Source organism: Populus euphratica, unplaced genomic scaffold (genome assembly GCF_000495115.2).
Source record: "Populus euphratica unplaced genomic scaffold, PopEup_1.0 scaffold76.1, whole genome shotgun sequence".
In the NCBI taxonomy this organism is placed as follows: Eukaryota; Viridiplantae; Streptophyta; class Magnoliopsida; order Malpighiales; family Salicaceae; genus Populus; species Populus euphratica.
Window position 1 is genome coordinate 525852 of NW_011499890.1, and position 70399 is coordinate 596250.

The 70399-nt window shown below is 33.0% G+C and overlaps 8 protein-coding genes across 11 annotated transcripts in view; 4 read left to right on the top strand and 4 right to left on the bottom strand.

The window, feature by feature from the left end:
- Positions 1 to 3518: 3518 nt before the first annotated feature.
- Positions 3519 to 8236, bottom strand: LOC105131043 (uncharacterized). Of its 2 annotated transcripts, XM_011033810.1 has the most exons (4): positions 8026 to 8236; positions 6586 to 7814; positions 5690 to 5936; positions 3519 to 5560 (listed from the first exon to the last, which is right to left on the bottom strand). In XM_011033810.1, the coding sequence occupies exons 2-4, from the start codon at positions 7791 to 7793 to the stop codon at positions 3671 to 3673; spliced, it is 3345 nt and encodes a 1114-aa protein (XP_011032112.1). In that variant the 5' UTR covers positions 7794 to 7814; positions 8026 to 8236; the 3' UTR covers positions 3519 to 3670. The 2 variants fall into 2 exon arrangements, with proteins under 2 accessions (XP_011032112.1, XP_011032111.1); XM_011033809.1 differs by having other exon boundaries at positions 6586 to 8236.
- Positions 8237 to 20730: 12494 nt separating this feature from the next.
- On the bottom strand, positions 20731 to 26101 carry LOC105131044 (phosphoinositide phospholipase C 1-like). 3 transcript variants are annotated; one of them, XM_011033813.1, is made up of 10 exons: positions 25077 to 26101; positions 24685 to 24878; positions 24268 to 24403; positions 23714 to 24171; positions 23342 to 23432; positions 23258 to 23290; positions 21783 to 21813; positions 21634 to 21746; positions 21455 to 21535; positions 20731 to 21194 (listed from the first exon to the last, which is right to left on the bottom strand). In XM_011033813.1, exons 1-10 carry the CDS (start codon positions 25374 to 25376, stop codon positions 20883 to 20885), a joined length of 1749 nt encoding a protein of 582 aa, XP_011032115.1. In that variant the 5' UTR covers positions 25377 to 26101; the 3' UTR covers positions 20731 to 20882. The 3 variants fall into 3 exon arrangements, with proteins under 3 accessions (XP_011032115.1, XP_011032113.1, XP_011032114.1); XM_011033811.1 differs by having other exon boundaries at positions 21449 to 21535; positions 25077 to 26099; XM_011033812.1 differs by having other exon boundaries at positions 21449 to 21535; positions 23258 to 23275; positions 23333 to 23432; positions 25077 to 26099.
- A 1705-nt stretch (positions 26102 to 27806) lies between these two features.
- Positions 27807 to 29956, top strand: ROC7 (rotamase CYP 7). Its single transcript, XM_011033814.1, has 7 exons — positions 27807 to 27938; positions 28126 to 28204; positions 28552 to 28599; positions 28694 to 28717; positions 29087 to 29269; positions 29343 to 29418; positions 29523 to 29956. The coding sequence occupies exons 1-7, from the start codon at positions 27864 to 27866 to the stop codon at positions 29659 to 29661; spliced, it is 624 nt and encodes a 207-aa protein (XP_011032116.1). The 5' UTR covers positions 27807 to 27863; the 3' UTR covers positions 29662 to 29956.
- Positions 29957 to 33442: 3486 nt separating this feature from the next.
- Positions 33443 to 41725, bottom strand: LOC105131046 (smr (Small MutS Related) domain-containing protein). Its single transcript, XM_011033815.1, has 11 exons — positions 40796 to 41725; positions 40045 to 40070; positions 39513 to 39635; positions 38540 to 38619; positions 36237 to 36463; positions 35916 to 35992; positions 35746 to 35802; positions 34813 to 34880; positions 34624 to 34730; positions 34460 to 34530; positions 33443 to 33963 (listed from the first exon to the last, which is right to left on the bottom strand). The coding sequence occupies exons 1-11, from the start codon at positions 41409 to 41411 to the stop codon at positions 33841 to 33843; spliced, it is 1575 nt and encodes a 524-aa protein (XP_011032117.1). The 5' UTR covers positions 41412 to 41725; the 3' UTR covers positions 33443 to 33840.
- An 837-nt stretch (positions 41726 to 42562) lies between these two features.
- Positions 42563 to 46177, bottom strand: MIK (pfkB-like carbohydrate kinase family protein). The gene is made up of 2 exons (XM_011033816.1): positions 44972 to 46177; positions 42563 to 43482 (listed from the first exon to the last, which is right to left on the bottom strand). The coding sequence occupies exons 1-2, from the start codon at positions 45917 to 45919 to the stop codon at positions 43198 to 43200; spliced, it is 1233 nt and encodes a 410-aa protein (XP_011032118.1). The 5' UTR covers positions 45920 to 46177; the 3' UTR covers positions 42563 to 43197.
- A 10053-nt stretch (positions 46178 to 56230) lies between these two features.
- LOC105131049 (agamous-like MADS-box protein AGL62) lies at positions 56231 to 57043 on the top strand. Its single transcript, XM_011033817.1, has one exon. The coding sequence runs from the start codon at positions 56340 to 56342 to the stop codon at positions 56943 to 56945; it is 606 nt and encodes a 201-aa protein (XP_011032119.1). The 5' UTR covers positions 56231 to 56339; the 3' UTR covers positions 56946 to 57043.
- Positions 57044 to 64306: 7263 nt separating this feature from the next.
- Positions 64307 to 67486, top strand: LOC105131050 (vacuolar cation/proton exchanger 3-like). The gene is made up of 11 exons (XM_011033818.1): positions 64307 to 64753; positions 64983 to 65050; positions 65179 to 65207; positions 65292 to 65488; positions 65610 to 65822; positions 66008 to 66124; positions 66221 to 66337; positions 66429 to 66482; positions 66591 to 66707; positions 66820 to 66910; positions 67005 to 67486. The coding sequence occupies exons 1-11, from the start codon at positions 64442 to 64444 to the stop codon at positions 67049 to 67051; spliced, it is 1362 nt and encodes a 453-aa protein (XP_011032120.1). The 5' UTR covers positions 64307 to 64441; the 3' UTR covers positions 67052 to 67486.
- Positions 67487 to 69068: 1582 nt separating this feature from the next.
- LOC105131051 (NAD(P)-binding Rossmann-fold superfamily protein) overlaps positions 69069 to 70399 on the top strand; it is a 1400-nt gene continuing 69 nt past the window's right edge. Inside the window, exon 1 of the mRNA XM_011033819.1 lies at positions 69069 to 70399. This exon is cut by the window's right edge and continues 69 nt beyond it. Coding sequence (XP_011032121.1) covers positions 69232 to 70368 — 1137 coding nt within the window. The 5' untranslated portion in view covers positions 69069 to 69231 and the 3' untranslated portion in view covers positions 70369 to 70399.

Here is a 70399-nt window from a genome sequence, read left to right on the forward strand (position 1 = left end):
AAACTAAGAATTTAAATATGAGATTATAGAGAAAATCTTACTATTTAGTTACCATCTAGATAATTATCTCGCTCTCTTGTTTCATGTAATAAAAATTGATTTTTAAAGTTTTTATAAAAAATATATAAAATTATTTTTATTATCAGTATATTAAAATAATATAAAACATAAAAAAATATAAATTAGTATTATTATTTAAAAAAAAAACACAATTAAACAACAATTACAAATATGATCAAGTGACAATACAAAGTTAAAGTTTAAAAGTTATAAAAAAAGGCTAGATTTAAAAGTCACGCAAAATGATAGTCTTGTATAACTATACAATAAAAAAAGTGTTCAAAAATGTAATAATAATAATTTATTAAAATGTTTGTTTATCTATAAATGTATAAAAATAATATTTTTAAATTATTTTGTATATTAGTAAATTAAAATTAGCTAAGAATATTAAACAAATATTAATTTTTTAAAAAATAAGATTAAAATTTTTTAAAATATAAAAATAAACATGAGAAAAAAGAGGGATGAAGAAACAGAGACTTGATGGGTCGAACGGACTTCCAAAACGGTGAGCTTTGATTTAAAAATGATGACATCACTGCTTAGTTCACCAATCAGAATGGTCCTTGACTCCTTGGCATGCAGCTGAAAAGTCAGAAAAGGACATCAGTTTGGCTTTGCCACGCTGCAGATTTTAAATGGCCATTCTGCCTCACAGTTACTTGGTAACTTCTTTAGCCAGCCGCCTCGGACTTTTTCTCCCAGGGTTCCGTTGACGGAAAACTCCAAGAAGCTAGCTTCTACCAAAAGCCACAGTCTACTGGACCACAAGCACAAGCAGGATGACGACGGAGAACGCTCATGTTAGAATTTTCTTGCCAAACCCTCCTCTCCATTGGTGGTTGCAACATCGATAGATATAGTCTTCTGTCTGAACAAAATCAAGGATTTGATACTTTTCATTACAATAGTATATTAAAACGACTTCGAAGTACTTTGGTCAAAAAAATAATACAAATCAATGTTTTTTAAAGAAGAAATGTAGTCTAATTTAGAATTCATGATTTAAAAAGTTCAAATTTTAAAATTCGATTAACTGTAACAATTTTTTATTTAAATGAAAAATTATTTTAAATCGATATGCTTATATTTTTTTACTTTGAATTAAAAATTAAAAAATACTTAAAACAATTTGTAAAAGCTTGTCAGACATGTCCTTCACCGAATCTTCCTATTAGTATTTAATCAAACCTTAATTTTTATTTGTTTTTATATTTTAAAAGCTTTTTTAAAAAATTAAAATTTATTTTTTCTTTACTTCAAATTAATATTTATTTAAAATTTTAAATTATTTTAATGTATTGATATCAAAAAAATTCTAAAAAAATAAACAAATATATTATTTTAATATTTTTTAAATAAAAAATACATTTAAAAATAATTATAATTAACATGTCAGATATATGTGTATGATGTATAAATATATAATTATAGTTATTAAATCTAGCTGAGCAGTTGACATATTAACTTGCAAACCCACTATATCATTTTAATATTTAAAAAAATATGGGTTAATTACATTATTCCAACTAACCCATAATCCAGCTTTCTAATGAGATTTAAGAATATACTCCTGATCCTCACGATGGATCCACTGGTGAAGCAATTTTAGTAAGATTTCACCACGGAATGATTATTTCATGGTCAAAATACTTATAAGAGAAATTGCTCAGAAATTATAAAAGAAACAAGAAGAAGAAATTACTCAGAATTTGTAACGGACGAACACTATTTTCCAAAAGAGACAAACCGATAATTATTACTCTACGATTACAGAAAACCATCGACTCCAAGAAAAAAAAAAAAAAAACATGGTTCAAACCATGAGAATGCATTCGAATTGTTCTGTCGTTTATTTTAACTGAATTAGAAGAGTTTTGTTTTTTTTAAGTATTTTTTAAATTATTTTTTATCTAAAAAATATTATATTCATGGTTTTTTATATATAATATTATTTTAATATAATTTTTAAAAACACTATGCACTTTATTGCCATACACACACTATGAGCTCATTAGCGACCACACATTGCAAAACTAGATGACAAGGAGAAGCAATAATAGCTACAAACTAATATTATATAAAAATTATCTCATAATATATTGAACAAATACATGTCAGTAACATTATATAAATTAGCATTATTTATTTTATTTAATAAAAAAATATATTTACATCAGTGTACGCGTCATAATAATGGCCATGGCTCATCCCAACTCGTTCCATTTTCAACCTGTCAATCAATTGACAGTGTGATTCCAGATGCCTAGCCTTCTTCTTTTTCTTCTTCTTCTTCTTCTTTCTATTGTTTATTTTTTGTCTGCAATGGGCATTTAGTGGCAAATACACGTCACGATGCATAAATCAAGCTTTAATAGCTGAAGGGTGGAAAAAGTTAGTGGGCACTGCTGCATAAATAAATATTCACGAAATACGGAAGAAGTGATAATTGAGAACACAAAATTTCAGGAGGGGAAAGAAACAAAAAAAAAAAAAACGCAGACAAAGGGAGCTTGTCATGCTGCCCCCATTAAGGTGGCAGTGCGCTCTGGACTATCCTAACACCGATAGGGTTTTGGATGTTGAAAGAAATAGGTTGTTGATACAGTGAGCCATAGGCTGTGATGCTTTCAACTATCCAGTAGAGGAAAAACGGCAAAGGAGCTTTCAAATATAATACTTTCAATTAGTTTGGGCCTGCTTGTCTTTGTTCTAGACAGGCCGACTCTACATGATGGTGAGTGAGTCTGAACTCGCCCTGCTGCAAGCCTGCGATCTTCAAATGGGGATAAATCTTCCGAGCTTTGAATCCTCCAGGAGGCAGCGAGGAAAGTGTTTCTGATAATTCATAAATGATGCCAAGCCTTTTCTGTCCATTTACCATAGCTGCAAATACAATGTTTGTGTGTGTGTTGAAGGAGATGGATAGTTTGGTTGGGCCTAACAGATGGAATGGTTCAAAGTCTTGAATCTTTTCATCCATATTTGCCTTTGCCCTATTGCCGGGCAAACCTGAAGCAAAATCAACCCTCTCTACCACTGAACCAGTAGCTATCATTAGCACATGGAATGGTGCTGCACACCTGAACCTCTCTACTTGATGGTGGAGTCACTACCTGGCGCACTAGACAAATTGAAATACTTACATGATACATGCAGGAAAATCCATCAACTTGTTCTTGTGTTTCTCGGAAATTCTCGACACACTTGGTTTTTCGGAGAAACTCCTGTCACCACCTGGCGCGCTAGACAAATTGAAATACTTACATGATACATGCAGGAAAATCCATCAACTTGTTCTTGTGCTTTTCAGAAATTCTCGACATACACTTGTTTTTTAGGAGAAACTCCTGTCATTTGTAATTATATTTCTAGTATGGCATGGTTGATAGTTGAAACTGCTTTAGCAAGTGAAGGGCCACCTACTCAGAGGCATCTCCTTTTCTTCCACAAAATATTTAAAATAAAGAGTTATTATAAAAAGTTACACAATGATAGCTGCACAAAATAGATTCTGGGATCAATTGACCAAAAGGGCTTTCCAGATACTAGAGCTATACGCTACTATACATATAATTACAAGAACACTAATCAGTAAAAAATCAGTTCACAGATTTATTCTTGAAGGCAGGCATATTCCAGGAGCTTGCTCTTTCACCACAAGGCCTTTACAAGTAACTAGCTTTACAATACACTGGGCACCAGCTTGGGATTTCTGCCTGGCTTCACTGAACCCTCTCCCAACAACCTCTTCAATCCAATCCCCCATCGCTCTCTTCTTCTCAGACAACCAAGAAGCTGCCAGTATCTGTACCATGACTTCATGATCAATCTCCAGCAATACCTCGGATCCGAATACCCTCTGACATTGTTTGCTGATTTCCTGCATTGTCTCCTCAGCAAGAGAATCAAAATCAAATGGCTTGAATACCACCTTTTCATCCACTTGATCAGAAAAATATTCCAACCAAGCTTGTGAGCTTTCAGAAATCGAGTCACTGTCATTGTCACTGCAGTTGGCACACTCTCCTGTATCTTCGACAGGAAGATTCAAATCCAGATAGGATCGCAATGGCTTATGGGCCCGTTTGCTAGACTCGCAGGTGCTTTCCTGCTCAATAGAGTCACTGGTTACATCTAGTTTTCTTTTATTTCCAGATGAGACTGCAGAGGTTACTTCTCTTGAAATCCTAACCTTCATTTGACTGCTTTTAGTGGCAGCCTCTGCAACATGTTCCACTAATATTTGCATTTGCCAGCTTTTAGCTCCGAGTATCATTTCCTCAGAAAACCTAATGGTTTCTTTCTCTGAGAGTAATTTTGTATTACCCGCTGTGATTGTTGAGGTTGCCACAAAAATTGTACTGTTGGTGCTAACTTCTCTTCCACGTGAATCTGGAAATTTACCAGTCCTCAAAGCGTGGGACAAGCTATTTTGGACCAAAGGATCAGCCTTGTCAACATTTTCAAGAAAGATTAACGAATGGGGTTTCTTGCTCAACTTTGAGGCAATATAATCAACAAAAGTAGTCGACCTCCCTAATTCATCATCACGTAATTCCTGGCTTTCAAGCATTGAGTTTGATGAGCTAACCTTACCATGGGAGCCCAAATTCACGGAGATGAAGCTTTGGATACTGCCAAACATTACCACAGCAAGTGCTGATGCCATTTTTTTCTTTCCAATTCTGTCAGGTCCAAGGAAAGCAAACGAAATATCTCCTTTGGAATTTGAACCATGGTGCCTTCCATGTCCAGCTTTGCAGCGGGATACAGCTTCGCTAATAGCAAGTGTGGCTCTATCTTGCCAGCCAACTTGTTCAGAAAGAGCTCTCATCACTGATTTGAAATTTCTTAAATTGAATTGCCCTCCGGAAGAAGGGCCAGAGCAGGAAGAAGATTGTGCAATTTGAAGTGAAGTGTTGTCATCATACTCCACAGAACTGGAACCCGAGAAGTGCTCCTGATGCTCCCTAGGGTCACATAATTTTGTAGCAATCAGCTCTCGAGTGCTTGATGCATAAAGTGTTCCCAACCCCAAATCTGTGGTTACAGAAGTGACAGAAAAAGATGATGTCCTGTCAGCGGGCAGACTCACATTGGCCATGGGGTTCGGGGTAAACCAAAGGCTCTCTTTCTCTTCTTGCTGACATCTTGGAACTTCTTCAAGTAGCTTAGATTGGTGATTAACATTCTCAACTTCGGAAACCGCACAGTATTTCCCTGGAAAGATCTTTTGCTTGTCCAAACAAACGCCAAGATTTAGATATGCACATTGATTCTCGTTTAGTGATGAATCTCTGCTGCCACTATTGCTTCTGCTCTCTTTCCTACCTGTTAGGTACTGAAAACCCTCAGCAATGGCAGCCTGGGATGTGGCTTGGGAAACATCAAATTTGGAGAATGGCTGAGCGTGATGGAGACGTTGACAAATATCATCCCATCTATTTTGCAGACCCAAAATTTTAGCATTCAATGAAGTACCGTCATCTTTGGTCTGCACTGAAGATGAAGCACACGCTTCCATAAATATTGCCACTAATACCAAAGAAAAATAGAAAATACATAGGGTGCTGTGTGTGCATGGTGAGCTAAGTCAAAGATTTGCATCCACGGAGTGACACACCTTGACCATGTCCACTGCCTTTCTCGTGTCAAGTTCAGCCATTTGTAGCGAAGAAGGTAAGTTCTCTGAGCACTGTTCAGCAACTGATATTGTTGGTTCCATCTTCAGAATAGCAGCAACATCTTGCTCATACTTTGCATTGCAAAGGTGACAACGAGTGATTGATTGGTTTATGCTGTTTGATGGAAATTTGAAATCAGATGGGGTGGAAAAGAACCCACCAAACGGAACGAAAGACCCCAACAAGCTGTAAGTGTCATGAGCAGGTAACTGTGAGATTGAATGGGTAAAAGATGGTCAGAAGCTAAACTGTATGCACAGCATATATATTTGCATAATTGATTTTTGAATATCACTAGCCATTAACATGATGTCATATCTCATTTTCAACAAAAAGATAAAAATGAAAAATATAACCACAAGTAAAAAGATCGACACTAAATTTGACTTCATGGAACAAGAATTTGAACATGGTAATACTTGGCACACAAGCAATATAACTAACAACAAGCACACAGGAATAGAACCACCTAGTAGCCAAAAAAATATAATGTAAAGAAAAAGCTTAGAAAATGCATATACTAATGTAATCAAGATAACAAATTAGAACGAGTAAATAAGTCTAAAACAGCAGCAAACTCTGGCTCATGGAAACAATCATTAACAAATAAAATAAAAATATCAAATTCAGGCCAATCTTTTTGGGCCATATCCTTCTCCCATCTTCCTCTTACTGTATGCTACAATCAGAAATGCAAACATCAAACTTAAACTCCACCACCCTGCATAGAAATTCTTGCATCCAAATTTTTAAAAAAATCCAACGAAAGCATAACATTATTTTCAGCTTTTGACGTAACAAAAAAGAAGAGCTATCACAGGATAAAACTACTCACCTCGATTTCGTGCGAAAACCTCCAATGGGACTCTTATAAGAAGTAATAGGCAGAATCCTAAGATCCCAATCCTTTTCCACACCGGAAAACCGCCCTACAGACTTCAAATATGTGTCATAACTATCTGCAGCTCCCACCAACCAGAACTTCTCCCTAAAACCCTCCAATAAACCCGTCAATTTCGATACTAAATAACTCAAAGCATCCCTACACACATTTTCACCAACCAAAACCTTGAGATCTCCAATATTCACAACAATCCCCGGACCCGAACACCGCTCCAATTCCTGACCCAAGTCGTCAAACTTCAACCTCATCTTCTCTTTGTCCCCCCCTCCTTCACTAACAAAATGAATAACCTCATCTTCAACGCTAATTACACTCACCCCACTAATCTCACTAGGCAAAACGCCTCCTTTGTTATCTTTATTTACACTATCAACAAAACCCTTTAAAGCATTACTTGCACAAACCCCAACAAGCAATAAGTTTCTTCCCTTCCCTTCTCTCCTCACTAAAGCCTCCCCAATTCTCCTACAAACATCATCATCGCCAACATCATCATCAAGCCCACTACTAAACGGAAAACTAAACCCGGGTGGTCGCCCCGGAACTGTACTATTCGAGCCTGGTAAATTACATAGAAATACGGGGGCACATCCGGCCCGTGAGAATTTCGAACTTTGAATAAGTGGCGGGTGAACTATTGCCATCTTTATATCACAACTCCTAAACCCGGCTTCCCCAAATACGCGACTCACAATCGGATCATCCAAAATCGATAAAATGAAATGTTTCATTTCAACTTTCAAAACCGACGCCGCTTGCTGGTTACAGTGAATTTGGTGCATATGAAAATTATCAGGGTGTCTGCGTTGATTTGCCTGTGACCGTTTGATCGCTGCCATCAGGGAGTTCGATATTGGCGGGTCCTCCTCGAGCGTCTTCGAAGATGGCAACCGGTCTAGAGAGACGCCAACGCAGAGGTCAAGGACGTGAAACTGGCGGCGCGAGGAGTACGCGCTCGTGGTGGTACGTGAGCAGGCGTTCTTGAGAGTTGAGTCCGGGAGAGCTAGTAGAGCAGAGACAGCGTGCAGAGAGGTCGTCTGGGAGTGGCTTCTTCGACGCGCCACCGCAACGGCTTCGTCTAGAGCACGCGCCGCCTCCTCTGTCAAGCATTGCCTCGCTACGCCTACCGGCGTCGGCATCGCCGGCTAGCCAACAGAGACCTGTGCGTGTATATGTGTATATATATTGAGGAAGATAAGGCCTGAATTTTCTTTACGATTTTAAGGGTGTAATAAAAAATAGGACAGGTGTTGTTTGCTTCAACAGCTTTATGAATTATTTATTCATGAAGAGAGTGGGGAGAGGTGAGGTGGAGTCGAGTCTGGGCGTGTGGGTCCGGTTAGTTAAGCAAGGGAACAAATGAAAACTCACCGTTGAGTCTCGGCATAGATTCTCTTCTTCTCGTGGGTTTTATTTACCTCTCCTCCTCTGCTTCTTCCTCCTCCTCTTCTTCTTCAGGCGTAGAGAGAGAGAGAGAGAGAGATGCTGTGCCCACTGAAGCATGTCATACGGAGCAATAATGACAGGAGAGGGGATGGCAGGAGTCAGTGTCATTGCTTTTTGGGTATTCAATTGAGGATGGAATATGGGAAGATCGTATTTGATAAGGGGATAGATTTGGTCTTGGATGTCTTTTTAATTAATTAGTATTTTAGGAGGACCCTGCGAGCCTGCACCCCCACGCATTTTTCTTTTATTGTTTCGGACAGCCAATGATCTCTTCAGATGATAAATTAGTGGATTAATGGTGAGTTTAGCAGCGCGGCCACACATTAATCGTTTAAAATTTAATTATTTTAAAAAATTTAATTGTTTTGCTGTACTACAGTTAAAAAATAAATTTAAAATATATATATTATTTTAATATATTTTCAAATAAAAAATATTTTAAAATACAACCTCCCCTATAGTAAAAAAAAAACTCTAAGTTTATCTAATTATAAAATAATTTTAAAAAAATTATAATATTCATAGAGTGACTAAAAATTTCCTATTAGTTTTAAGCTTCATTGTTTTAAAGAAATAAATAAATATAAAAAATAAAAATAATAAAAACAATCATTCATAAAAAATAATAAAAAATATATTCACCTAATATATATTTTTTCTATTTATGTTCATTTTTTTAAAAGTAAATTTAAAAAGGAATTACTTTCCAGTAATTATAAAATTTATTTTTATATATTCTATATAAGAAATTATTAAAAATTATTTTTAATTTTATCATTAAATAATAAGAGGTATTTGATATTGAGTTTCAACCCAATTTTTATTAAAATTTGAATTGTTTTTCATCAAAATAAAATTTTTAATGTTTGTAAATGATTTTGATATATATTGATATTAAATATAAGTTAAATAATTAAAAAAATATTATTTTAATATATTTTTAAAAAATAATTATTATTATATTTTTAAACACCCAATAATTTACAAAGATGTGTGATAAATAAATTATTATGCTACAAGTAATCCAACTCTAGAGGCTAGAAGGGAGGGTCGTAGGATACAAGAGATGCTGGAAAAACATATAAACATGGAGGATCTCGAGCGTTGAGAACAAGAATGTACTTTCTCAACTTGACAACATGTCTTTATAGAGCTATTTAAAAATAAAGCAAAATCTATCACGTCAAGAAAAATTTTCAGAAACAATAAAGCGTGATGGCTAAATTTTGCAGAGAACATGATTGTGTTTGAAAAAAAATATTTTTTTAATGTTTTATTTTATATTTAATTTTAAAAAATTATTTTATATATATATTTTTTTTTATTTTAAAAATTTATTTTGAAATTATTATATTTCTTATATATTTGGCATTGCATGATTTTTTTTTCTTCATTTTATTCACTTAATTTTATTAGGATTTATATTTTTATTATCTTTTAATAATTTTATTAAACAAACTTAATAGCTATGGATAGTTAAATATTTATTTTTATGAAATTAGATATTTTAATTTATATTTATTATTTTTTGTTATTATTAATATTTTTTTGTTTATTAACATTGATGATTGATTATCGATATATTTAATTAGGTTCAGAAGATACATAGCGTGATGGTAAAGAGCTTGAAATTTACATATTAGATCTCGAGTTCGATTTAGAACATATATCTTTTATAAGAGTTTGGGATAACCAGGATTTTATTCACTTATTTGAATCTACAGAATATGTTTTTTGAAGAATGAAGTCTCCTCAAATTCATAAAAAAAAAAAATCTATTTAATTAGATATCCAAATAGTTTTTTATCTATATTTTGAATTTTTGTGTGTAAAAATAAAAACTCATTAAAATATTCTACTTACCCATATTTTTTTATAAAAAAAATCAATTTTAAACCATAAAAAAAGATAGGTAAAGTATCTAATATTTATTGATCTATCAAATTGGCAAAGCCAACAATATCCAAAAAAATAACGAAGCTGCTATGCTACATTGTTAAAGATAGCTAAAATTAGTGTTTTTTACAAAAAATATAAAGATTATATTTTTCAAAACAACATAATCTACTAAATTTTTTTAACAAATTACATTGTTTTCAACAACATAACCACTTAAGATTTTTTATAGTTATATTATTCACAAATGTGTGATTTTAAAAATAAACAAAATTTCAACAAGTTATATTATTTTCAACATCATAACTTATTAGGAATATTAAAAAATAAATGCTACCACACCACACAATATCTCTCTATTGCCTCGATCTCAATTAATCATGTCAGGTTATAACCGAACCCGAATTCTTTATCTCAAAAATGTTATAATTTTAAATAAAAATACATTTTTTTACAAGAATTACAACTTTTTACTTTTGAGCCATAGTTAATTTCCACTCCCATGCTAGATGAAATCATAAAAATTATAAAATATACTGATGAAGTTCAGTTTGTGTTGATGTTCACCTCCTAACATAACATTAAAGAAAAAAATTTAATTCTTACTTTGGTATTTCAATTTTTATTTTGCATAATTTAACTTTTTTAACTCAAATTATCACTCAATTGCATATATTTTTAGGAAGGATGGTTGAATTAAAAAATAAAAATTAAAGTGAAAAGACAAAAAAAAGATGATAGATTTAAAATTTGTTATAAAAGCTCATTTTAGTTGCCCTGTAGTTTTTAGATATTAAATAACTAGTCTCTTTAATTTTTTAAAAAATCAATTTTAATACTAAAAATTATTTTCCTTCATTTTCAATTCTTTTTCAATAGAAAAAAAAATGATCATTGGTGGTGACTACAATCACCAAATCACCAAAACGATTAACTTTTATGTTAAATTGCTTTATATTATAAAGGGAGTTGGGATGAGGTATTTTTTTTAACCTTAAAGTGTTTAAAAAAAAAGAGCATATATTCTTGGGAAGATTGTGGGTTTTTTGCATTTTTTATGGTGTTTTCTAAGTATTTCATGTCATAAATTGATTAAAATAAATTTGTCTGTAAAAAAAACAAGGACTTTGTTTATTTGGCAACCATAATAGTCGAATTATAGGGATTTCCAGATGATGTGTTGCCTACTAATGCAAGTGACACATTTTTTATGATTGAAACGGGTAATATATTGTCTAACCTATTAAATTTAAAAATAAAATAAAATAAAGGCTTGTATCCTTGAGCCGACCCAACATATCTGTGTAGAGGTCGTTGCTTGATAAACCAAATGTTGGGCCTTACTTGCCATGCCCAACAAAGTCCAACTTAACTTTGCTAATTTTTTTTTAAAAAAATTCATACCTTATTTTTTGTGTATTTTTTAAATTAATTATTTTGTTTCCACCAAAACGATCAATTTTTATGTTAAATTGCTTCATATTATAAAGGGAGCTGGGATGAGGTATTTTTTTTAACCTTAAAGTGTTAAAAAAAAAAAGAGCATGTATTCTTGGGAGGATTGTGGGTTTTTTGCATCTTCAAAAGCCCATGAATTTATTTAACAAGATTTCTATGGTGTTTTCTAGGTATTTTATGTCATAAATTAATTAAAATAAATTTGTCTGTAAAAAAACAAGGACTTTGTTTTCTTGGCAACCATGATAGTCGGATTATGGGAATTTCCAGATGATGTGTTGCCTACTAATGCAGGTGACACATTTTTTATGATTGAAACGGGTAATATGTTGTCCATCCTATTAAATTTAAAAATGAAATAAAATAAAGGCTTGCATCCTTGAGCCGACCCAACATATCTGTGTAGGGGTCGTTACTTGATAAACCAAATGCTGGGCCTTACTTGCCATGCCCAACAACGTCCGACTTAACTTTGTTAATTTTTTTTTTAAAAATTCATACCTTATTTTATGTGTATTTTTTAAATTAATTATTTTGTTTATGTTTTGATTAATACTCTATTTGTGTTTTTTTCCTGCTTATTTAGCATTTTTTATATCATAATTATTTTTTAATGATATTAGGTGAATTTAATTTTTAAAAATGTTAGTATAATTTATTTGTGATTTTTTTAAAAATATATAAATTATTTTTTTTAAAAAAATATTTTTTTATAATTTTTTTAATATATACAATCTTGCATGATATATATATATTTTTCTGTGCTCAATAAATTTGTTTAACAATAATTCTATTAAAAAATAATTTTATTTAAAAAAACCAATCAAAACCATAAATAGTTTTTCGTCCCTTCCCTTCTCGAAAGTGGAGAATGCGGAAAAAAAGGCATTTGATTTGACTCTTTTTTTTTTTTTTCCAATGAATTAACCCACATTGGCGTCTTTCAACTTCTTTCTTCGCTGCAGTTAAAGAAAATAAACAGTAAAACCTGTAGAATATTCATGGTATAGCATAAAAATGGCCTTGTAGCTTTTAATTTCACAGCACACTAGATTCGTGTTATATGCCACACTGTGGACCGGGTCAAAAAAAAAAAACATGAAAGGATGATCAAATAAAGATAATGTTTAATATTGGTTAATTTAATATTATAATCAAGAAAAGTCAATAATAATAATAATAATAATAACTAAAAAAACAACAACTAATCAAAAAATGAATATTTCTCAATATTATAAAAAATACCATTTAAATATTCTTAAAATATATCAACTACTTTATTTTTGATAATAAAATAAAAATTGAATGAAAATCGAATAGTCTAGCAAAAGAAAAATTAAAGTTCAATTATAGTCAAAGCAAATATTAAAAGTCAAGTTGAAAAAAAAAAAGAATAATCTTTTTAAAAAACAAAAAATCCTAACTAGAGCTAGTATACCAAATTCTTGTCCTGGTCATAAAACATAAATAACCCTATATAAAAAATCTGAATAAAACAATAAAAGTCAACTCTTAAATAAATTAAATAATAAAAGACAAAACAAAAAAAGTCAATTTTTTAAAAATAAAAAATAAACCAAGTTAATCTAGATTAACTCGACTAATTCATGACTTGAAATATAAGATCATGATAACCCAGTATAAATAAAAAAAAAGAAGATTACGAAACTCAAGATCCAATAACTTAATATTAAAAGATAAAATTAAAAAAAAAACAAAAAAAAACCAAAAACAAATAATGTTGATATTTGAAGGATGTGATTTGGTATTGAGATTAAGATTATCCCATAAAAAACAAACACACCAAAAAGTCACAAAGCTATTATTTTCAACACTGGGATCACAATTCACTCGGTTTCTCTTCCAATATGGATTCTCGAAATATACATAAAGTGGATTAAATTAAACCCCAAGACGGTAAAAATAAATTAATTCTCACTCGAAGGTAAACTAAAATTGAACTCCATGAACCGGGGCGCACAACATGACAATTTTTGTATCAATCATGATGAAATTGCACAAGGATGATCCCAAAGCACGTGAAATCTGCATTTATCCGGTACGTGTCGAAGTGCAAATTATTGAGATAAGGGAATCGAATTAACTGGATTGTTCGAAGCTTTGAAATATTTTGAAATCGATCGCTTTGGCACTCATTATTCGAGGAAGGTGTACGTGTGATAAATATTCCGAAATACTCTAAATCTTTACACCAGCATATTAAAATCATTAAAAATAATATCTTCTTTGTTAAAGAAACATTCGGTGAACCTTGAACATGGAGCTACGCAAGGAGGTTTTTTTTTCCATTTAAATATCCATTGAACGAGAAATACAATCCACAAGGTCCATTGAATCTAAAGATGGTCTGAAACAAAAAAAAATATAAATAAATAAACTGAAATTTGACTTGCACTAGGAAAAAAAACACATCTTTTCCTCTTCTCTTTTTTAACTCTCATGGTGGCCAAAGGTGGTTGAAGCACCTCTTTTTTTACAGGTGCATGCAAGTCAACTCGTTTAATAAACTTTATTCCCACATGCTCCTCTTACAAGCCTAAAGTTCATCGTGGTCCTAATCCACCAGAACCTTACTGTGCTTATACTTCGAGGACATGTGCCGAGCCAAGAGGCAGAACTGTGATCTTGGAATAGTTGGTGTCCCAAAACACAAACCCATTTGCTTTCTCTCTCCTATAATGGTGGTTGGATGGCCAAGGATCTTCAGCCAAATCCTCCATCGCTTTCATTTTCTTATCCCTCGACCCCAATAACCTGCAGGAGGGCCATCCACCGCGAAAAGCTACTTGCTTGTGACAGCTTATTTTGGACTTACACTAACCACTTGCAAGGTCCAATCACCATTACCATCTGTTGCTTTTCAACTTCAGAAACAAGTCCCAATTATTCATCAATCTGGGGCTGAACCGATTTTCTTGTCTTGAGAGAAAGCTTCCTTCTTCGATTTGTTCAAAAAAAAAAAATAATACTGATCAGAACTTAACAGTCGATGAAGATCCCATCTGGTTTTCATAGTCTATACATATGAGATCTGAAATCTAGTTTCTTTCTCGAAAGGATTACTTTTTTGACAAGCAGCCCACTACCAACAGGTTAGTTGATCACTGCGTTGCATCTCTCAACTTGGCGCAGGCATGGCGAGTGGATATGGAAGGACTGATTTTATTCTTTGAAGTGGTGATGATAATAGAGAAAGGAGGAGAAAAGGAGGAGTCAAGTAATTAGCCCTCACTTTCTTTGTAAAGTGGGTTTGCTTGAAATGGAATAGTAGCATATCATATTTTTTTTGACACCTTTTTTCCACTAATTGTCCGTTCCTAGATCTGCCGTCTTCTCTCTTTTAAGCCCAGACCAGGGCTACCCGAGGATCTTGTCGTATAGTTTGTTTCATACGAGTCCAAGTGGATTTCCATGTTTCCATCGTCAGGCCAGCTCAAAAGGTTCGAAATTTATAGCATAGATGAAAGGCATGATAAGACATTGCACATAGGAAAACGTGTTTCTTTGAAGTTCGGTCCTGTAGCATTGCAAGGTCACTTTTAAACGAAAGGAAGTTAGTGATTTTTTTAAAAAACATATATTGAGATATTTATTTTTATTTTAGACACTTGAATTTTAAAATGATATAAAAATATAAAAAAGTATTTTTAACACTGGGATGTAATATATTATCTCTCATGTTTTAACCAAATTTGATCATGTGAAAGTATCTTAAGTATTACACATTCAAGAGTGTTTTAACCGAAAACTTTCCACGGGAAAAAACAAAAATCAAGAACTTCTCCGACTTCAAAGATATCACTATCGCTTCTTATGATGAATTTGGAGGTCCCTCACCAATTAACATATATATAGACTGTTCAAACACCTAAATTAATAAAAAAATAATAAAGGATATATCATATAGTCGTGAAAATTACTTGTCGTAATTGACTTTTTATTTTAATCGACTTGATCTCTTTCACCGGTACCTAGTCAGCCAGTGTAATCGAATCTTTACGTGTCAATCAAAGCATATTGGCTTGAGATATTTTGATGTGATACGGAGGATTGTCTGTGTCCTCCTCTATAGCTGAGAGCCAATTATTCACATGAGCCAGCCATAGAAGGAGAAGCAATGACTTTGGCTTAGGGGAGGTGTTTTCTTTGTCGACAAGATGCCACGCTTTGGACCCTGATGGGACACCATTTCCTTCCCTAAAACAAAAAAAACTCGAGTGGGGAGGTAGAAACAGGAGGCCAGGAATGATGAAAGGAAAATGGGGCGGTGTTTTGTGGGTGATCTGTCATTTTTCTTTCAAGCATTTGCTATGCATAAAAGAAGAGCAGTAAGGAGGTTATCTCAAAACCCTGGAAGAATAATAATTTTATAAATGGAATCATAAGAAGTAGAATTGCTGCAATTGTGATATTACTATTCAAATCCAAACTCTCTTGGCCAACCCTAGGTTTGAGGTAGCCCGCCACCGTCAAAGAAGACAACAATCCTTATGATAAATCCTGGGTTTGTAAGATTCTCGATGAGCATGTTCGATCGTCCACTAATTTTTAACTGAAAACTGCTAAGGTCCCTTGCGCCACAAAATGAACCAATTCTTGGTTTCTTATTGCATGTATTTTACTTTTTTTTTGAAAAAAAAAAACCTGGGTGGGGAGATGGAGCTCGAGCTAGATAGATTCAAGCACCACGAGCGAAATACATTCACAAGTTATTGCGGTCAAAAACAACATCAATTTCTTCTGGTACAAAGAAGAGGAAGAGGGAGAGATTGAAACCCACGATTTGAGGTTGCACCCCCCTGACAAGCCCAGATGTAGCTCGCCTTGGTTTTTTCTTTCACTTTCCCGACAAGCAAACAACGTCAACTAGGTATGGGCCAGGCATAGAAAATTGAATGTTCTATATTAGTGCCTCATTCCTCAAATAGAAGAGTTAATTAATGAGATAAAGGTTAGCTGGTGAGGGATCCGATGCGAGTAGCCGATGACCATTCGGGCCATGTTCAATTTATCCTAGGGTAGTTTTTTAATTTATCCTTGTAAACCTAATCGATCAGTTTTGTTCTTAAATACATACTAAATTTCCAACCAGAAGTAGTCATGCGTGATTGCTAGTTAAAAGCCTATAGAACTAGGGTTTAATGATTGCAAGGTTTTTTACGTATTTGCTTGCCAAAATCCACAAGGGATCACAAGGAACTGCGACGTTCATTCATAATTAAGAACCAGGAAGTCTGGGTTTCAAATTGGAAATGACCTCAAGGTTGCTGATACAAATGGAGAAGAGTCAAAAGGGCTTCCTCGGGGGTTGAAGCTCGCGGTACGATGTGAAGCAAGCAAAAACCTATATATGCTCCTCCACCCTTCTGCTATCATTCTCGACGTGGCCCTGGTCAGGTGCAGCGATAGCGTAAGATTACGTCCCAGGTTATGATTAATTCAATGCAGGAACTTAAGGAAAAGTTTGCCTTCATCTAAAAGCTGAGATGGGATGCCAAGAGGTGGTGGACACTGGACAGGCAATACAAGGATGTTTTGAATATAAATCATCCAATAATTAATACCTGCCTTTTCTCTCTAAGAATGTATTTGTTTTACTGTTATAATTTAAAAAAAAATTGATTTTCAAAAGATATTTTTTACTTCGTATATATTTAGTTAAAATTATGATTAAAAATATATTAAAAAATAAGTACTAAAAACCGTGATTAAAGTTATTGTTGCATATTAAATTATTAAATATGTATTTAAAACCATGATTAAAGTTATTGTTGCATATTAAATTACTAAAAAAAATAACGAATTTATATATCAATTCGCATTGTATTTAAAAATATATTGATACAAGAACAACTAAAAATAAAGAAACTTATTTATCCAAATCAGAATTCAGTAATGGTTTCACAGAAAACATGCATGTGGTGGGCGGAAGATTTGGGAACTAGTTTGAGGGATGCCAAGCCAACAATTCTGGGGACATGAAGGTGAAAGCAAGAGAAAAGGAGCAAAAAAGGACGGATGGGATACCTGGATGAGTGTTGAGAGGTGTTTTGGGAAGTATGAAAACAAATAAATATTTTTTTTTTCTCTTGACAAATCTCAATTAGAAAAAATTATCCCACAAACAAACTCTTCAGTGAAGGTTGTTTGACAGAAAAACAAGGATTATATTTTAAATCTGTGAAAATTATTTGATGAAAACTATATTAGATCTAGAAAATTATGTTAAATCTGGAAAAGGAGATGAAATAACAGCAAGGCACGCGCGATGAGGATGAACATAAGATGGTAAAAGAATAAAGATGGCGAGGGTGGGGTATTTTGGAAAGTACAAAAACCAACGGGTCTTTTCGGGAATTAAAGGTTGTTGGTGGAGAAGATTTGACTTGTAAGTGCCTTGTTTATGTGATTTCGAGGAAGTTATTTTTTAAATTATTTTGAATTTATTTGTTGTTAAAAAAATTAATTAATAAAAAATATGTTTTGGTTAGTGAAAATAATTTTTTATTAAAAAATTTAGTTTGATTGTTTAGAAAAGTATTTTTTTTTTATTTTGGATGAAAAATATTTTTTAGAAGTTATGAAAAAATTAGAAATATTATATTATTTATTGAATTTGATCTTCAACCTTTTAATTGTTATATATTTTGTTTGATTTTTTTTTCAATTTCATCCCTTAAAATTTGATTTAATTTAGTTCTTATATTAACTTTCGTTCTTATTTTTATAATTGTTATTTAATTTATTTTATCATTTTTTATTTAATTTATTTATCTATCAAATTTAATTCTTGTTCTTTTGATTGTTACTTATTTTATTTAAAATAATTTATAAAATTATAATTATAATTATTTTAATTTTATTATCTTTTAAATTTTTTATCCATTAGATTTGATTTTTATTATTTATTTTATTTGATATAATTTATGAAATTAGATTTTTGTCAATTTCATTATAATTCAACCTTTTAACTTGTAAGATTTGTTTCTTATTATTTTAATAAATTAAAAAAAAAACATTAATAAGCTATTTTCCATCTCATTTTCTATAATATAACCAAATATTAGAAAGTGTTTTCCAATTTATTTTTCATGATACTATCAAACATTAAAAAATAATTTATTTTTTCAAAATTTATTTTCCAAAAAAATTATTTTCCTGCAAACAAATAGGATATAAACTCAGCAAAAATAGAAAAGTATTGTAACTTTCTCTACGCCACATGTTTTTTTTTTTTCCTTTAATTTTTTTGTTTTTTCCCCTTTTGTTGGGCTTCACATTTTTTTTCCCAAGATTGTCTTCTTTTTCTTTTTATTCTTTTTTGTTTTTTTAATTATCTTTTTTGTTTTTTTTTTTTAATATTGAATTGGTTGAAAATTTAGTTTTGTATTTTTTTATTTAAAACATTATACTACATTTGTTTTGTTTTGTTTTGTTGTTTGTTCATTTTTTTTGCCTTTATTTTTTCTTATTTTTTTCCCACATTTTTCCCATATTTTTTTCCTTTTTTTGTTTTTTTTTCCCAAGATTGTCTTCTTCATATTTTTTTGTCTTTTTTATTCTTTTTTTGTACTTTTAAATTATCTTTGTTGATTTTTTTTAATATTGAATTAGTTGAAAATTTAGTTCTGTAGTTTTTTTCTTGAAAACATCATGGATTGCTATAATACTTCCCTAAATGACTTGTTTTTTTAATGAATCCTTTTCTTCTTTTTTCTTTTTCTTTCCAAAATGATATTGGTCAATTTTGCTTTGTAGTTTTTTTTTAAAACATCATAAATTGTTATGGTGTTTCTTCACATGTTTTTTTAAATTATCCCCACATGTTTTTTTAAATTATCTTTTTTATTTTTTTAATATTGTGCTGATTGAGAATTCAGGTTTAACTTTACTCACATGTTTTTTTTTTCTGTTTTTTTCTTTTTTTTGCCTTTTTTTCCCAAAATTGTCTTCTTCCTCCTTTTTTTTAATATTTTTTATTTTTTCATAATTATTTTTATTGATTTTTTTATTTTTTAATATGGAGCTGGTTGAAAATTTAGTTTTATAGCTTTTTTCTTTAAAACACTGTGGATTGTTATAATATTTCCTCACATATTTTTTATAATTTTTTTTTATTTTTCCATAATTATCTTTGATAATTTTATTTTTTTATATTAAGCTAGTTGAGAATTTATCTTCATAGTTTTTTTTTTTAAAACACTGTGGATTACTATAATATTTCTCCACATGATTTTTTTGTTATGATTTTTTTTAAAATTATTTTTTTTAATTTTATTATTTTTAATATTGAGCTGATTGAGAATTACAACTATAGATTTTGTCATAAAACACTATATATTTTTACAGTGTTTTCCTGCATGTTTTTTTATTCATTTTGATTTTTTTTGTTATGATTTTTTCTAAAATTTTCTTTATTTATTTAATTTTTAAATATTAATTTAATTACAAATATAGTTTTATAATTTTTTCTTTAAAAAATTCTAGATTGTAATCATATATATATATATATATATATATCCACCAAAATATATAAACATGCCACAAATTCTCTAGCATCGCGCCGGCATGGCATAAATTTTATACAGATTTTATGATGACATAAAGTCACCTGTTCACCTTCAGTATAGACCCTTTTGCATTAATGATAGTATTTAGTTCCTTGTAACATGTTTATACTTCGTGGGGCTCCCGTCGTTTTAATTTATTTTTTTGGCTTAGTAGACTTGAAAATGTATGCCTATTGAAAAGAATCTACGGCGGCAGTGCTGTGAAAATACATGACGTGGCATTCCAGACACTCACAATTTTGTGTCAGCGTGAGGTGCAGCAGCACTATCAGCCTCTGCAATGGAGCGTGTATCTTCTGCTTCCACCAACTTAGTTACCTCTTTCCTCTGCAATGGAGCGTGTATCTTCTGCTTTAGGAGATTTTCAGACTTTCACTATCAGCCTTAAAGAGGAATTGATCGTGTTCCAAATAATATCTCCACCTTTCAGCAACCATCGAAATAGCCATGAATTCCTTCTCATGAATCGATAATCCCAGATGCTTCACGATTAATGCCTTGCTGACAAATGCCAAGGCTTAAAACGGCTCCCAGCCCTGTAAAACAAGGTCCGTTGAAAATCTTGAAAGAAGTTTCTTAAGATCATGTTGTGATAAAATCTTAAATAAGTTTCTTAAATCACCGGTAATTACCACTAGATATCTTGTTGGTGTTTAATCTTTGACCCTTAAAACTCTAAAAATACGTAAAAACAGATCAACACGAGCCAATAATATTTAAAATATGAAAATAAATAAATTGGATCCTGATTATGTATATATACAGACACTAGTTCCTCTACATAGACTCCCTGGTTCAATCCGCTAACGGAGACGATCAATCTCGTGATTTTTGTCACTCGGAACATTCTGGGGAGTCTTTTAGGTCAAATCTCATAAGAAGCCTTGCACTCTTGTATCTCACTCCTCTACGATCATGCAACGGAACTGCTCGAATACCAGTTCTCAACTCCGATATAGGCAAATATGTTTGGCCTGCGAAGTCAGGACTTCCATATTTATCATCGTCACTGACTTCGATCCCAAGCACTGACAATTCAGGAGCAGCCACTTCGAATTTAAATTCCTTGTTCCATTCCGGTAGCCAGCTGTTTTTAACTACCTGTGTTCTACTGGTTTCACAAGCATCGACCCCAACAATTCCAACCTGTGAATCCAGTAACTGGTTATCAGAAGCAACATTTTTTCCATGGTCATGTTCCAAAAGAGGGAGATCTATTCTGCCAGTGCGTAATGCAAGTGACATGCGTTAAGACGATCATAAGAAATTCGGGAAAACTGCTGGCATGTCAAAGATCACAAACAAGTACAGAACCCTGATAGTGAAACATTTTCAAAACTTGTGACTTGAAACTCGGCACATTTAATAATTATCACACATATTTACATTGATCATCTTACTTTTACCAAGAAGTCAGGTGGAGAATATGGATCAAAATGTGTGTGGCGAAAATCCAAATGCCACCCTTCCCCCGAGTAGATTTTCACCTGATAATTAGAAGGTGAGTCCGATCCAGATGCTTCGGTGTTAAAGAGATGAGAAGTGGAATTTAAAACATTTACTGTTACTATTTATGTCCACACACCTTCAATATTTTATAAACTGGCGAGGACACACTAGGATCAAAATCATCCTTTTCCCTCAATAAAAAATCAGGTTTTTTCACATAACCACAGCCACCATTGGCTCTAAACATCCCTTGCATAATCCAAAGGTCACCAGCTCTAAACATCCCTTGCATAATCCAAAGGGGCCTCCCATAGCCCTGTCAAGGAAATAAAGAGGAAAGGGTCAAGAAAACCTACAAGGCCATAACACAGAGAACGGACATCTGTCCCAACAGTCAATTGAAATAGAGCTCAAACAACTCAAAATTCTCTTCCTGTTGAAATTGATCAGTAAAACCTGAAAATGGAATGTTAGCAGAAGAAAGCAAGCATAATTATTCCATTATAACTGGAGCTGCCAGGAATACAAACATCCAATTTAGATTAAAGACAAAGTTTGATGATAGTGTAGTCTCATACACTGTTGGTGTTTTTTTGTATTTTAAATAACGTCGTGGCCAGAGAATCACTGTACTTTTATTGGAAGAAGTTTCCTAGATTGAATCATAGTGGCACGACTCTCCAGCATATAATACACTACCGAAAATTTTAAAGCATGCTGCATGTTATAGAGATGCTATATCTTAAAGCAAAACAACCACAGATTTCTAATAATTCTTAAAAATTTACTCAGAATACTCCAGAATTGTCGTTATTGATCACTAAAAGAACTAGCATTTTAGATATGGGACCTGATTTACCTCGACAATAATAGGCTGTTTATTTTTTTTGAATAGACTAGTATTCCTAATCTCTTTTGATGAAGAAAATGCTCAGAGCCAACACAGTAACAAGAAAGTCATAAACTATACGTATCTTGTTGAGATATTCCGACCGGTGATGTTCTGATATTTGCTTATAGGAGGGCCAAGCACATTGACACGGTATTTACGTGGTTCGGCAAAACCGCCTACATCCACGGGAGAGAGTCTATATTATTAGAGATTAGAGAAATAATACAAAACAAATACATGGAGGAGAAAGATCACTTCTCTCTACTGTACTCCGAGCTCTCTTTGCTGCATTTGCAGCTGCTGCAATGGCAGCAAGGCTGCGGCTGCTGCCATTGCAGCTTTCTCTTTCTCTCTACTCTCTTCACATTCTCATAAAACTCTTCACGTTTTGCTCTCTAAAATCATGTCTTTTTTATAGGCATCCATGGAAGCTCTTTTTGGTTTGTTGTCAACATTGATGGCTATCAACTCTAGCTCATTTAATAATGGTGGCTATCAATAGTTAATAATAAATGGTTGGTGCCTTACATGAAATGGCAACCAACCTAACAATCACCCCCTTTGCCATTCATGTGAGTTTTTCTACCTAAAGAACTTTTGAAATGAAGTTAAATAAGGGTTTTCTATTCAAGTATTCATTTGAGAGTGTCTTGTTCGGTATTATGTCCTCTAGAGAGTGATCAATGACAGGAATAATAGAACAGAAAGCTAAAATTCCATCCTCGCTTCTTTTGAAGTGAGGTGTATTCTAATATAGAATCAGAAGATATGCATGAGAAAATTAGAAATAGAATTCAAAGTCGGAGATATCCCTAGAGTACAAAGTATCAGTACTCATTCTATCAACCTAAGAAGCTAGGAAACAAACCTGCATATTAAACGCAACCATTTGAGCTCCATGCTTCCATCCGAGTAAGAAGCTAGGAAACAAACCTGCATCAACCATTTGAGCTCCATGCTTCCATCCGACGAAAGGATCGTAATTAGATGAATCCAAGCGTGTACCTTTGGGGTATACCCGCAACAAATTGTTCTTGGTGATCCTAGTGGAAGAAATCATTAGACTTGCAAGGTAAGCAATACCGGTGGTTATAATCAGTAGGAACACTAGAACAAATTTAGAAAAGCATGCCCTGCCTCTGTAATGAGCAGAAGATCAAGGTGTTAAGACTCCCAGCACTGCAATGCTGTCCGCGACTTAACAATGTGGGTTTTATATCAATGAAGCACAGAATCCTTGTCGATGAACAAAGCTAGTTTCTTCATTTTTTTTAGGGGCGGAAGAGAAGGGTTAAACTTATTCTGAATACGTGATCTTATTTACCTGACAATGTCTTTTCCATGTGTTCTTGTAGCCTTTTCAAGTTCTTGCTCACTCAAGCTCAGACGTCTTACGTCTTTCTCATCTATTCTGAGCCATTCTTCTAATCCACCTTTTGGCTTCCCTGAAGGAATGGCAATTAAATCCCTGTATTTAGGTATTGTCATCTCCTCATCTTCTCCTTGAACCTGTTCTCCCTCATCAATCTGATCCTGCTTAGTGAAACACATGGATGAGCAACTAAAAAGGTTAATTGTTGAAGAACGCAACTTCTCATCACCCCCTTGTTCCTCTGATGATTTTTCTGACTTGTGCGGAGAGTTGCTGTCTTGAGTTTCAAGATACTCTCTTGGCGGCTTAGTTGAAATCAAAATCTTCTTCTTCAATGACTCTGGTGATAGTTTCTCTAATTCATCTGTCTCAGGACGGTACAGCATGTCTCCGAATGTTTTAGTGACCATCTATTGCATACCAATTTTGGTTACACAAGAGGCACACTCGAAACCATGCCAGCAGTAAAAAAAACATAAAATCCCATGATATAAGTTCACTCTCACCTCAGCAACCTTATCTTGAAGGTCGGCAGTCAGGTGGTCTTCAAACGTTATCACAACAGGATATTCGGATACCTCAAAAGCAAATTCCTTAATTGCACGCAAACATCTGAGGAGTTTCACTGATGTCGTCAGGGTCCTGCATATATAAAAGAACTCTAATCAATTCGTAATTTTGACAATAACAGTTAATACCGAAACCTAAATATAGCTTCAGAAGTAAAAGAAACATAACGGTAATTATGCGTACCTTTGTTCACTAGAGCCGATGCAATTAAGCATGAATCATTTTCACATTCTTATTTTCAATGAAAATCACATATTTATATTACGAAACAAAACAAACCTCGAGCATAACTTAGGTAGACACAAGTAACACAACATGAGATCTAGAGATAAAAGTGAAAATTAATTCCATACCGTCCATGGCGAACTACCACATCGTTGTTCCTGGCTGGCCATAGATCTAATTCAATTACTCTTACACCATTTTGCAAAGCTTTTTTGATAGGTCTAACACTGCTCTCACTGCTTAATTGATTCCCAGACAGGTAAGAGTTGTGGCCTGTGTACATGAAATAATGAGCTAGTGGAGCAGTCATGTCCTGGTGCACCTGAATTCAGAAACATCACACGCAATTACCATCATAGGAGTCACACACGCAACAGAGGGGGGGGAGGGGGGAGGATTGGAAAAGTTATATATCAATATTGGCTATGACACGGAAGATTTAAATAATCAAGATGTTAAAGATGGATGCATGAAACATGTTTGGTGTTATTCTGGAAGTGCAAGAGGAGATGAGTATTACACATGGAGAAAGAGGAGTGTTCAGATCGCCAAGAAGATATCGATAGAAGGCTTCTAGATTAAGACCCTTTCTTGGGAAGATGTTGAGATGCTTGAGAGTATTAAAGATCGCCTCAGCGTCATCTTCCTTCGCATTGTTCTGTCCTTGAACCTTTGATAGAAAGTTAAGTAGATCATCCATTGACATGATGCCATTCTGTGAGTAGTCCTGGAAAAGTTTTTTGACATCATCAGGGGGTTCAAGCACCCTGTGTATGAAAGTTCTTATGCAAAAGATGCAGACCCTGAAAGGCTGCTCCATTTGTTGAAGAAAAAGAGATGAGATCCTTGAGTTGATGTTGTTTTGGCTTCCATGTATATTGATTCTGCTTTATTTGGAATGGAGAAAGAGTAGAATATCTTCAAATGGCTGTACATCTCAAGAGTGTTGGTAGAGCAAACTGAGCATCTAGGACGCGCAAATTGTAAGAAAGCTACAATTTTCACCACCCGTCCTCTTCATTTGTTGTTTCAGAACAGACAATAATGGTCAGAAGAAAGTAGTTGTAGTAATTCTACGAATCTTACTACACAATTGAAGGAAAGAATTTCTTGTCGCTGCTATTAACCTTGAACCACAAACAGATAAAAAGAATGAAGTGGTGGGGCAAGGAAATGCATCCGTAACTCGAGTTATAAAATTCTTGGCATTTAAGCTGCAGAGTTCACTGGAGAATACAGAGGTCATTATCACACTCTGTTTAGACACCCTTTCGTACTTTATAATATTCCCATCAGATAAGGGAATAGCATATGCAACTATGCAAGAAAATAAACCAAGTTATTGAGTTCTCTGCTTTTAGATTGATTTGCTGCTATTCTTATGGTTTCATTTTAGGTTTACAATCACGTTATTGTAGTTTAAATGATCTGTAATATCAAGAATGACACTGCTTTTATAATGGTTTTGCATTTTCATCTGGGCAAATTTACTTCCATCTGCTTATGCTCCTCGCCATATTGAATTTGAGATTCTATAGTGCTAAAAAAGGAGAAAGCAATGAAGTTCCAACTCAAATCACTTTAGGAGATCAGATGCAGAAAATTGTTAAGCCCGAGACATTTAAGGCTCCACGTCGACTAGGCTCATGCATGCGGTTCATTCCCCTATTGTAAGTAGTGCTGAGAGCTTTAAGCGAGCAACTTAAAACATAGAAATTCAGAATGTCTCGCATAAATGAACATGCCTGATCGCGTAACCTAAAGAATTCTACCAAGCATTTAGAGTGTAGAGTATGCAATATGCGTAAAAAGTAACTATTGTTGTTTAAAATATAAATAAATTTCCATCTAAAAGACCATAATCAAAGACCAGCCATGAGTTCTCCTTCAACATGCAGTAAAGAACCTTGGATTATTTGTCAAGAGAACCAAATCTTTTAGCAAATGTGAAAGCGTATACCATAGACTAATCCCTCTAAAAATAGCACAAACTTGGAAGGAGAAACTGGCAAGTCGGCGGTGGATATGGGAGAACCCACTTGGGTACAGTCGCACTCCAACTCTTCTCTTCTTCTGCTCGAGAAATGGTGGTCAATATTAAGTGCTTGCAAATATGTACTGTCCCAGTGACGGTTCGTTGAAATGCTTACTTGTCAAACACTAAACGAATGCCAGCTGATAAAGGAAGGCAACAAGAGTAGTCGCGAAAATGTCTCTCTTTCCTCGTTTGGCAATTTCGTGCTTTTTGGTGAGACAAAATGTCAGAGCAGGAATTGTAAGGGTGTTCGGTTTTCATTTTTTTTAAAATATATTAAAATAATATTTTTTTATTTTCTAAAATTTATTTTTAATATCAACGAATTAAAACAATTTAAAAAATTAAAACAAGTTAAATTTTCATAAAAATAAATAAATAAACAGGTCCAAATGTTGCGAACCAAAGATACTGAACCGATTTGTAAGGGTTTCCAAGGGGAGCTAGCTTGAGATGTGTACAAGGGTAATTTTGATATATATATATATATATATATATATATATATATATATATATTCTAGGTGGCTTCTAAAATAGAGGATGGTGGGGGTAATTAACTTTATTTATATTCTTCTATTTTATTTCAAAATAATGTGAACTAGTGAAATGACATAATTAATAAATAATCATATCTTTACACGAGAGGTATTTTAAATAAAAACATTAATATTATAATTTTACATTTATTTTTATGTAATTATCATAACAATAGACACGATATTTATTATAAATAGAGTAAAAAAACTATATACTTAATTAGTATATATATGAACAGTGATAATTAAATTCAAAAGAGAAAAAAAAAAAGAGATGATTGCTGTGTTATTGAAAAACAAACTTAGATAACATGATGTCTATTTCTTATATATATAATTTCATAGTTTACATTTCAATTAATTAAATTTACATAAATTATTACGTTTATTTAATTTTTATTATTTATCTTAATATAAAAAAGTACTGGATGATATTTTAAATTTGAAAAGAATCATATCCTAAAACATCAACCCACCAGGTACTCGAGGATGAAGGCCTAGAAAGATCGAAGTACAAATCATAAAACCATAGCCCACCAAATGCCGGCCTTTTTTTGAGCCAGGAAGGGCCCTGGAAACTCCACGTTTATCAACCAATAGGGTTCGACTAAAATATCCATCTAGCCACGCGGCACAATTCCATTGGACCATGCCACTCCCTTCCTGTATTAAGAAAAATAAGGGATCCTCTCTGCAGCTTCTCACTGTCACTAGCAAAAAAAACCCTGAAGCAGAGATGGCAAGATCGGGTTCGTTGGCTGTTACAGCGCTGTGGACTTTAGTCCTTTTCGGAACCCTGACTCTCATCCAGGTAACCTAAGATCAGTTATGTTGATTAATAATTATCTGGGTCCGTCGGCTATAATGGTTCTATTAGATCGAGGCAAATATTAAGAGATTTTGTTCTGATTTTCTGTGTTTTAATCGTTGACTGGAAGATTGCATTGATTGGTGAAAATTGTGGTTATAACGCTGAAAATCTGAGTAACCTTTTTCAGGCGAAGAAGTCGAAGGAAGATTTGAAGGAGATTACCCATAAAGTTTACTTTGATGTTGAGATTGATGGAAAACCAGCTGGTATGTTCTTTGTTTGGATTATATTAAAAGAAAAGAAGCAATTGGGTATTTCGATGAAGAAGTTGCTAGATGCCTCTGTGACCCATTTGCTCTGTTTATGCATGCTGTCGTGTTCTGGCTTTCAAACAGACTGTGTGAGATAATTCTTGTGCTGCTACATTCTGGATCTAAGGACAATATAGTTGGAAATAACTAACTTTCTCATTCATTTAGGGAACGATTTGAAATTATAGGAGTTATTGTAACTGTTGAACTCTGCAGTGGAAGCAACATGCTGTATAAATTTCTCTGTTTTGCATTGCTTTGTTCTCAAATATTGGGCACTAAAACATGACATCTATTCTCAGGTCGCATTACCATCGGACTATTTGGCAAGACAGTTCCAAAGACCGTAGGTATAATCTTATACGTGGTGGTATTTTTGGTTCCTTGATTGTTGTTGATCTTGATTCAGAATGTTGTTAATTAGTTGATGCTTCCAATTTGCAGAAAATTTCCGGGCGCTGTGCACTGGTAAGCTGCTAAACTAAGCATCTTCAATTATCCACACGTTTCTATAGATGAATTATTTCCTATCTCCCTTGTATCGTTTTTCTATTTTCAAAGTACTTGGGTTTGCTTTTTACAGAACATATAACATTTCTGCCATTTTCATTTCGTCTTATTGGTGATGAATATCTGGACTGCTGACCTCGGAAATTCTTGAAAGCCCTAGAGAGAACAATAAAAGTGGCTTTATGTGTTGGGCCTTTTTTAGAAGAAATAGAAAACAATTAGTTTTTTATTGTGGTTCGTTTTCATAAAATGACCACATGATCTTAGCCTCTTGCAACTGAATTGTAAAAAGCTAGGTTCATGCCGCACCATGATTCTTTGTCGCAGGAGAAAAGGGTGTTGGAAAGAGTGGGAAACCTCTTCACTACAAGGGGAGTGCATTCCACAGGATTATTCCCAGCTTTATGATCCAGGGAGGTGATTTTACACTTGGTGATGGTAGAGGGGGAGAATCAATTTACGGGGAGAAGTTTGCGGATGAGAATTTCAAGTTGAAGCATACCGGACCTGGTAGGTGAAATGTTCGGTAGTTTTGATAAACAGCCTCCTGGTTGCGTGATAAACATGATCTATTTTTGTACAGGAATTTTATCAATGGCAAACGCTGGTTCTGATACAAATGGCTCACAGTTTTTCATCACAACAGTGACAACTAGCTGGTAATGACATGTTTATGTTTTGAACATTTGGTGTGAGATACAGCTGCAATGCTCTGATCAAATACTGAATTGTCTGTACTGCTGAATGATCAAACCATGTACAGGTTGGATGGCAGACATGTTGTGTTTGGTAAGGTCATATCTGGAATGGATGTGGTTTACAAGGTTGAAGCTGAAGGCAGGCAAAATGGCACACCCAAGAGCAAGGTTGTTGTCGCGGACAGTGGTGAACTCCCTTTGTAAGTGTCCGTGATTTCCCTTCCTCCCCCACCTAAACCAGCATGTCCGGTGATAATGGGTGTTCTTTTCACATGATGTAGCAGAAGACTGCATAAGGTGAGATAAACTGCGCTCTGATATTTTAGAGATGTTTTAAGTGGCCTTTATGAAATGCTTTCACGTAAGAACTATGTGATGTACCAAATGCATCTGAAATACTAGTGATGGATTGTTATTTGGCGCACGGCATCGAAGTGCCGAAGATGTTGGGTTAGTTAAATTTATATAATTTTTAATCCAATCAGACACAGATTTATGACTTAGTGGGGGTATTTAGCCCTGCTGTTTAACTGTAGATTTGCAAATTTTTGAAACTTGTTTTGCTTTAAATGAATTGTTTTTGTGTTTTTGTATTGATTTGATTTGTTAATGTGAAAATGAATTATAATATATATATAATGAAACTTGTTTTTGTATTGTTTTGCTTTAAATGAAACTTGTTTTTGTATTGTTTTTGTATTTTTTAAATATGTTTTTGTATTGTTTTGCTTTAAATGAAACTTGTTTTTGTATTTTTTAAATGCAAAAATAACCATGGCTAAATCTAAAGTTAGTTGTTAATTTTCATATATGAAATTATATCCGTTCGTTTTATTTTTATTTTTTTTTATTATAATATGCAAATATTAGGGGATCGGCATCTACAGTGTGATCAGCTGTGGTCCAGCCTATCAATAAAAAATCAATAGCACCCATGACTTTACGTAGCCCTGACTGCTCAACTATTCCAGTATTTTTTTACACACTGACAAAAGGCAGTCAGAAGTTAAATCCGTGTTTTCTTCCTTCTCCCGAAGTTGAACTGTCCACTTGACCAAATTCATGTCATTAGTCCACATCCTGAAACGAGTTTACCTTACTCGAGCATCAAAAAACAATAAGATAATGGATTGCTTAACTACTGATAAGAAGAATATTGTAACTACGACCCTTTAACCTCAACCCTAGATTTACATTGAAAACGTCATCTTTAACTGCCTTCAGAACCAGTTGTTGATAACCTGTGTTATGTCGACAGTTCACATTTCGTCTCTCTTGCTCCTCCATCCATGTCTATTTCAACAACAGAAAACAAAACTGGTACATCTTCCCATTCCCAGTGATTCTACTGTAAATTTCATCTAGAATTTTTCGTCATAGATGAACCATTTCCTGAGTTCCAAATACATAAATAATAAACAACTCACTATAGTGGTCGATAAAGGAAAAGACGCTCTTCGGAGTATTTATGGAGCTATCCTATGGCCAGAGATTTTGTTAGGGAAAGTACAGTTGTTGAGAACTAACACCCAAGGAAATAAGATGAAAGAATTGATTAACCCATCGAAGAATAAGGTTTTGGAAAAGGGGGTTTGCTGTTTGCTGTTTTTCACATACAGTGACAACACATGGAACCGCGGATCGATCAGCCTTGACATGAATGATTTTTTTCATTAAGTTGACCAGCATGGACCTAGCCTCTGATGATGACTGCCGAATTTACCCAGAAGGCAAGCCAAGAGCCCATCTAAAAGCAGAGGCCAAATCAACAGACTGTTGTGAATGTCTAAACCAGAGTTAATAACTTGATCGTTCTCCTAATCCATGTTCAACACCCATATTACCATCCACAGAGTAATCATATGGAAAGACAGTGACGGTAGCAGAGATGATTACAGCAGCACTGTCCACCAAAAGCAAAGTCAAAGATTTTTCAGTTCACTCGATCCTACCAAGTTTAGGCCTGAATAGTCTTTGCAAACACCCGAGTTACAACAGCGGGGACTTCTGAAGATGCTCAAACAATCACAATAGTATACTGAATAGTCTTTCCATCAGCCTCTGTTAAGAGGTTTGCAAGCAAATATAGCAAAAGAGAAAGTAAAACAAAAAATAAAATAAAATAAAAATAAACAGAGCATAAATACCTTATTACGTCTGCATACAATGCAGTAAACCACAGTCCCGCAGGCTTGAAATCAGCATCCTTATAAAACATAACAACAAACAGCGTATAAGCATGCATAACCATCATTATCAACGCCTGACCTCCGTCTCCATCTCCACCACAACCAACTACCAGGACACAAAACAATACAAACACGACAGACCTCAAAAGAGTTCATTATTAATTGACTGACTAAGCATGATTGATTAAGCAAAGATGATCGAGATTACTTTAACTGATTGATCATTTGATTTGATTTGACTTCATTTCAAGACTCGTTGCTAGCGCTTCCATATTGCTTTCTCCTCCATTCTTAAGGCGACGCCGTTCCTCGACAATGTTGGAGACATTGAATGATAAATCGGAGTAAATCGACATTACCTTGGTGATATTTCCATTAATCTCGCGAATTAATGAAACGTTTTTAACGAGATTATCTGGAATCTTCGACTGGTGATTCGCGTTCACTTGTTTAATCAAGTCACTGTTGTGATCCAGTACGCTCTGCACCTGCTTGAAACTCTTGCTCAGGGTATCCCACGCCTCCGCGTCACACTCTTCTTCCTTCTTTGCTCCTCCTCTGTCGTTTTTTATTCGCTTTTTGTTTGGTTTTGGTGAAGCTGTAACGGTTGTGTTGTTCATGCTTGGATCTTCTTCTTCCTCCACCAGTGATGGTGATTCAAGCTTTTTCAACGCTTCATATGTGAGTTTAGCTTCTCTCTCTCTCTCTCTCGATTTCGTCACTCAGGTTCTGTTTTATTCAGCAGAAATAACGAAAATTAAGCTTGATTTTATTTCTTGTGGTGAAGCGGGGACTTCTGAAGATGCTCAAACAAAGATTTTATTTCTTGTGGTAATGGCGGTCCGTGGTTGTTGAAGAATTTTACAACCCAGTCATGTTTTTGGAAACGATTGGTTCTTGCCATTTGGTGAGTCTTGGTTGGCCTGTCAAAGGACCATTGATAGGCTGGTGGTGTATGGTGGATGGTTATTTTTCAACAAACAGATGAAAAGAGGTGCGCTTCTCAGTTTTCGCTTTAGCGCTGATCTGCCTTATTGGGCCGACTGGGTGATTTTAATGATGTGAAAATAACAAATATCTTCTCGTTCAGATAAACAAATAAATATCTCTCTCTCGTCGATTGATTTTCGGAGCTTTAGGCGCGACAGGACACGCACCTTGAGACAGGCGATGACTTGGAATCCTTCAGCATCAAATTATAGTGGGACGGCGGCGTTTGATGTCAAAAAGTGCTGGACAAGAAAAGAAGAGTCAATTCTGAGAGTCTGATGATGCCATGATGGGCTTCGATCAGCGAAGTTGGAACATGCTCAAAGCCTGCTTCTTGATAAAGGACCTAAACCCAACAACTTGGGAGATGGAGACTCAAGTCTTGTTTTGTTTCGGGAAAGGAAGTGAACAGACAAAAAAAACAAAAAAATACAAGGAAACGTGTCAACGGTTGAGGAACTGCAGTCGTCGTGAAGTCTTCCTAAATATTCTGCTCCATCCTAATCTCACTCCTAACAAATTAACAATTACCCTCTTGATAATCTTGAAATTCTGACAATGTAATGGATTTGTCACTCTATTACCTCGTAATTCCCTTGATGCTGGATTCTGAAGATACGTCATGTTTCATGTTGTAAGATCACGGATCTTCAATTGGTTGTGCCCAGATGGTAACCTGCACCGTTAATATTGTTGGAGGGTAAAGAAAATAATTACAAGTTCAGAATGGTTGGAAACGACTCAGAAACACAACCATGGACTAATTCATTACTTTCCCAATTACACAGCCTAGGCTTTACAGAACAGCAACAGAAAAATTCTGAGTGATGCAATGCAAATCAAGCTTGGAAGACAGAAGATTGTTTTGTGAAATTCCAATAACTCTATTAAACAAGAAGAAGTAATCTGGTCACTTTATGACTTACAATCCCTGAGCATAATCTACCAATGACAGTTAGAAAGGGAGGGTTCAATACAAGTTCAGAACACAAAGAGGAGCTTAATCTACCAGAGCTTAGGTGCAACCTAGTCTAGCTCATCTTTCCACCTACCTCCATAAAGGAACGGAGCTACTGCATGGATATTAACATCTGAAACCTATTCTTTAAGATTTTACAGTACCTGATCCGTGAATCCCTTTTGATTGTTAACCAATATAACGAGAAAACCTGATGTGTGCTCGACTGCTTAGCTTGGGATACAATTAGTCAGTATCGCTATCTATATCTGGAAAGCTATACTCTTTGTATCCATCAATCTTGATTAACAACACTCCTTGGTTTTCTTCACTCCATTCAATACCTTCATTCTCCAGGAGTCTTGTGACCTACATTCATTAAACAGAAAAGTACAGTATATTGTCAATGCAGGAGACCTAGATGATTCAGCAGGTAGCTTTTGCATGTCAGAAACTCTTTTCAGTTCTTCCATCTCAATTTTTCCCAAAGTCAAATGTTGTCAAAGATGAAAGAAGAAAACTACAGAGGTAAAGCAGTACACTGTTTTTCCCATGTGACAAATCAACATGAGAATTACAAAGGCTAACCCATCATGTTACAGAATAAACAAGGCAATTGCTACTACACTAATCAGGAGCCAAACTAATATGGGAATATTCCCACAAACCCTAGAGAAAGGCCCTCTTACTTTTCCTGACACTGAGTCATCCTATTCAAATTTAGCTAATACAAGACAATAGGACATGGATTTCGTTTTGTAATTCATTGCCACAGTTCAGAACGTCAAACCTTGTAAAAACAATTAACTAACTTTCCAATGTAAGATAGCAAATTAACTGGAAGTGGGATGGTAGGAGTCCATACCGCTTGTTTGACTTTTGACTTTCCCAGACCACGACTCCCACATCCTGTGATTACTCTGAGAGTTTGAATTGCTGGGACCAGACCACACATGTTAATCACAAACAGCAAAATTGAATATCGAGGTAAGTCTGCATAGAAATAAGGAAGTACAGGAAGATGCTTACAGCGCACATATGTTCCAAATAGAAGATGAAGTTTCAAAAGCCTCATTGCTTGTTTGACATGTTGCCCATGCAAATCAATTGTCAAGACATTCGTTATGCCCTTGTTTCTGCAGAATACTAGCAAATCATGGTCGATATACAACAATAAATGTAGAGTTGGAAAAGTAATGAATTATTTCATGCACAGACCTAGCTTTAAAGATATCCTGGCTTGCCTTTTTATCTGCCTCCTGTGCCAACTTAGTTTCTATCCTCCCCTGTCCAAATCAAAGATAGCAAGTCAACAATTTATGGCACAAATTTCACCAGTTACATGTACATAAATATCCTGGGCATCTAAATTGTAACCCACCAACATAATTGCAAATACATTCCAACAGCATTCAGACCCAGCCCATAAGTAAAACGAAAAAGGTGGGTGATGGTTACTAAAGAAAAGTTGACAACCACAGCTTACTTGATGACCCTGTTTTGACAAATTTGTATGACATGCAAGACATGATTCTGTGCCTTTAACAAGCAAAAATTCAAAACCAAATGAAATAATGGAAAAAACAATCGCCAAAAAAAAAATCAAACCAAAAGATTTATATAATTTAAAAGGAGATGACATAGTAAATGCATCTTACAATGTTTTATCACAATATCACTAGGAAAAAAAAAACATTAGAATTTTTTTCAAAAAAAATTGGAAGATAGGCTAGGCAGTCCAACAATAATAGGACTCCTTATCACTTTCAAATAAGTAATAAGTTGTCAGTGGAAAGAGAGAGGGGATGAGGAAGACCTAAGATAACATGGGGGAAAGTGATATTTAAGGATCTAAAATCCCTCGAATTGGAATGGATTTGGTTTATGATAGAGCTAGATGACATAAACAAATCCATGCAGCAGACTCCAACTAGATTGAGGATGAGGCTTAGTTGTTGTTGTTGCTGTAGGCTAGGCAATCCTACATCAATTATTTAGAACCTTCTCCATGACTACTCAATTCATTTCATGCATCAGACACTGACTTTTTAGTTTACAAAAGTAAGAGCTCATCATAATGGATAAATCAAGAAGAAGATGGAATATGGATGTTGACATTAAAAATATTCTTCCCTAAAGCAGCTGACTCACCTGATCTGATAGGTAAGCTGCATGCCCCCGTTCTCCCTTTGAATACGCTGCTGCAGCCTGAAGATAAGTTTATCTTCCATCAGAAACAGATTTTGTTATAAAAAAAGAGAGACCTAAATTCTTATATGGTATCTAATGTTGTGGAGCTTGTAAGTAGGTAATCTTCTTACTTTTTGATAGTACGAGGCCCTTGAATTCCAGTGTTGCTTTGCAGATTCTCTAAGAAGATGATATTCTTCACCATTGGCTACAATTCATAGAGAAGTAATTGTAAAGAAAAAGGAATGATGAAATTTAATCATCCATATATAACAAGACATGGTTGTTTCAAGTTTTTTTTTTTTTTTTTTTGTCAATTGCAGGTGTGCTGTCTGCAGAGTAGATTGATAAATTGCAAAATGGTAACAGAAGCAAATCAAAAGTGGACAAAGAAATGATTCTACAATGCATGAGAACTACAAACAACATGAATAAAAATTAATGTCAAATACCATAGTTATTCTGCTGAGCATCAATAGATGGAAAGACATCAACAGCAGGCCCCAGTGATTGCATTTTCTTTACTACATTCCTCCAATTCATTGTGCTTGGTTCATGTTCAGAACTCATGGGAACATTGAACAAACATTCCAAAACCTTTTGAGGGAGATTTGACTCATTGCTTATTGGGGTAGTTGAAGATGGAGCTTTGAAACTGGTAAGGGCCTGATAATAATTCCTAAAAAGGGAAAAACAAGTAAGCTTCTGCATTAGGTGCTTTTTACAGTTGATTCAATGACTAGTTATCTGTTCAAGTGTATCTCAACAAATGATTTCTCTTTAGCAATTTGTAATGATCCATATTCAACAATAGCAGTATTCATGCTCTATTGAGGTCAACAGTTTCAGAAGCCTTCAATTATCATCCTATCGTCCGGGAAGTGACGATTAACATTCTGCATGAGTTTGACCTTCTCTTTTTCTTTCCTTTTTCATTATTTTGAGAAAAAGAAACAGTTACTCTCAGTTGCTGCTGAAAATCCTATGCTGTAATTACATCCATGCTCTAGACATTGAATTTTGATTAATATTACGCTTAAATTTCTCAATAAAAATGTGAAACATCTGATTAACATTGACATTAATAGAATGACTGAGTACATCCAGCAAAGATGTTAAGGTTTTTTTTTTAAAAAAAGTTGAATCAACATTAAATGTAGGACATAATAGTTAAGAATGTTAGATGAGAATCGACAAAATATAAATGGAGGCTATGATCCACTGACAGGAAAAAATACATAACCTTCCATTTAAAAGGATAACTGTTCTACATCTTTTATCAGTTCTATTCATACTTGCAGTTAAAAGAAATGCAGTTTTTAATATAAAATAAATATCACCAGATTAAAAATTAAAAGAATACAAATTTAAGATGTGGGCCAGCAGAACAGAAGAGACCTCCAATCCTTTAACCATAAAGAAACGTTCTTTACCACCACAACAGTTTTACTATTACTAGCTTAAAGCTTAGGGAAAATTTTCAACAAGAGAAATGCTAGCAACACTCACTCTGGCGTTCTCTATTAGACACTTGGCCAATTAAAATATACACATCCCACTTCTTCATTCTAATAAAACTGGAAACTGCACATAGTAGATTCCTATGTTAACAAGCGATACAAACCCACATTGACGTTTAACCTTTTCCAAAATTTAAGTTATACTACCTAATTTTGTTCTAGTTTTCTCTCCTTCACCTTTTCTCTCTTAAAACTCCCCATAGCAGATTCCATTATTTTGGTTGATAATTAAATGTACCCGTTACCAACAACTTTTGAATCCTGTAAATTGGTTTACTGGGTTATTGCAGGATTTTGAAACAAGTCTCCACGAATTCTTTGATATAGATTGAAATACATGTGTTTTTTCATGAATAAGCTAAAATTGGATTATTGCTGAAAGAAATTTGCTTGTAATATCAGGATTTATGCATTTTCTGCTGGTAAAGCTTACAGATTAATCAACCTCATTCAGGTTATTTATTTTCTGGGTTTTTCTTCTCTTGGTCAAACAAATTCAACTTAAATGCTTTCAGACAAGGAAGATTCAATATTTGATTTCTTTCATCTTGTATAACCTGCAATACTACTATTAATATAATTATCTCTATCTAGTTTAATTAAAAGAGCTCTTAGTTGTTCCAAAACAATAAGGAAACATGAGATAAATTATTTTTGCAAAGTTGAAGAGAAATCTGAGGTTGAAAGACAGATTCTAAGGTAAAAGTAGTGGTTTCAAGGATGAGACTTCATACTTCCCAAAAAATCATCTTGTTTATGCTTTTTATTTAACCACAGTCAGTTACTACTTTTACAAGGGAAGAGAGGTGTGATGTGGACGTTTTAATTGTCCGAGTGTCTAATAGTGGGTGGCTGGGTGCTAGAGCAAGTGATGCTAGCACCTCTTGCAACAAAAAAGCCCAGAGAATGGCTGTCCCAACAGTTGTTTGTTAAAACTTTAATCAAGAGAAATGCTATGATTATTAGGCACTCAAAGTGTAGTTCACCTTCACTCACATAAAAGTGGAACCAACAGGTAATTATCATTTTCGTGGGTGAAAGAACAAGACATCAGGAGCACCAAATAATTCCTTGCAATACTACTATTGTGACTTAATAGTTACTCCTGAAATATGGCAAATATGGCCCAACACTCATATCCACACCTACCCAAACATGCACAATATGCATATCAACATGTAAAAAGCAACTAGTTGAGCAATGGTGGTAACAAAAATAACAACAGAATGGATTACCTGTAACCACAGCCCCATACACTATCCTGAAGTTCACTTTCAGAAGAATGGGAAGTGCAATCAGAAGCCACATCAGTTGACTGTTGAAAAATTAAAATGATTACTATATATATAGTGAAAACCAAAGCCACAAGTTTCCATATTTTGAAAAACAAAAACAAGTCATCACAATTAGAAATTTTTAATACGTATAATTTGCAATATTGTTTGATTAAACAAAATAACATAGGAAGAAAACAAATAAAAACATATAATTCTATATCAGCTGTTGAATCCCTAGGCTATAATGCCCTAGATTTACCTCTTTGCAAAACACCACAGGATAGCTAGAATGCTGAAAGAATATAACTAGGGCTCTTTTCTAATAAAAAGGGCATGGTTAATATTTGGTTGTTTGTTAACGGCTAGAACTGAATGTAAATCAGTATTTAAGTGGAATAGCATTGAAAATTCAGTGTGATTGTCGTGAAAACTATCCATTTAGAAGCCTGCATGCTAAAATAATGAAGACAATACAGGGACATAGAAAAAGAACAAAACAGAAGGATGGAGTTTACTGCATTTGTGAACAAATCACATAGAAGACACCTACAGAGATCAAAAAAACAAATGGGATAAGAATATTTCACAAATTACAAATGCACCATAGACAAACTCCTTACTTTCAGAATCAATCATCCTAGTGTAAAAGAAAGAAAGAAAAAACCTCATCAAATTCCAATTCTAGCAGTAACCTTAAAAATAATCATGTCCTCAACAGAACTACTCCAGAAACAAACACCTAAGAGCTTCTTATAACCTTGTGAGCTTCCAAGTATAATGCTTAAGACCAAAAAGGCTAGGGAGAGAAATCAGTTTTAAAGCACATAAAACAACCAAAAGTTCCCTTGAGGAAAGGAATCGGCAGTGTTACAAGAAATGTGGGTTAGCCAGCATTTCCAACAGAATAAACAACACATACAGTAACACTTACATTGCCACTGCGCTCAACATGAAATCTGGCATCTTCTTTATAGTTTACAGAATCTTTAACACGTCTACCACTTCTTGACTGTTCATGGGAGCAAGCAGATAAATCAAGCAACACATTCAACGCCTGAAAGATAACAAGCATATGAAAACATAATTCATATTTTAGAGAATCAGTGCTCCACGGACATAAAAGTAGAATAGCGAGTTGCAAAAGCAACAAACTATCATTTCAATAACCAGCTCATTTTTTCAGGAGATATGAACATTGGTAGATTATAACTATGATGACTCTGGGCTTCATGTGCTTTACTGCAACCAAATAAAAAAAGCATTGGTAGATTATTCAAAGAAGCATAATTATTTTCCCTCCAATATGAACATCGTATAGATGCTGAAGGCAATGGAAGTAATCCTGGTGTACAGAGTGGTGAAGGAAATGGAGATGGTACTTTCACTAGGAGTGATACTATGAAAAAAAAAACCTGACCCCAAATCTAAAAATATGAACAAAGTCCAAATTACAATTTCCTTACCTTTTCAACATCATATCCGCACTGACCTGCCAAATCAGGATCTCAAGTCAAGTGTTGTCCAACGATAACAAATTAATCATGAAATCCTTTCCACTAACTAATAATAATAATAATGAAATCTGTATATACACGCACATCATGATTATATAGCCCGTTACCAACATGATTAAAATACACACACAAACCTATATAATAGATTTGAGATTCCTCTAGTTGAGTAAAACGGTGGTACAAATAAATAACAAAAAAAGTCTTTAAGTAAGAAAAATCATTAAAAACTGCAGTTGAGAACTTAGTTTAAATCAGTGAAACTAAAAACAACCTCAATACTAACTTCTATGACACTCAAAAGCATCGCCTCCCAATCCCAACCCAAAAACCTCAAACTCTTGAACATTTAGCAGTCACCAATCAAAATATATGAACGCCAAGGCCAAACATTAAAAATACTCCCACGAGTAACCAGGATAAAACTCTCCAGTCCCACATGTCAGTGGATAACTTTTACACCATCTACTTCTACTATCTTCGTATCCAATCAAAGCACATTAGGGAAGTACATTGGACACCAAAACGAATTCATACCAAAGCTACACACTCCTTTATCCCAACTTTTATTATGCGTTTCAATTTTTCACAAGAACATCAACCAACAAATCCACATTTACAGTTCACTTGACAGAAACCAATCATTCAACTAATTTAAAAAAAAAAACTCCAGGGCTAAAGACAAGAAAGGGTCAATACGTACAAAGAACATCTCTAACAACACCCATGCTGAGCTCACAATCATTACCAAGCATCGAACACAAAAACTGTTCCGCCTCTTCTTTCTCCACAACACCATTCCCAAAGTCCTTTGCTTTCATAGAATCCCTCCTCGGGCTGGCCTTAACATACTCCTTCCCTATAACCGTCGAGACCGTCCCCGTAACCGCCAAAACTCTCTTCTGCTTGTTCCCTCCTCGAAACCCTTTCCTATTCACCAAATTCCCCTCCAAAAACCCATCCCTTGAAGCCCAACTCGAACCCGTGCTACTACTCGAGCTCGAACCCAAACCAAAACCCGATAAACCACTCGAAACGGAACTTGTCGATGGATCCTCACTACTTTCCATCAAATTCTCCAAAATCTGCGCCGCTTTGTTAATATCTCCATTCGCTTCCCTATAAGCCCCTTCGGCTTCTCCTACAGAGATCGAGTCAAAAGCTTCCATTAAAGCCTCAACTACTTTGGTTCCTTCCTGTCTCTGCTCCAGATTTTGTTGCTGTTGCGATTGTTGACCCTGGCCGCCGTCACTTGCGATGGGTTTAGAGGCACGCGAAGCGGATCGCTTCTTCTTCTTCTTATTGTGTTGTTGCATCATATCCTAGGGTTTCGAGATTGAAATTAGGAGTAGATCTAAGAGGGATTGACGATTTCGATTATTTGAGGAACCCTAGATTATGGGAGGAGAGAAGGGGGGTTTCGGGCGAGAAGATAAAGAAGAGGTTCACTGCAAATAACCGCAGTAAGAGTGGGGGAGGAAGGTGGAGGTTGAGGGAAAATTCACGTCGGTTATAGAGGCATGGCATTCGCATCACAGAATCTCTGCTATAGCGCGTTTCCTTTGGGTCTGTTTCTTTTGAAGGCTGTGTTTTGACCTCACGCTCTTGGAACAGCTCCTTGAACACACGCTCAATTATTGTCTTGACTCCTTTTCTTTTATGGATTTCTTTACCTTTTCTCCTGCTTTAATTTATTATTTTATTTTTTTTCGGAAGTTGGATTTTGAGAGTGTTGTTGGTGATGCGATTAAGGAATAAGGATGACCGTTGTCTGCCTCCTCCTCTTTCATGGTTTTTGGTAATATCCAAAATCGCAAACATTTGATTATGAATTCCACATTACTCTAATCATGATCATTGATTATCTATTATTTTATTCTTGCTTTTTCACATGTTTTTCAAAATATTTTTTTAATGACTTTACTCTTGAAAAAAATTATTAAATTGATGTCATTGTTTATTTTTTTATTTGAAATCAAGTTTAAATGCATTTTAAAAATATATTTAACTTGAAAAAAACATTAAACTGATTTTTTAGTGTTTTTTTTATGGGTTTCATGTGTTTGTGTTAGAATATATTTTCAAAATTTTGATATCTTTTAATCTAAAATTACTTTTAAAAAATATATTATAGCAAAATATCAAACAGAAGTAAAAACCTATTTAAAGATAATATTCTTGCCACATCTAGTGCTTTGGATTAACAATATTTATGGGACCATTAAAGTTGGCAACAACCCAAAGATATAATTTATTTTTTAAAATATTTTTAAATTTAAGAAAATATTAAATCTTGATGTTACTGTTTATTTTTTATTTAAAAATGAATTTAAAATTATTTTTAACTTGAAAAGCATTAAATTAATGTTCTTTAGTGTTTTTTAATAAATTTCATATACTGATATTAAAAATAAAAAAATATTTTAATATATTAAAAAAAAAACATTTTTGAAAAGTAAAAGAACACACTAAAGGTAAAGATAAAGCCCATTGAAAGATAATCAAAGTATTGTGGCATGTTATTGCTGCCACATCTAGTGCTTCAGAATAACAATATTGATGGGACCATTACAATTGGCAACAACCCACAGGATGTCGATTTGAGAGCAGCAGATCTCCACAACGTGGCCATCTCTTTCAGCCGACAGCTTCAAAGAAAGAACAAAGCTGGACCAGTCATTTTACCACTACACGGATCGAAGGACGAACCTTCGATTGCAGGAGCACACGTTTTAAAACTAGGAAAACTCGAACTACATTTTTGGTGCTAGATGATCCCGTGTTCAAAGTTCCAAACTTTAACATCAACTGATGACCCAAAATTGGAAAATCGTCGTGCCGTACCGACGTAGATAAGAAAGATAGCCTTACATGCTGCTATGCTATACAGAAAGAGACTTACCCAACAAGTACAGTATATAGAAACTTTCACCGGTAGGTTTTATTACTTTACTAACAGCTTTTATTTGGATTGCTCTTCTAATATCAGGCCAAATGAGAAACAACAGGCGCTCAGTTGTAAAGAGATATCTATGCTAGCCGATTTATTAGATTACAACAAAAGAACAACGTCAAGGGGAAGAGCAGATTCGTGCCCCAACCACTTCATGGTTTTCCTTCAACTGTTTGAATTGGTTCTTCATACACAGAGTTAACCAATAATTTAGCCTGCCCCGTGTAATGTGGAATAGGAGTCTGCTCCGCCTCCTTGGGAGAATTTGATGGAGTCCACGGACGTGCTTGACTGGAACATGGGGGTATTAATTTTGCTGAACCAAGGGAAGCGTGGAACTGTTCATGCCCAACTGGCTTCAAGAACTCCAGCTCATTATCACATCTCTCACAATGCAGACACTGCATTTTCCTTCTCTGCACCTCATCCTTCACTCTCTAGAAAGAGAAAACAGAAGGAAATAAAAATCCTCAACAAAGCATACCCAGCTTATTGCAAATAGAGATCGAAGATATGGCAGAATAGTGGTGAAAGATCATGCAATTCATTTTGTAGCATTGAAAATATTTTCCTACTGTGGTTCTTTCATTTCAAGTGAGAGGGGGGATTGTTGTGGACAAGGAAAAGCCTATGTCTACCACCGCTACCATGCAAAAATTTCTACAATACCCCACACTATCTCTGCCTTCCCAAAATTTAGAAAATTATTTGCCGTGGTTTCTGATCCAAAGCATCCACCCTGTTTAGAAAGCTATTAGCTTAACTGATAGTAAAAAAGTTCAAAAGAAGCAGATTCCTAGAAACCAACCACGTCTGTCATGCATATTGGGAAGAGTCCTGTCATAATCACAAAATTTCATGTATGCTTGAAAGAACAACCATTTCATTTCAAAAGCAAATAATATAAAGAGCAGAAGAAATGCTCTCCACTAAGATTCCAATGGTCAAGCAGGAATGAAGTTTAAGAATACTGTAGTAACATGCCTGATAAGACTTTTTTTTTAGAGACTGGTTCTAGATTATTACTGGCAAATTATTAGAATCATTGTCTTTATGCCAAAAACTGCTACTACAGTTAATCTACTCATCTTTCAATAGGCGCATAACAAATCTTCAAATCAATTAGATTACAATAATCAACTTGTATGTAAGCCAGATAATCACCATACGCTAAAAAAGTCAAACATAGAAAGTGTCTGATTCTCTAGCATTCTGATATAACCATCTTCTTTCAAGTAACTTGATGATCTACCCAAGAAGAACCAAGTTGGTGCATTGCTTCATGTATTTAAAAAAAAAAAGCTATCATCCCTTTCCATATCTACAATCTTTTTTTTTTAATTAACATGGGTGTCCAAGCTAGCTTCTGCTCACCTCAACTAATTCTACAAGCCCTGAAATTAACAATCATATAAGCCTCTAGTGATCCTAAAAGAACTCAAACCCGTGATCAATGGGGAGCAAACCCAAGGCTCGACTAGTTATGCTACGTTCCATATCTACAATCTATTGATACTAAAAGTGATGGCTTCAGTCTGCAGCCTGCCCTACTACTGAATTATACGGAATTTGGGGTCCAGCTATAAGCTAAGATTCTTATAAAAATCTTTTGAAAGAACCCACATTTATTCTCTGCAAAAGATTTCAAAGGCAATGATTTCTCAACAAAAAGATAGCTGTTTACAAATTCCCTCTCCAGCATTATGCAGCCAATGTTCGTTCCGAAAATTCACACCCAATAGCAACTTATCCCACTCATTTATGATTTTCAAAAGTGATTTTTGTTTCCAACTTTCTCATGACAATATCAAACAACTTCCAATCAAAAGATATATTCCACAACAGAGCAAAAGCATCAACCAGCAACTAAAGCATCAAAACAAACTCCCATAGCAACAAAAAAGGTAAAAAAGTTAGGAAACAAACCTGCAACAATCTTGAATCAAACTTAGGCAATCCAATTTGTTCAACAGTGAGAGAACCAAAAAAGTTCCCCAACAAAGCAGCATCAGGCACAGCCAAACCTTGAACCAACCCCGCCACAAACCCGCCTAAAAAACTATCCCCTGCACCGGTCGGATCCTCTTGATTCGCCGAAAAGGGTGAAATCCTCAACTCCCCGTCTTTCCAATACACTTTACAACCATCTTTCCCTTTGGTCACCACCACACAACACCACTTCCTCACCTCCTCCACATCCATAAACACTGCCTCCTCCGATGACGCCTTCAAAACCCCAATTCGCGGCAACATCGAATAAAATCCCGTCTCCTCTAACTTTACAAGCTTAACAGTACCATCAACACTATCAAACACCCTGATTAATGCTTGAATATCAACAAAAACAGCATCACACATCTCAATCATCCTCTCAAGCGTCTCGGGAAGTATTTCCCCGCCAACACCAACTGCCATTCCAAAATTGGACCTCACATCAGGAAGATCCGATGCCAGAATCGGGTCACAAGCACAGACCCGTTTCAAGACCCGATCTTGATGACCATTCCCATCAATACCCAGATCAAAATAAGCATGAAAAACTGTAGTTTTTGCAGTAGGTATGACAATTGGGGTATAATCAACTGGGTATTTAAAATCTTCCCCGACTTTTGAAACCAAATTACAAGGAATCGACATTCCATTGACAACATTGGAAATGAAAGAGGCTGCACCACCGAGTGATTCGGCTTTGACGGTGTTGTCTTGGATCAAAACATCGTGGCAGTAATTGCCCACAATCAAAACACGGGTTTGCTGCTGTTGGGTTTTGTGGGCTGCTGCTGCTGCTGTTGTAACCATTGTCGTGAAGTCGATGTAATTGTTGATGGTCTGCAGGTCATGAGAGAGAGAGAGAGCTAAACTAGGAAAGATCATGAGAAATGAAGGAGTGAAAAATAAATGGACAAGAATGGGGTGTTTCGATTATGTGTCGAAAGAAAGAGGACGCGCGCCAAACATAGAGGGAGAGTTTGAGTGGCTTTTTCTCCAATTCCCAAGAAGAGAGAAGTCGCTGTCTGTTTATTTTGGTGGGAGGCGAGGATGGAACTCCCTTTGTCTTGAAGCGCTCAAATATCGAAAGGCATTGATGCAGGGTAGATGATGATGGTGTTGTTATTAAATTCTAGTGGGATATTGAGAAATGTGTTCACTCTCGATAAAATTTTCCTCCTGGATATTTTTAATTTAAATTTTATTCTTTTCCTTTCAATGGGGGTGTTTGGAATGTGATTCTATCATGTTTTTGGAAAAAAGAAATTAAATGTTAATTTTTTTTATTATGTTTTTGGAAAAAAGAAATTAAATGTTAAATTTATTTTTTATTTTTATTATTATTTGATATGCTAATATAAAATATAAATTTTAAAAAATAAAAAATATTATTTTAATATATTTATAAATAAAAAATACTTTAAAAAACAATATTTATCATATTCTCAAACAACACTTAAACTAATAAATTTTATTAATATATATATATATATATATCATAATGACATAATGATATAAAAGATACATATTTCTTGTTGTATGGAGTTTTTAAGTTTATTTTGTGATTTAAAAAATATATTTTTTTATAATGTGTTTTTAAGTTTATTTTGTGATTTAAAAAGTGTATTTTTTATCATATTTAAGACTTTTCTAAAAAGAGGGTTTTATCCCCCCCTCCTCCTAAAAAAGGACTGACTTGTTCAATCCTACAGAATTACATAAACATTACATGGGTTTTTTTTATTATTATTTCTCTCTTTGTTGCGGGAAAAGAGAGAGAGAGAGAACCATTTTAAGATAAAACACTCTACCTAAAGAAATCTAGGGTTTCTTCTTTTCTACATGAAAACCAGAATCCACCGCAAGTAAATCAACGTACACTTTCTTCTTCTTTTCTCCCAATTTGTTTGATAAAAGCCGTAATTAATTTGGCTTCCATTGATTTTGAAACTAGAGTTCTTGATCTACGGGTTTCTTATTTAACGGACACTTTTTTTTTCCTTTCTATCTCGATTAATAAAACGACACCAATTGTTTTTTTGTCTTTAGGCTTGATTTGACATGATAAGACCGATTCTATCTCTCTGTACTTATCCATGTTGGTGCTGAGAGTTTAGTTTAGTTCTTGATCTGGGAAGTTTTTCTCCAAAACGACACCATTTGTTTTTTTGTCTTTAGGCTTGATTTGACATGATTATCCTTGAGTTTTTATGGGTAAAAAACAAAGTTATTCTGCATGGAGTTTTGCTCTGGAGGAGTTCTGGAATGAATTTGATGAGAGATCATCTGCCCTTTTGACTTTATAAGTAGTAGTGGTCTGGGCATTGTCGAGGATAAGTTCATCGTCAAATTGAGATATTGAGAGAAAGGAGAGTGATTAGTTAAGGCTTTTTTTTCTCACTAACCAAGATCAGATAGGTAAATTGATAGTCAATTTGTATCAGATAGTTTTGCATGGACAAAACATCAATTGATCTTAATTAATTAATTAAAAAATTAAAATTTTTATTTATACTCTAAATACAAGATAGATAATGACTTTCTATATGAATGGAGGAGGACGAGCATTGATGTGTAACAGGATACATTAATGATTAATTAAAAGAAGGCTATTATTATCCTAGCAAGCGCTGTAGTGCTAGAAAGAGACGTAGTATAACAGCCTGCCCAGCATGTTTAATATTGTTTGTTTTGAGTCTTTCAATTTATTTATTTACAAACTTCAATCCAGGTTTTTTTTGGTGACCAACCCTAAAACACATCCGTTATATTAATAACTAATACCGCTTATAAAATTCTTGCTATGAATACTCACCTTCGATGTCAGATCTTGTACATAAAAAAAAAAAAGAATGATTATACCAACCTAAGAAGAGAGAATTGATGAAATCTAAAGCCTCATTTGTATGCAAAAAAAAGTAATTTTTTTTTGAAAAATGAATTCTAAAAAAGTAGATTATTTTCTTATGTTTGGTAATGTAATAAAAAATAAGTTGGAAAATATTTTCTAGTATTTGGTTATATTATGAAAAATGAACTAGAAAATAACTGATTAATGTTTTATTTTTTTCAAGTTTATTAAAATAATTACGATTAAATCTTACAAATTAAAAGGTTGAATGAGAATAAATTTGAAAAAAAATATATAATTCATAAATTATCTCAAATAAAATAAATAATAATCAAAATAATAAAGATCATATCAAAAAAATTAAAATATGAAGAAATTAAAATAATAATAGTTAACATTTCATAAATTATTTCAAATAAAAAAATTAATAATAAAAAAATGAAGACCAACTTTGATAAATAAAAATTTTCAATAAAAAAATGATAAGAAAAAAACAAATAACAATTATAAAAATAAGGACCAAAGTTAATATAAAAATTAAATTTTAAGAGATAAAATTGAAAAATAAATATTCAAAACAAATAAATATAGCAATCAAAAGTTTGAGGATCAAATTTGATATAATTAGCAAATAATATGATATTTCTAAATTTTTTATAATTTTCAGAAATGTTTTCAGTGCAAATTTTTCAGAAAAACACTTTCCTGAAAACTAAGCTAAATTTTTCTTTAACTGAAAAGTGTTTTCCGTTAACCAACTTTTATAATGACAAATAAATATAGGAAAATTTGAAAAGTGATTTCTTAAAAACTAATTTTCAGGAAACAAATATGGCCTAAGTTAGAAAGCTATTTTCAAATATGGAGCCAAGCTAGGTTTTTTTTTTTTTTTCCATTTTGAAGGGTGGGTAGTTTACCTTATTTATTTTTTCTATTCAATATTATTATATTAAGATTTTCTAGTATATATATATAATGGTTGAAATATCCTTTTGGAAAATTGACATATAGATTAATAAAATTGAATATTTTGGATATCTTCGAGCACATATAATATTTTTAGTTTTTAAGGGTTTTGACTTTAATAATTTTTAGTAATTTTGGTTGAAGATCAAGAAAAATATATATATAAGAGCTCATCGATTTTTAATAATTAGTTTTTGTGTGGTGTTGAATAATTATTGTTGAAAAATATTGCAGAATAGAACATGTTTATGTAGGAGGGAACAGGAAAACTCTCATTTGAGAAAAAAAGATATCCTAAAAATAATGGTTATTTTTGTTTGAATTAGTCATTGTTATTGAAAATTTTAATTGTTGAATCCACAATAAAACAATTCATAAAAAAATTATGTTGCATTATGTATCCACGATGAGGGATGTTATGTTAGAGACTCAGTATAAGGTAACCTATATAAATGTGTTAGAAACTTATGTTAGGATTAACCACATATAAAGAAATATTTGTGATGAATGATAATTTTTAACAAAGATCTGAAATCAATAACAAGTTCTTTTCGACCCAAAAGAAGCAATGAATAATTTTTTTAAAAAAATAAATATTTTTTTATTTAATTATATGTTTTTCTATTTTATTTTCTAATTTAATATTATTATGCTTTTTTCTAGTTTTTTTTCCTATTTGGAAAGAATAGTTTTTCTAGTTTATTTATTTTTATTCAGTATTATATATACACACACGCATATATGTATGTATGTATGTATGTATATGTATATATATGGATGGAGGTTAAACTAGTGTTTGGTTAATTTTTTGAGGGGAAAAAATAAAAATAAAAATAATTTTATCTTTAAAGTACATAAATTTATTCTAAAAATATTCGAGATAGATTTTTTTTATTTTTTTCTCTCCAACTCCAATAAAACATGTTTTTATATATTATATCCTGAAATACGAACACAAATTTACTGTCATGTTAAACAGTCTTTTCAAAAGTTAACTAATTAGTTTTTTCTCCAATCTCCTCTCCTCCCATCTCTTCCCCTCCCACTCATTTCCTTCCCAAACAAGCTATACGTATCCCTAACATTACTTTATCATAAATTTTGGAATTGGAAAATTCAAATGTAAGATGCAAACCAAACACATATATGCATTACGAGTGCAGGTTTAATATGAAAATTTTGCAGCTTGAAATGATAATGCCATGCATTTTCTATTACTGTGTCTTAGCTTTTAACCATGGCAGCCAGGGAAACAAAAGGAAGGCAAAAGGTGAAAATGAAGAGAATTGATATATAACCAAGATGATGGATTAATCACTTCTCAGGGTGTAGATCTGGGATTTATAAGAAAGCAATTTGGAAAGTGTAGTCTTTGTTTAATGGGTTTGGAAAATATAATTTAGAGGTTATTTGCGGTTTTTCTTTACAGGTTTTTCATTGTTTTTCAAATGAAGAAAATTCATGAATAATACAATTTTTTTCCTCTTATATACAATCACCACTTAGTAATGTAAAAGGTTAAAGTTATTATTTTATATTTAGTTAGTACCATAAATTTATTTATTTTTATAAATATAATATAATTTCATTTTTAGTTGACAATATATTAGTTTTCCTTGATAATTTAGTTCTTATATGCATATTTTAGTAGTATCATAAATTTAATTTTTATTATATATCTAATATATAACTTTTTCATGAAATTTTTTAATTTGAATGATATAAAATTTATATTTCCCTAAAAGATGTAATTTCCTTTTCTTGGACAAATAAAAAGTGTTTGAACCTGTTTAGGAGTGTGATTATAATTGTTTTTTTTTTTTAATTTTATGCTAAAACATATTTAAATAATTTTTTATTTTTAAAAATTATTTTTAATATTAACTTATTCAAAATATATATAAAAAATAATTTTCCCAATATAAAAGATATAGCCTGTAAAAAACTGAACCATCCATGCTCCGCCCTCTTCTAGTCGTCGATACAATAGAGGGGGAAGACCACTGATCTCCCTCATAGGACCATTACGCCAAAACACCGGGGGATAATTTTATTATGTTTGTTTCTTTTAAAAAATTAATTGTTTTGATAATTTTATATTATTTTAATGTATTAATATCAACAATAATTTTAAAAAATATAATATTTCAATATATTTTTAAATAAAAAACATTTTAAAAATTAATTATTATTATAATATCAAACAATCTCTTAACGAGTAAGAAAATAGACTAGGCTAATCCAGATAACATACAAAAGGAAAATGATAGTACAATAAAAGGTGCATTCACGCACCACCACTCACACACTCATTTTCATTGTGTTTTTAAACACTTTATCAAAGTAGCCAATCCGCTCCAAAATTAATTTTTAATGTAACAAAAAATAATTTATTTCTTTACAAAATAAAAGGAGCAACTAGAATTTAATATAAAAATTAGATATAATATTAAGGGTGTAATATTATTTATAGTCCGTGAGATGGATCCGTCTCTAAATATAAATTCATAAAAATTAATAATATAAACTCAGCTCATTAATATTTATAATATTCACACAGAAAATTAGTTTAACTAGTTATATCTAACTCACTGGAATCCCAAAAATAATTTAAATAAACAGGATTTATAATTTATAAAATATTATAAATCTTCTACAAGAACCATTCTTGAAGGATGTCCTAGAGGCATGCTTCCAATTGACGGAGAAGGATATCCCACGTGTTAAACACGGACATTTCAACCCGCTATTCCGCTATGCCTTCAGAGTTTTGACGGTTGCAGGCCATCTTCGCAGAGAAGAAAACCCCCACCGACCACCTTTCGACAAGAAATTACGACCACTTGAGCAGAACACTTTTCTTAAAGCAAGCCATCCATTGAAGATACTTAATAAACGCACGTCTCCACTCACGATGGCTATCATAAGCTCAGGAATATAATCTAGTTCTGTCCACACCGAATCGTAACCTTTTCCCTTTGAATCGGATTCCACTGCATTTCCGGCCCACTAAAAATGGACCATGTGGCCTTTTGAGTTAGTGGGCAATGGTTGCGAGTCAACGATGGTAAGCGCGTCAAAACCATAGAGCAGGAAACAAACAATTCGTGCAAATTCGATTACCAAAAGGCTACGGCCATTAGAAGGGAAAAAGAAAGCCGATGCAGTTCACCTTTTGTCTACTTTCTGATCCATTTTGCAATATATATATATAATCAATCTAACAGTATGAGTCCGCTGTGTGCTTTTTTTGAGTGCCGTCTAAATAGAGATTTAGCCCTATTTAATTATTTGTTTGTGTTTTCAAATAGTAATAGCATGCTATATTAAAAAAATAAAAAAAAATATTTCAATTTATTTTTAAATAAAACACTTTTAAAAAACCATAAATAAACCATCAAGTTGAAAAGCATTTAGCGTATTCAATCCAGATAAAACCGGTTTGTTTTTACATTTTAAAAAGATTTTTTTTAAAATTAATTTATTTTATTAAATTATTGTTTTCGGACTTGGGAGTGTTTTTAAATCAGACGCGTTGGGACTTGGGAGTGTTTTTTTTTTTTTTTTTTTTTTTTTTTTTTTAATGTGTTTTTTTTTTTTTTTTTTTGATAATGGGTTTTGTGGACTTTCTCTGGTTTCCCCAAACGCTCTGGGGGTTCTGTTTTTATTAACTTTTATGAAGTGGTGGACTGGGCTTTCTCTAATTCATTTGTCATCCTATTGTTGCCCTGTAAACTATGATTTTATTTTATCTTTTGTTTTACCTAAGATATTTTACAAATAAAAAGTAATTTACATATAAGATTTTTTTATAAAATATTTTATATGTGAAATAGTTTTCAATGGTAATAGCAAAAACAAAAACATGATGATGAAAAGATAGTAACAAAAAAAAATAATGGTTAAACAAAGATAGTTATAATGAGATAGTGATGTAAAAAAAAATGATAAGATAGTTATAGTAGTTGTAAGATACGGTTATGGTACTAGAAGTGATGATAATAATAAAAATAATAATAATAAAAAAATTAAAATAGTTAGAAGTTATTATTACAAGTGAATGACTATTCATAAAACTTTTTATAAAACTTTTTAAATTGAAAATATTTTCTAACAAATAAATTAATTAAGTTTTAAAGCTGGCTTTAAAATATTTTTTATTAACCAATTTTTTTATAAAATATATTATAGAAAAAATAAATAAATATTAACCAGTTTTTCTATAAAATATATTACAGAAAACAAACACAAGAAAATATAAAAAACTATTTTTCTACAAATATTTTAAACAAAACAAATAGAACCTTAAAAAAATTCATTTGATTGGTTTTTTTACTATAATTTTATTCACATGTGTACATGTAGGCTATAAAAATTTTATAATGCACTTATATAGATTCTCATTCCAAAATCATTAGAATAAGAGATATCGTTTATCATGACTTAATCCACGAATTACAGATAGACTATGCCATTTTTCATAAAAAAAAAAAAAACAAATTACAGATCATGCTCAGAAGAAACATCAGAGGATTCCAATCCCAAAAATATTGTATGCAAACCAATTCTTATTTAGTTAATTTATAATTTATACTGTTTCAGCCTCTTAATCATGTATAATCATGCTCTTTTTTTTTTTTTTGAGATGTATAGTCATTTTCGTTACTCTTTATGAAAGCACGTTTATCTCCATGTACATTGTATGTATTCCTTTATTTAGTTGATTTACAATGTTTAAATTCTATCTCTTCAACTGTTAACAATTGTATTATATTAATCATTTATTGTTTCATAATTATAGTTTGTTAATGCAGATTTACATATACTCACTATAGAATATAAAATAATTAATGTTTGTTTTGCGCACACATGTCTGATTAAGGTTAATAGTTAACCTCATGCACTTATTTGATATTGTTATTTAAATAATATTTCTTTTTGTTGTTTAATTTGTTTTTTAAAATGCATTTTTGAACTGTTTTTTCACTTGAAAAAAATCAGATTAATGTATTTTTAGATATTTTTTTGATAGTTTTATTATGTTGATATAAAAAATAAAAAAATATAATATTATTTTAATGCATTATTAATAAAATTCTTTTTTATAAAAACACTCTACATTGCATTACTAAAAATACATTTCACACATACCTATCAAGAACAAACAAATTTTCAATGTTGTTAAACAAATTTCCATACATGATTGCATAAAAACAATAATTAGAGTTATTACATGTATATTGTAATATGTTGTTTTATTCTCAATAACTCTAATACCCTACCGTGATAAGAAGCAGCACTTAAAATGATTAATCATACCATATGGTACAAACATCTTGTTAAAATAAAAATATCCTACTTAGAGAAAAATAAAAAAAAATGTTTGTTTTATATAAAAAAACATCTAAATCAACATGTGAATCTCCCATACATAATTTTATAAACTCCAATATTAGGTTAAGGAATTATTAAACATTGAAATTTAAGTCATAATTAGATGACCCTCTAGGTTATAATTTTATATTGTTTTTTTTACAATTTATAATTAATTGAAATAAATATAATTGGTTTGGAATGAGGTATGCATAACAAATGATCTGTACTTTCTAAATTAAGAGTACAAAGAACTAACCATAAATGTTTTTTAAATGTGCCCAGCAAATGTCATAATTACACTTGTTAATAGTCATTTATAGTTTAAATCAACATATAATTTTCTTTTTTGCAGCATAATTTATATTATATATAAACACTTAAAAAGTTTCCATATAATATAATATTCATTTAATATCTTTAGTTAACATCTATAAATGTTGGATTTTTATTCCATTCATTAACTTGATTGAAAAAACAAGATTAACATGTAGATAAATTTTGTGGTGCTTAAAATGTAACTGTTAAATTCTCATATCATGCGAGAGTGATAAATACAAAACATAAAAAAAAAAAAATTAAGAGGAGAATTATAAAAATATATTTTTTCAATATAAAAAGAATACTTATTATTTTTTATCGAAATCAAATATGATTTTCTCTATTTTATTTTTGTGTATATCCTTTTTATATACAATAAATATTCAATAATTAAAGCTTGATGAGCACTTTAAAATTTTTCATTTATGTAATCAAATAATGTTCAACATGTATTCTAAGAATAATCATTAGCTTTTATCATTTATAAATTATATAATTTATAAATGATATGATATAAAAGATAATAATTATTTATTTAAAATAACATGTTAGGTTATTCTTTGTAGTTTTAATACCCGACAAACGCAATTAAGATCGATTACTTAAAATTTGTATTATTCTTTACTGCTCTAATAACCGACAATTAAGATTAAGATCAACTACTTAAAATAATAAATCATCTTATATGATCCAAATATCAAGGAATATGCAAATTAGAGGAAAGTAACAAAAAGACTAATTTATCTATATCCAAGAAGCACATAAACTAGAAAACTTAACATGATGGGTGACTTGCTAATATATAATTTTATAAATTTTAATATTATATTAAAAACTATTTGAGATTAGAAATTAAAGTCACTGATGAACCTTTAGAATATTATTTTATATTATAGTCTGACAACCAATAATTAAAAATAAAAAACCTATGAGTGTCTATGCATTGCCATTTCTAAATTAATAGAACAAAGAACATACCATAATCTTTTTTTTTTAAAAATGTGGCCAATACACAACATTATTACATTGGCAAGAGTCAGTCATTTATAGTTTAAAATCAACATCTAGTTTTCTATACTGCAACGTAATTTATATTATAAACACTCAAAAAAGTCACCATATAATATAGGATTCATTTATTTATTAACTTGATTTAAAAACATGCAAGAATAAAATATGTAATCAAATAATGCTTAGCATGTGTTCCAAGAGTAATCATCAGCCTTCTCCATTTAAAAATTATATAATTCCAATTAAATATACTTAAATTGAAATGAAAACTTTATTAGGAGTTTTTATTTTTATAGTTTTAAGTGTTTTTCAAAACGTTTTTTATTTAAAAAAATATCAAATTGATATTTTTAGATAATGATATTTTTTGATAATTTTAATATATTAATATAAAAAATAATTTTTTAAAAAATATATTTTCAATTCAAAAACATCATATACCCAGCCTCCACTTCAAGGAAATAATCAAAGCATCATGTAACTGAATCTCAATAAATCATGATAATAAAATCATTCTAACACTTATAATTTCTAATCACGTATTTAAGTTGTTTATAAAAAATTCTATCCACTACTTAATAGGATTTATATTTCAAGGTGGCCCCACCATATTACCAAACATACACTCAGCACATTCAAGTTCCCCTTCCTATATATACATCTCCATTCTCCAGCAAAGTACTGCATTAAAATTTCTCTTCCTACATCTTCATTCTCCAGCCAAGTAGTGCCATCATACATATTCTATCTATTTATCTTATCTTGCTTCTTATATTTTTCATTATGGAAGCCAAGAAAACAAGAGGAAGGCAAAAGGTGGAAATGAAGAGAATTGTAAATGAAGATGATAGATTAGTCACTTTCTCAAAGCGTAGATCCGGGATCTACAAAAAACTGAGCGAGCTTATCACTTTAACCGGGACAGAAGTTGCATTTCTCGTTTTTTCACCTGGGGGTAAGCCGTTTTCATTCGGCCACCCTTCAATGGAAAATGTGCTTGATCGTTTTCTGGAAAATCCATCAAACACAGATGGCACCCACGAACTTGTGGAGGAGTATAGGAGGGCGAGGATCGATGAGCTAGCACAAAAGTATAATGAAATGCAACAGCAGTTGGATGACAATAAGGAAAAAGGCAGCAAGTTGAAGGATAAAATAAAAGGTAATGAGATAGAGGATTGGTGGAATGCTCCAGTCGAAGAGCTCAACCTCCAAGAGTTGATTGAATTGGAGAAGAAGTTCGAAGGCTTACAAATGACCTTGCACAGCAAGATGAAAGACAGCAGTAATGTTGCATCCTCTTCACATGCTCCAGAAGTAGGCAACCCGTCAGAATCTCATGCAAATGATTCAAACGTTGCCTCTCATGGAAGTAACTGGGGCGTGTGAAGTTCTGAACAACTTTGTTGAAAAGGGCTGTCGTTACCTTTTTAGGGTTTATGTTTACAAATATTTTTAAGTCTATTGTTTTTTTTATTTTGTTTAGTTTTAAGCTTTGTTTATTTGGTTTTATATATCTAATTTTTTTTATGCCAAAGTGTGGTTGTTGGATTACAGATAAAGATATATAAAAATAAATTTATTTATATAGATGCGTTGTGTATGTATGACGCTGTGTATTATCAATTTTAAGGTGAATTACAGTGATTCTTCACACTCACCTACAGATTTAATAGAATTCTATGTAAAACCATGAACTCTCTATCTAAATATTTAGTTTGAAAAAAATCTTTAATATAATTTAATATATTTTAAAAATATTTTTTTTCAGATAAAATATTTAGATAGATTTTAAAAAAATCCAAGGGATTGCCTTGAAGTTTGCCCCCTTCACTTTTGAAAGATCATACCTTGAACCCTGTTCAAAGAGAAATTTATTAAATTCTTTTGAATATACTATATAGATGTAAAGTATGTATCTTAATTAATACCGATATAAACTGGTCTGAAAATACCTTTATTGTCGAATAAAAAGAATTATATGCGTAAAAGAAATGTATTTATAACTACAAAATATTTTTTTTTAAGAAATTCCATATGCTAAAATATAAATGTTTTTTTATATGACGATACAAAATACATATCAATACTAATTAATATGTAAACTCCGCCATTTTACCAAATTAAGAAAGAGATTAAAAAATTAATATAATTCTTAACAAATATACTGATCTTATTTCTTCACTATATGTCTATGTATGCATAACGAAAAATTTAAATAGTATAAAAAAAGCTTCATGAATCACTCTTAACCCATATATTAAGTACCTTAGGAGCACTTCATGTTGACTATTAAAACTCTAAAATTTCTATATATATTAAAAAATATCAACAAAAACCAATAAATAAAACTACACTAGAATTTATGAAATAATTAATTTATATTTTTTTTTCATTAAATAATATAATTATTTTTTAAAATAAAAGTAGTCGAGATAGATAAAGCTCTCTCTTTTACACACACACATATATTTCTTGAAAAAACAGAAATAGGATAACATGACATGATATAAAAGACGATGCTTTATTTTTTAACCATGTTTATATATAAAACATGACATAAAAGACGATGTTTTATTTTTTAACCATGTTTATATATAAAAAAAACTAAAAGAATTGTTTAGTAATTAGTTTTTTAAGGAGCCCTCTTGATAAAAATATTTAGGAGGCGCTGTGCATGGATCAATGAAGGTGGCGTTTCACAGATTAGTGTGGTCCTTTCTTAATTTATTTCTGGATAAAAAAATTAAATCGCAGGCTAAAATCACTATTACAGTAACAGAAAATGGATATATACGGACAAAACCCAGGTCAGACTTGGTACGAGGGCTGTAAGAAAATCTGTTCTTCTCCTTCTCTCTCTGGCTAAAAATCCGACAAGTGTAATTCAAGACCCTTTTTTGTTTTTTTTTTTTGGTAAGTAAGTGTAATTCAAGACCCGCAACGTAAGATTTATGCGATTTTCACGCAAGACAATTTTCCGTTTACAACGTTACCTTGACACTCCACGGATTAACTCCTGTCATTAAGAAAGCCCCTAAATGGAAGTGGAACTCAATGACAATTACGAAATCTCAATACTACCCTCCGAAGCGCCACCTCACCACCCCGATTTATCCTCTGTCAACCAGTCATTGACTTTTTCTAACGGGTCATTAATTTAGAGACCTGGCTAGCTAGCTTCTGTTCATACGTTTTCTGGCACCAGGAAGATTCTTGATTTTGAACTGTGAACTAAAAAGTTGCTGTGTGATCAATAAAAATAAATCGAGAATTATAATTAATTAAAGATTAAATTGATAAATTGAGAGATACATGTAGATTAAAACATGTCTGATCTTGTGTTGATTTTTTTTAATATTATCTGTCAATGTTTTTTTATAAGAAAAGTACTAATTTAATACAATGAAACAAGATTATTTTCTAGCATAATTCCTTTTTTTTTATTAACCATTCTGAAAAAATATGTGTTTTTTTGCTATGTTTTTTATTTGATAAAAAAATCAATTAGAATTATAAAATACATTTCTTTGATAACGCATCTATCTTATTAATGAGCTTCCTTGTTTTTTTTTTTTATATATATATATATAGCAAATTGTTATAGAAAAGATTATAGGAATAACACACCTATCACGCATTGTTGCAGAGAACTTTATAGAATCTCTTTTTATCTAATTATAAAATAATAAAAATAGACATTAACAAGAAAGTTGACGAATAAAGTTTAACAAAAGAAAAGACATGAAAGCCGATTGCTAATATTGAAAAAAGAATGTCGTATTCTTATTAAAAAAAGTGATTGATATTTAATAAAATAATATCCTTAATATATATTTAATTAATTTTTCAATGAATTTTAATTAAATCTATAGAAAAACATTGTCATATAATGCTTAACGAAAAGAGATTAGACACTTGAGATTGAATGCGCCAATGTGCCTAGCCCATAACCAAAAAAGAAAAGAAAAGAAAAGCCACGGCACACCCTTGAACATCACATACAACATGTTATATACTAACAAGATTTTAGCCACATTAGAAGTCTGGAAAGTAGAATTCAGATTTCTTGGACTTAAAAAATTATTTTCAATTTTTTTTTCATTTAAAAGCACTCAAAAAACACCTTGTAAAACCTTAATAACCCCACATCCAACCTTAAATAAGTTTTAATCAATTAAAAAAACTAAAAAAATTCACCCTAAATAAAAAAAATCTTGAATCCTAATTTACTTTTTTAGGCAAGATGGGGAATAAAAATTCACCCTAAAAAATATCGATATTTTTTCTTAGCTCTCAACCTAAATACCTTAATGACACTCTTTCTTATTAAATGAAACACATTCTCAACAAGAATAATTTTTATTTTGTTATTGAAATTTAGATAATTAACAACTTTCTCTCACTTCTTCTTCTTCTTTTTATATCGATATTTTTTCTTAGCTCTCAACCTCAAGGATTAAAACATAAATAAAATGAAGTTATACACCAAAACTAACATCTTAAAACAAAAGGAACCAAAGGAGGAGTCAACATAAAAAACATGGATAAAAATACATTTTTTTCCCCACAAAATTGAGTAAAGCTATTTTTTTATGGTTTTCAATTTTAATTTTTTCTTCTAATTATATCTTCATGCTATGAATTCAAATAATATCTTATTAAATTGACATCTAATAAATTTTTGAAATCTGTTCTAAACTTTTATATGTCAAGAATATGCAAATAGAAGAGAATATCAACTCACAAAAGATTAAAAAAAAACAAAAAAAATGAGTGATAAAAAAAGGCACTACTCTAATCAATAATGAAGTGTGCATAACGCAAGCATGTATATTAAAATTATAATTATAATAAAAGGCCAATTACTGGGCCTCATTTTAGCCCATATTCAATGCCCTGTAAATTGTGTAGAGCAAGAACCCAAAGAGGTTACATGCAATTTCTTCTTAATTTAGACAAAATGCTTAAATTAGAGGCATGTTTTTAAAGAAAACAGAGTTAGAAATTAATTATCTATTTATCCTTTATTCTAACTCTTCTAATCTTAGAGAGAAAAAAATAATTTTCTTTATTAACATGACGAGTCACCATCATGCAAGATGTCGAGGTTTGTACCCCATACATGCACTCATAAATTATACAAAGAAAGGAACAAAAACGCACAAACCTCAAGTGGTAATGCCGCCTGTGGCCATCAAAGGAAAAGGCAAAAGTATCCTAACCCGTTCATGGAGAAAAAAACTAAAATACTCGTACTTGTCATAATAACAAGTGCCTCCTTCCTAACACGTAGCCATCAGGTGTTAATACAGGGATGCACGACATTTACGTAAGATAATATTGGATGGGAGTAAGAAGAGATCAGCGGTTGTTTTGGACGGTAGGGATGAGAAATTTCGACCAAATTTCATTACTTGTTGAGAATCTAACCAATCAAATGGCGTTTATGCATGCTCTTGTTCTTGTTTTACCTCATCAGCACTCGAAGACAGGTGAAAAAACCACAGCCATCTGATTGCTCTTGGGGAGGCCTTGAAAATTCCAGGAAGGTTCTAAACTTTCCTGGGTACGGATACTGCTGCCCCCTTCTTTAATATAAGACTTGGAAGATTAAAACATCAAGTGATTTGGAAGGATTTTACTTGTGTTAAATTCTAGAAAGCAATGCAACTGGATGATAACAAGCACATGATATTCTCTCATGTTTCTATATTTCAAATCTTTACAATATTCTTGAAATAAATGGTTTTAATTAGGAGAGGATATATATATGAGGTAGTTAATTAATTTGTTGTTGTGACTTGTATTTGAATTTCAATCATGTTCATTTTTTTAATTAAAAAGGAGACCATTAATTTATATTTATGGATCATGTTTTGTGTTGTATGTATAACTGAAATTAACTTTGATCATGTTTCAAGTATTTACTGGGTATTCATAATCAAAACTTAAAACCTGAATATTATAATTTAATATATAATTAGCTTAGTATATATGTAATTTTTAAAATTTAAAATTTATTTATTTATTTCCAGTTAAGTTAAGGGGTTAGATTGGGTTTGGATACCAACATCCCCACTCAACTTCAAACCTGCCCTTTTGCTTTTAAATTCTAACAAAAACCCATTGAATTTAATATTTTTTTTTACTATGGATATCCTTTGAATTCGGGGAAGATTTTCATTGTAATATAAAAAAAACATGAGATAAGTAGAGAAGATGAAGAAATATTTGATTCATACACTTAATTTGGGATTTCTCATCATCTAGTGAGCTTGTTGATTAAATTTCATCATCATTTGATTCTCCAAGCGCTCTGTCCATAAGATTCTACGCTGCAGTTGACGTGTCTGTTTGTAAAACACATGTCTTTACTTTGTTCACCCATGTTTTGTTCTAGGTTCCTCTAACCTTAATTAGCATCGGGTCAAACCGGTTCCAGGAGTTTTCCGACTTGTTCTTTCGAGTTTTGGTATTGGGACTGAGTTTCTTTCTAGGTCTACAAATTTGTTTGTTTTTTACTTGGCTTTTTTACTGGCTTCTAGGGTTTTCAAAAAAAGTTCTTTTCAGTTGCGAGACTTGAATTTTGCTGACTCTACTTCTACAATATCGCCTGACTCTGAGTTTCTTTCTGGTTAAACAAATTCCTAAATCTTAGATTTTACGGCTGAGATTTATTCTTGGCATGCCTGTTGTTTTATCACCTTTTTCTATATCATTTGCTGTCTGCGTTTCACCATGCATGTACTGGCCATAACACTTGTGATGTTCTTCCAAACATAGCATTCGACAAGAGGTGCCACGTGCTAGTTTAACCTAGCTAGCACATTTCAACGAAGCACACGTAGTTCTCCATTCTCGATGATCCATCTTCCCCTTGCTATCATCGTCAAGTTATTCACACGCAACTGTAAGACTGTTTATTGGGAATGATAGATTTTGGGGGAGCTGGGTTGGATTAAGTGAAGGAATGGGTAGGGCTTGTTATCCCTCCAATTATTTGGCTAACTGGAAGGATAAGAGTCAATCTATCCAAAGTAAAAGCATTGAAAATTATGAAGAAATGGAAGGATAGAAATCAATCTACCTAATTCGAGTAAACTAGGAAGGAATATTTGAGGGATCTCTCCAATCCCTTCTTGATCTTTATCTTTCTAATTACCAGATGAAAGACGCATCCAGTCCCATTTTCTCAATTCCTCACCTCACTGTTCAAACTCGGGCAGAGTTGACATACATGTTGTGACTGAGTTTGAGTGAGATGTTAGAATATATGCATTCGCTGGTGGCTGTTAAATCATTAGTTAGGTTAACTGTAGCAATATCAATTGCTTCATTCAGACTACACGCTACAAGATCTTCACTGTGCATGCAGTTCTAAATTCAACAGGTTTGCAATAAAGCAAAGCAACATTTCTACAGTAGCTTTGGCCTACCCAACGTGGTCAAGGAATTTCTTCTCCCTACTGCCCTCTTTTATTTCTCTTAAGAGAGAAACACCATGGCCGTCATCAATGAAAGAATTAATCACCTCACTTTTCACTTCTCTATTTTTTCTTCTTCCTTTTTACCAAATCTTGATTTAGTTCCACATATATGGTTCTGGATCTGGTTTTGTTTTTAGTTTTTTTTATATCGGTATAATCTGATTTATATTTTCTCTGAACAAATGGTTTGCTATGAAATCTTATGATTTAGAAGAGATTAATAACGATCATATAAAAAAGTGAAGTTTTCCATCAATGGAGTCTGATGTTGTAACCCGGTTCCTTCAGAAGTACTTGATGACAACTTGAGATTGTTCCACTTATATAAGCTGCAACAACATTCTTATTTTAGAAAGCTCTTGATAGAGAAGATTAGAGAATTCTATTTAATGTTCATAAGGGCGTGGCCAGGAAATCTTTTTACTGAGGCCAAGATTATAAGAGATTTTCTAGAGGACCACAACTTAATTAATTTTAATAGTTTTTATTCTAGAATTTAAAACTGTTTGGTTTTCTTTTTTCCCAGAGACCCAGGCCCTGCCAGCCCCCTGCGTACATAGATGGATAAATATTAACCTGAAAGTTCATGTTTTCATATTACTGTAGGTTGTTTTATTTAATTCTTTTTAATTGGTAAGCTGTAATAATCATTGAATTTTAAAAATAGCCATGTATTTTATATTGTGTCGTGTTTAATGCAATTACTATATTCAATAATATATTGCTTTTTCACTATTCATATAAAATATGATCAGATAAAGAACCAGTTGGCTTATATATTATACTATACTTGAAGTGTAATTATAATTGTTTTTTAAAATATTTTTATATATAAATATATTAAAATAATATTTTTTATTTTTAAAAATTATTTTTAATATTAACATATCAAAACAATCTAAAAACATAAAATAATAATTAATTTTAAATAAAAAATATTAATTCTTTATAAAACTATATTTGAAAGGCAATAAGAAAGGTGTACCAATCCTGTTATATATACAGCTATGGATGCAATTCCATTCCTATCTTTGCACTCTGTCTGATAGCTAGTAATGTATAACACATTCCGTGTGAAACCTCAGTATATAGTCCCAGGAGTGCAACACCTAGACAATTTCATTAGCAAGTACGTGGACTCCCATGCAAGAATGGCAACAAGCGGGGGAAAATTCCAGGAAGCTACACTAATTATAAAGAAACTGCACTCTCGGGTCTTTCTGCCTCAGAAACATTTAGCTTCTCTTGTCCTATATATATATAACATCCTCTTTATGATATCAGCCCAGGAATTAAAGCTAAAGGTAGCAGGGATCGCTTGGATTTCCTTCACGTAGAAGTGAAAACAAACTAGGTGTATACTGGGGTGGTAGCTATACAATATTTTACCATAATATGGACCAGCACCACTCGCAGGTTCATCAACAGGTCTCATCAGAATTGGAAAATGGAGATGTTAACTATAAGGAAGGCTTGAACAGCAATAACATTAAGGGGGGTTTTGTCAATGGGAAGACACCACAGAATGTTTCATCTTCAATTATTCGAAAGAAATCCGATCCAATGCTTGTTTCATCAAATGTTCGGTTTGAAATGCTTGGCTATTTCTTGACCAATCTTCAAGAAGTGATTCTTGGAACTAAGCTGGCTGTTCTCTTCCCAGCCATTCCTCTAGCAATTGCTGCTGACTATTATAAGTTCGGAAGAGTAAGTTGATTAGTTTCTTTTCGGAAGAATCATGGAACCTTTTTTTTGGTTACACAACCATGTCATTGATTTTTCTTTGTATATTTACAATTGATTTTGTTACATTTAGCATCTCCTGTATACATATTTACCAAATTAACGAAGATGATCATAGATATGGATTAAATAAATATATTATGATATTTCTTGTTGTATATCCTTTTAATTTGCATTATTCTGCCACACGTAGTCTTGGATATTTGCTCTGAGCTTGCTAGGACTCACCCCACTAGCAGAACGTGTCAGCTTCCTCACTGAGTAAGTCTGTAACTAAGCATAGTCATATAATTTTATACGCAAGTACTTGTGGAATATTTTATCCATTGGTTGTTCTGATACTAATCTTTATTTTCAACTTTTGTTGTTCTCGCTGTTATTAATCCCAGACAAATTGCATACTTCACAGGTCCAACAGGTAATTTAAATTTGCCCACAGATTACTTCTAATTCTGGTTTTACACCATCATTTGAAAATTGAAGATGATTCGATCATTTGCAGTTGGAGGACTCCTTAATGCAACATGTGGCAATGCAACCGAGCTGATAATAGCAATACTCGCTCTTTACCAGAACAAAATACATGTCTTGAAGTATTCTCTTCTGGGTTCCATTTTGTCAAATCTCCTTCTAGTTCTTGGGACTTCCCTCCTATGTGGAGGCTTAGCCAACCTAAAAAAGGAACAGAAATACGATAGAGTAAGACACACACTCAAAATTCAAGAACAAATCCAATTAATTTTACAACTTGGGTAAGTAATTATTATATACGGTCTAATAAATTTCATAATCTTTTTTCTTCTTTTTTTGGCTTTAACAGAAGCAGGCTGATGTGAACTCATTACTTTTATTACTGGGGTTGTTGTGCCACATGTTGCCACTAATGTTCAGATATGCCATAGGGGAAGGAACTGCCACTGCCTTCTCTACCCTTGAGTTGTCCAGAGTGAGCAGCATTATTATGCTTATAGCATATGTTGCTTATATCTTCTTCCAGCTAAAAACTCACAGGCAACTGTTTGATGCTCAAGAGGTGATTAATTAACTCTAGATGCAAAAAAGTTTCAAGAAAAAAGCTATAAGAGGCTCATTATATATAATTGCAGCACTTAAAAATGTTTTATTCAATGAGATCAGTATTCTATTAGGTCAAAAGGAAATAATTAATCCAAAGTTGATATTAATGCATAGAACTTAGTGGTTCAAGTTGAATGACAGGAAGATGACGAGGAGGAAGAAAAGGCAGTGATAGGATTTTGGAGTGCATTTACTTGGTTGGCTGGCATGACAATTATCATAGCTTTGTTATCTGAGTATGTTGTGGGCACAATTGAGGTACATTACACTTGAGAATTTCTAAAATATTATTTGTTAGCAATATTAAAGCATCTTCTAATATGCGGATTTCAAATTTTAATGTATCGCAATCAGGCTGCATCAGATTCTTGGGGCATTTCTGTCAGTTTCCTCAGCATAATTTTGCTGCCAATAGTGGGGAATGCTGCAGAACATGCTGGATCGGTCATATTTGCTTTCAAGAACAAGCTGGTATGATATGTTAGACCATGACAGTAGTGTTACTCTTATATTTTGTTGCCTGCTAAGTTGCAGTAACACCAATCATCTGGCTGTTATGCAGGACATATCTTTAGGTGTTGCTCTAGGTTCTGCCACTCAAATTTCAATGTTTGTGGTAAGATTAAAGTATCCCAGGCAAACAAAATCCTTTGCTAAATTAACAATGTAAAGAAATCATGATATCTTCTTTTTTTTCTTCCTCTTCTTTTTTTGTGGGCTTCAGGTCCCTTTATGTGTTGTTGTTGCGTGGACAATGAACATCCATATGGACCTTGATTTCAGTCTCCTTGAAACCGGTTCTCTTGCTTTCACAATAATTATCACAGCCTTCACTTTACAGGTTTTGTCATCTGATATTTTCTTAATTACCACTGTTAATGCGTGTTATATTGGCTATTAGTTATTTAGTTGGTTTGTAAATTCTCTTATGGTAGTATTTTCATTACTTGCAGGATGGAACTTCACACTACATGAAAGGGCTGCTTCTTTTCCTTTGCTACATTGTGATTGCCGCGTGCTTTTTTGTTCACAAAATCCCTCAGAGTAAGTTCCTAGCTAGCGAAAATCTATGTTATAGAATGATCCAAGTTCATTCATTGACTGATCACTGCTAATGTTTCCTACAACTCTGATTTAGATCAAATCTCGCAAGGCAAACCATTCAATGGACTCTTTGCAGCTTAGCTGCATTTACATGCGGGGCTTGATCCCTAGCAAAGAATGGTCCACAGATCAATTTATGTTCTTCAATTCATCTGTGAACCACCTGCATTGGCATTCTGGTAAGAGAGGATGGTGTGGTAAACGAGAGCTTTCGAGTTACAAGGCCATCAAAAGTTGAGACTGGTCTTTTCGGATTTAGAAGGGAGCTCTGTAGAAGAAACAGAACTTCTCATGGAACAAGTTTGTTTATGGCTCTGTCTTTATGTCTTCCTAATAATGTTTTGGTACTGAGTTGAAGTACAAAGCAGTGTCAAAATGCATATAGTTTTTTTACCTAGCAGCTGTGATTTCCATGTATTTGATTTAATTCACTGTATCATGTTGCTTACCACAATAATCTGTCTTCACTTCTTGCAATGTAATAATCAAGTTAATAAAGAAAACAACTTTGAATATAAGAGTAATTGTACCTCAAAAAACTAAAGTTTTTTTTTTTTAGATTAATGTGGGTGTCCGGGCCAGTTTGTGTGCACCACGACTAATCCTACGGGCTCTGAAGTTAACGACCATGTAAGTCTCCAGTGGCCATCATATGAGCAATCAAGGACTCGAATTTGAGACTACAGAGGAAGCAAACTCCTTGATTCCAAGTCTTTACTATTTGACTACCACCTAGATAGTTAAAAGTTATTTTTTAATTGGGAAAAAGAAAGAGAAATGGTGTTATAAAATCATTTTGGCATTAAATTAATTATAACAGAATTTTTATAATATTTTTGAACTTTTTGGTAAACGAGTTCACGTGCGGCTGACTCAGTATAAGTGTTGTCTACGTAGTACGTAATTTTTTAAGAATACAGGGGCAAAAGTATTATGAGAGGGGGTAATTTTCTCAAAATTTAACTATCATGGCTATCTCTGGCTTTGTCCGACTCTTCTCTCTAGTTCTGTCCCGTATTCTATTAATTAATTAACGAGACACTCTAGGAATCAAAATTCAAGTGGCTGGCATAAACTTGGCAGGACAGCTTGACTGTTTACTCATGGAACAACTTGATGCTGCAACCCAAGTTGCACATAAATGACAGCAATATCACGGTTGACAATAGATTACTGGATTGATTACTCATATGTCATGATTCATGCATCCAACTCTATCAGCATTTTGCTTGGAGTAAACTAGCATTACAAGTTTTTGGATGCAGATTCCCCATACACTGACAGAATTAGCACCCTTTTCGTTGTTTATGGAGGATGAACCTGGTCTGGTTTTGTACCATTCAGTTCTTCATGCAAATCCAGAGCTCATGAATCTTAACCCACAATTCCAGCTTGTTGTAACTTTCATTTGGGACATCCAGTTAAAGCGTAGTAGAAACATCTTGGGAAATTGTGGACAAGAATGTTAGATGACGGTTTCTTTCGTTTCTTTCATTCTTCTAATCCCTTGGCAGAGAAGGCATGAGATTAGACGTGTTATGTGCACTTAAGTAACCCTGATGGGCCTGCCTGATTTTTTTAAAATTTATCTCAGCTTTATGCCCAGCCTAAATTCAGGATGACTAGCACCGCAACCGTTTAATCAAACTCCAATTCTTCCGGACCAGGTGACAGACATTCAAGGTGTTTCATGTGTTGTTGAAAATTAATTGAGGGGAAAAAATAGTAAGCTGCATCAATTAAGAAGATGGGGTCCTGAAACCTTTCATGTCTGATTACCAAATATAGTGCCAGGGCTACCTTAACCATGTATGGACAAACTTGGAAATAATATTATAAGCTCTTGTTGCAACCACAATGCCAGCATATTAACGGCCAAATGTCACAATCTGCCGGCATGCAAGGCGGTCTATAAGCATTGACGCCGCAACTATTTGCCACTCGCCATGTGATCTTGGTTGATTTAAAACATAAAGTATTCTTGACATGAAAAGGAAGCTATTTAAATAATGATTTTGCTTATCTTGATTTTGAGTAGCAATATATTATAAACCAATTATTGAGTCTTAATGGGCAAGCTTGAAACCTTGCCAGATATCCTCCCTCAAAAGAATAGGACAACTTGTTTGATTCGGATTAGGTGTCAGGCCATTCTAAAACACTGTTAGAGGGTCATTAACTACCATACGGGAGGACACAAGAAATCCTTTATTTATAGATGCTGCAAGGTTCTAAAATCTGAGCTAACTATACGATATCAAATGGCAGATGAGGAATCGAATAATGGAGCTGAAGCTGCTGCTGATTGTGTTGCCATCATTTTTGGTGTCACCGGGCTTGTTGGGAGAGAACTAGCCAGAAGGTTAATCTCAAAAAACAAATGGAAGGTTTATGGCGTGGCTAGAAGGTATGAGAGTTTTCCTATCCTAAGTCCCAACTACCATTTCATCTCATGTGACTTGCTAAACCCTGAAGAGACAGAAAACAAGCTCTCTATGGTGCAAGATGTGACTCACATGTTTTGGGTCACTTGGACAGGCGAATTTCCTCTAGATAGCAGAGAATGCTGTGAACAGAACGAGGCCATGATGTCCAATGCCTTGAATGTCATCCTCGCCAAATCTAAGGCGTTGAAGCACGTTTCACTCCAAACAGGAATGAAGCATTATTTCTCATTGAGAGGCCCTTTTGATGTGAAAGAAGTCTCTATCTACGATGAAAAATGCCCAAGAACAAGTGAAGGTTACAACTTCTATTATGTTCTCGAGGACTTGCTCAAGAAGAGATTAGCTGGTAAAGTGGCATGGTCTGTGCTAAGGCCTGGTTTGTTGATGGGGAGCTCCAACACGACTTTGTATAACATCATGGGTTGTTTAGCTATCTATGGTGCTATTTGCAAACATCTGAACCTCCCTTTTGTGTTTGGAGGGACTAGGGAGTGTTGGGAGGAAGTGTGCATTGATGGCTCTGATGCTCGGCTAGTAGCTGAACAACACATTTGGGCAGCTACCGATGATGGAATATCTTCCACCGGCGGCCAAGCATTCAACGCAATTAATGGTCCAAGTTTCACATGGAAGGAGATCTGGCCGGTCCTCGGAAAGAAGTTTAGAGCAGAAGTGCCTGAAGAAATGTTTTCAAACGACTTTTGGTTTGCAAAAGCAATGGGTGACAAGAAGGAGGCCTGGCAAGAAATTGTAGTGAAGGAAGGCCTGCTACACACAGAGATGGAAGATTTGGCTAACTGGGAATTCTTGGATATCTTGTTCCGCTTTCCGATGAAAATGCTAGGAACCCGAGAGAAAGCTGACCGATTGGGTTTTACGATGAGATGCAAGACATTGGAATCAATCTTGTATTGGGTTGATTCCATGAGAGAGGAGAAGATGATCCCTTGACTTGACTTCATTTGGGTTGAACAATGGACGA

What these genes read in the sequence shown, in the direction of transcription:
- LOC105131043 (XM_011033810.1), bottom strand. Translation starts at nt 7,793, where the DNA reads ATGCCGACGCCGGTAGGCGTAGCGAGGCAATGCTTGACAGAGGAGGCG. An exon ending in GGTTTTCGCACGAAATCGAG is followed by an intron (nt 5,937 to 6,585) that starts GTGAGTAGTTTT and finishes TGACACTTACAG; the next exon opens with CTTGTTGGGGTCTTTCGTTC. An exon ending in AGGCAGTGGACATGGTCAAG is followed by an intron (nt 5,561 to 5,689) that starts GTGTGTCACTCC and finishes TCTTCAGTGCAG; the next exon opens with ACCAAAGATGACGGTACTTC.
- LOC105131044 (XM_011033811.1), bottom strand. Translation starts at nt 25,376, where the DNA reads ATGGAGCAGCCTTTCAGGGTCTGCATCTTTTGCATAAGAACTTTCATA. An exon ending in GCCCCTTTGGATTATGCAAG is followed by an intron (nt 21,747 to 21,782) that starts GGATGTTTAGAG and finishes GGATTATGCAAG; the next exon opens with GGATGTTTAGAGCCAATGGT. An exon ending in CACCTGACTTCTTGGTAAAA is followed by an intron (nt 21,195 to 21,448) that starts GTAAGATGATCA and finishes CTGGATTCACAG; the next exon opens with GTTGGAATTGTTGGGGTCGA.
- ROC7 (XM_011033814.1), top strand. Translation starts at nt 27,864, where the DNA reads ATGGCAAGATCGGGTTCGTTGGCTGTTACAGCGCTGTGGACTTTAGTC. An exon ending in GATTGATGGAAAACCAGCTG is followed by an intron (nt 28,205 to 28,551) that starts GTATGTTCTTTG and finishes ATCTATTCTCAG; the next exon opens with GTCGCATTACCATCGGACTA. An exon ending in ACAACAGTGACAACTAGCTG is followed by an intron (nt 29,419 to 29,522) that starts GTAATGACATGT and finishes AACCATGTACAG; the next exon opens with GTTGGATGGCAGACATGTTG.
- LOC105131046 (XM_011033815.1), bottom strand. Translation starts at nt 41,411, where the DNA reads ATGATGCAACAACACAATAAGAAGAAGAAGAAGCGATCCGCTTCGCGT. An exon ending in GCGGATATGATGTTGAAAAG is followed by an intron (nt 39,636 to 40,044) that starts GTAAGGAAATTG and finishes GTTATCTTTCAG; the next exon opens with GCGTTGAATGTGTTGCTTGA. An exon ending in AGTCAAAAGTCAAACAAGCG is followed by an intron (nt 33,964 to 34,459) that starts GTATGGACTCCT and finishes TAATGAATGTAG; the next exon opens with GTCACAAGACTCCTGGAGAA.
- MIK (XM_011033816.1), bottom strand. Translation starts at nt 45,919, where the DNA reads ATGATCTTTCCTAGTTTAGCTCTCTCTCTCTCTCATGACCTGCAGACC. An exon ending in TTGATTCAAGATTGTTGCAG is followed by an intron (nt 43,483 to 44,971) that starts GTTTGTTTCCTA and finishes TTCTCTTTCTAG; the next exon opens with AGAGTGAAGGATGAGGTGCA.
- LOC105131049 (XM_011033817.1), top strand. Translation starts at nt 56,340, where the DNA reads ATGGAAGCCAAGAAAACAAGAGGAAGGCAAAAGGTGGAAATGAAGAGA.
- LOC105131050 (XM_011033818.1), top strand. Translation starts at nt 64,442, where the DNA reads ATGGACCAGCACCACTCGCAGGTTCATCAACAGGTCTCATCAGAATTG. An exon ending in CGTGTCAGCTTCCTCACTGA is followed by an intron (nt 65,051 to 65,178) that starts GTAAGTCTGTAA and finishes TATTAATCCCAG; the next exon opens with ACAAATTGCATACTTCACAG. An exon ending in TTGCTTTCAAGAACAAGCTG is followed by an intron (nt 66,338 to 66,428) that starts GTATGATATGTT and finishes GCTGTTATGCAG; the next exon opens with GACATATCTTTAGGTGTTGC.